Source organism: Zingiber officinale, chromosome 6A (assembly GCF_018446385.1).
Source record: "Zingiber officinale cultivar Zhangliang chromosome 6A, Zo_v1.1, whole genome shotgun sequence".
NCBI classification, from domain to species: domain Eukaryota; kingdom Viridiplantae; phylum Streptophyta; class Magnoliopsida; order Zingiberales; family Zingiberaceae; genus Zingiber; species Zingiber officinale.
Genome location: NC_055997.1, coordinates 114,312,478 through 114,384,566, shown reverse-complemented (window position 1 = coordinate 114,384,566; position 72,089 = coordinate 114,312,478). Strand labels below are relative to the sequence as shown.

The 72,089-nt window shown below is 39.7% G+C and overlaps 4 protein-coding genes across 5 annotated transcripts; 2 read left to right on the top strand and 2 right to left on the bottom strand.

Annotated features, from left to right (window-relative positions):
* Nucleotides 1-31,169: 31,169 nt before the first annotated feature.
* Nucleotides 31,170-35,317, top strand: LOC121997549 (protein NSP-INTERACTING KINASE 1-like). 2 transcript variants are annotated; one of them, XM_042552015.1, is made up of 12 exons: nt 31,170-31,428; nt 31,533-31,879; nt 31,956-32,088; nt 32,172-32,243; nt 32,323-32,466; nt 32,558-32,629; nt 32,712-32,771; nt 33,164-33,261; nt 33,484-33,633; nt 33,724-34,065; nt 34,241-34,620; nt 34,711-35,317. In XM_042552015.1, the coding sequence occupies exons 2-12, from the start codon at nt 31,738-31,740 to the stop codon at nt 35,032-35,034; spliced, it is 1,917 nt and encodes a 638-aa protein (XP_042407949.1). In that variant the 5' UTR covers nt 31,170-31,428; nt 31,533-31,737; the 3' UTR covers nt 35,035-35,317. The 2 variants fall into 2 exon arrangements, with proteins under 2 accessions (XP_042407949.1, XP_042407950.1); XM_042552016.1 differs by having other exon boundaries at nt 31,170-31,460.
* Nucleotides 35,318-35,572: 255 nt separating this feature from the next.
* On the top strand, nt 35,573-45,152 carry LOC121997548 (serine protease SPPA, chloroplastic-like). The gene is made up of 13 exons (XM_042552014.1): nt 35,573-36,016; nt 36,644-36,827; nt 38,341-38,478; nt 38,636-38,806; nt 38,889-38,992; nt 39,409-39,476; nt 39,651-39,817; nt 40,450-40,519; nt 41,237-41,391; nt 42,683-42,788; nt 42,988-43,075; nt 43,154-43,297; nt 44,646-45,152. The coding sequence occupies exons 1-13, from the start codon at nt 35,597-35,599 to the stop codon at nt 44,877-44,879; spliced, it is 2,049 nt and encodes a 682-aa protein (XP_042407948.1). The 5' UTR covers nt 35,573-35,596; the 3' UTR covers nt 44,880-45,152.
* Nucleotides 45,153-45,742: 590 nt separating this feature from the next.
* LOC121995178 (basic leucine zipper 43-like) lies at nt 45,743-46,150 on the bottom strand. The gene has a single exon (XM_042548989.1). The coding sequence runs from the start codon at nt 46,148-46,150 to the stop codon at nt 45,743-45,745; it is 408 nt and encodes a 135-aa protein (XP_042404923.1).
* Nucleotides 46,151-54,863: 8,713 nt separating this feature from the next.
* Nucleotides 54,864-56,518, bottom strand: LOC121997547 (E3 ubiquitin ligase BIG BROTHER-related-like). Its single transcript, XM_042552013.1, has one exon. It carries the CDS (start codon nt 56,379-56,381, stop codon nt 55,083-55,085), a length of 1,299 nt encoding a protein of 432 aa, XP_042407947.1. The 5' UTR covers nt 56,382-56,518; the 3' UTR covers nt 54,864-55,082.
* Nucleotides 56,519-72,089: the final 15,571 nt, after the last annotated feature.

Here is a 72,089-nt window from a genome sequence, read left to right as displayed (position 1 = left end):
TTTTAAAGTTTAAGTTATTAGTTTTAAAATAATTTTCAAAATAATTTTTAAGTTAAAATAAATTTTAAAATATTTTTTAAGTTAAAATAATTTTCAAAATAAATTTTTTAAGTTAAAATAATTTTTAAGTTAAATTTATTTTAAAATAATTTTAAAGTTAAATTAATAAATTTTTAAAATAATTTTTAAGTTAAATTAATTTTAAAAATAATGTTTAAGATAATTTTTAAGTTAAATAATTTTAATTTTAAAAATAATTTTTAAGTTAAATTAATAATTAAAATAATTTTCAAGATAAATTTTAAGTTAAATTAATTTTTAAATAACTTTTAAGATAATTTTTAAGTTAAATTAATTTTTAAAATAATTTTTAAGTTGAATTAATAATTAAAATAATTTTTAAGATAATGTTTAAGTTAAATTATTTTTTAAAATAATTTTTTAGATAATTTTTAAGTTAAATAATTTTTTTATTAAATAATTTTTAAGTTAAATTAATAATTATTAAAATAATTTTTAAGTGAAATTTTAAAAATAATTTTTAAGTTAAATTAATAATTATTAAAATAATTTTTAGGTTAAATTAATTTTTAAAATAATTTTTAGGTTAAATAATTTTTTTAAAAAATATTTTTGTTTAAGTTAAAATAATTTGTTTAAGAAGAATATTTTAAGTTTAAAATAATTTTTAAATAATTTAATTTAATTTAATGTAATTTAAATTTGATTTAATTTAATTTTTATTTTTATTTAATTTTAATTTTAAGTCCTTAGTCATCTCACCCAATTTATGTTTTCAATCAGGAAATCTTATAATTTTTGTAAGATTAGTTAAGTTCAATTATAGGGTTTGGTTTAACTTTGTATTAGATTTAGATTTAGTTTTGGGATCAATAAATAGACATTTTTTGGAAAATTTCTGGGCTATGGTGAGTCACATGAACATTATTAGAGTAACCATGCCTTCAAGGTTTTACAAATCGTCCTATCTACTGAACTTAGTATAAAATCTTGGTCTAACTAGTTAGGATCTGTAAGGGGTAGCTTCAGTTAGTTCCACTCAGCCAAATGCACTAGGTCGAAGTCATATTTTCCTAGACATACATAGACTGAGCTTCCCTAACCTACTATCATCCCAAACTTCACTAGTACCATAAGTCAATTTAAACTTTGTCCCTTTTTACTCTAATCCTAATTACCTTGCCATGTAGGTTATTTTTGGAGGTGGCAACTAACTTGGAGCCTCCCTAAATTATTGATTTCCCTTTTAAGATTTTTAATTTGTGATTTAAATTTAAGTTTTTAATTTTGAATTAATTACTTTTGTCAAATTTTCCTTCTCTAAAGGAGTGTATTTAATATTTAGATTTTCTTTCAACTTTAATTTTATTAAGTTAAGATTTTTAGTGTTTAAGTTTTTATTAGTTTTTAAATTTGAATTAATTAAACTGTTTGAATTATATTTCTTTAAAGGTTTATCTCTTAATATTTTATTAACTCTTAATTTTGAATTTTCTTTAATATTTAATTTTGAATTTATTGAATTCGATTTTGGTTTTATTGAAATGTTTGAATTTATCCTTATATTTTCTTTGTCTTTTAAGTTCATATTATTAATTAAATTTATTAAATTAGTTTTATCTTTAAAATTTTCTTGGCTTTGGTAGAATTTTCTAGATTGATATTGTCAAGATTATTAAATAATTTATTAAGGTATTTATTGATTTCATCTAAATCTATTTCGTTATTTTTTGAATTCAACTTTATTTTAATGTTTGAATTAATTATTTCAGATTTAATTAATGTGTTTGAATTGTTTTGGTCAATGTTTTGTTTGACCAAGTCGGTTGATGTCAATTTGATCAAAGTCTTGATTGACTTGATCAAAATCTAGATAGTCATTCAAATTGATTTGGTTATCATTTGAATTTTTAGAGTTATTAATTATTTTTAGATTTTCTAAATTTTTAAAATTAATTAGATTTATTTTATCAGATAATATCCTAAGGATATTTTTGCATGTATTGTCAAATACATTATTTTCACGTATATTTTCAGAAATATCCAAATTAACATGCATATTTTTCAAATTACTACTAGCAGGGGTATTTTGGTAAATATTACTAACCTTGAATGCATCCCCTAATTCGGTAGGCTCTTCCGTTGGATTTGATTCGAGTCTGGATTCAATTTTGACTTGATCGTCTAACTCCAATAGCTCCTTGTGAAGGTTGGTCAGGCAGGTGCAAAACTCGTGGACATCCTTGACCTTTTCTATCCTACAAGTAACTTTATTAGGTAATAAATCTGAAACTAACTTTATTACCTTTTGGTTTGCTTCCGAGTTTTGTGTTGATCTTCTTAGTGTCATGCCACCATCGAAGTCATTCATGAGGATAAAAGTTTTCATCTACATCCTCCACAGATTGAATTCATGTCTACTGTACATCTCATATGGAGGTGGTTCGTGAATGCTTCATCCTTCGACTTGAGCCATTAAGCACTAAAGATAGAAAACTAAAAAGAGGTGCAAAGACTTGGTCTTGTATTAGCAGTGTTGGAGAAAAAATATAGTATTTCACTAATTTTTTTAAAAAAATATATATATTATTTCAAATTTTGATAAATGCGATATTTTGCTAATACTAACTAATGGTGAAAAGATGAGAATGAATTTTTGAAAACTAATTTTGGAGGGAAAAAACGAAAGGCATAACAATTCAGAGCCCCCTTGCTCGATTGGTGGATGCACCAATTCAGAGCGGTACCCGCTTTGATACCACTTGTTGGATCATAATAACGCTAGGGGGGTGAATAGTGATCATCAAGAATACGAAAATTGAATCGAGTATGCAGCAAAAAATTAAAAGGCACAACGCTAACACAAACTAGTTTTACTTGGTTCAGAGCCTTCGTCGACTCCTACTCCAAGGCCCGCACTCGTTGAGTGTTTTTGTTGGGCAATTCACTAGCAGTTCGAAGAATGATTACAAATGTAAGTACAAGAACTCGAGTCGCAGGTTGTCGAAGAAGCCTCGCAGCATCGCAAGAGCAGTGCACAATAGAGCAGTCGTAGAATAATTTGTTGTTCTTTGCTCCAGGTGATGACCTCCTTATTAGGAAGCTCGGGCACCCGGATCCCTATAATTTGTTGTTCTTTGCTACAGGTGGTGGACTCCTTATAATTTGTTATGGAAGAAGATGTAGTGGAAAGAAAAGGGAGGTCTTCCAAGAGGTTAGGAGGTGACGATGCCAAAAAACTCTAGGTTAATAGGGAACCAAGAACTCTGTCAAAATTCACCTAAATCTTTAGGGACCTCCTCTTTATCTAAAAATTCAATCCGTTAACCCATAAATGATAACAGATTGTGTAGGATCGAGACGCACTAGAGAGGGGTGAATAGCGCTCGTGACATTCACGTTCATTTTTAAAACTTCGGAGAGAACGTAGCGGAATAAATAAAGAGACTAAAAGTCAATGCAAATAAATCCAAGATTTACTCGGTTCGAAGCCTATGATGACTCCTACTCTAAAGCTCACACGTGAGAGTGCTTTTGATGAGAAATCATTAATCAATAGAAGAATACAAATACAACTTCGAATGATTACAAGTAATTTGAACAATAAAAATACCAACGACTTTGGAGAATGAAATCTTCAGCGTCGTCATCGTCGGAGCAGCTTTCGGGCATTGCGGAAGTTTTTTTTTAGCAGCACATAAGAGAAGAACTTCTTTGTATTGCTGTTATTGAGCCACTGGTCGAAGTCTCTTTTTATAGCCCATTTTAGGCGCCTAGAACCCCTCCAGGTGCCTGGACCGTTGATGTGAGTTCGACCAGTTATCGTGCTCCAACTCAGCTTCGGGATAACTTTTCTGGTGTGAGATATCAAAAAATTTAAATAATAGGGTTATTTGGGAAATAACCTTATAGAATTTTTTTGAAATTTTTAGAAATTTTCTGGGAATTTTTCGGAGCTCGTACGACGGGTTTTGAGGGGACGAATTAACGAGTTCGGATAAGGCCTGTTTGGGATACCCGTTTAAGAGAGGAATTGTTTTAATTATAATTCCTTTTTCTTTTCTCTCCTAAAACGCCGACTACCCGAGCTCTCCTCTTTCTCGATCTTCTCTTCTCTCCTTCCTCTGTCTCTCTCGCGGACAAAGCAAAGCCGACGGTTCCGGCGACCGTCGACCTCGACGGAAACCAGTGGAGTCACCGGAGCTCGACGGTGCCGAGGAAGTCTAAGCCGGATCTGGTCGAGGGGTTCTGCTTCGGCAGATTTTGTGGTCGATCGCCTCTCCTCTCTGCTCGGCGGTCTCTTTTCTGACGCCGGCGCCACCAAGGGAGCGGATCATTGGCGGCTGTGCACCTCCTTCCACCGCCGTTCATCGGATCTTGGAGGGGATTGGTTGGAGCCGACGCCACTAGATCGATCCAGATTCATCGATCGTCGGCATAAAGATGTCTTAGGGCTTCAAGGGTAAGCGACATCCCTGATCCTTCTTCCCTCCTCTTCTCTGGATTTTCTCCAACTTGTGCCCTAGTACAGTCGGTGATTCTTCTTCCTTTCCTTCTACATCGCCGGATTTAGCTAGATTAGGGTTCTTTCCGGCATTGACTCTTCTTGTTCTGGTTAGGGAAAGGTATCGGATCACTTGTGCTGGATTTTTCCCCTAATCAGATCTTGGACCTCCTCTTCTTTGCTGCTGATTGAGGTCACGGGATTGGAGAAGAAGAGGTAAGGTGTCTAGTTGTTGCTGGAAATTAGTTGGTGATAGACTATCTTATTAATTTCTTGATTTCCCTACTTGATCTGATTGCTGAGGAAGATTCCAGTAGGTTGTGTTGTTCTGTGGATCTAGAATTTTGTACTGTGGGTGTGTTCTTGGTTCTGGCAGCAACACCTTGTTCCAGCAGCAACATCAGTTGGGATTTGAGGTAAGGAGTAGGGTAATTGATACATGATTAGTATGATATGGATAGTTGAATTTAGATTAGATCATGATGTGATTTGGATTACATAATTAGTTGTTGAATTGTGATTAGATTTAATTGCTTAGAATTAATCTAATGGAATGATTAGGGTTAAGGCAATTAACCCTAGTCAACTATTGGATTTGATTTAAGTCTAGATTTCTAATCTAATTGGTGATTAGGGATTAGATAACTAACCCTAATTGACCGTTAGATTTAATTAGGTAGGTTGTGATTGATGTGATTAGGGTTTTTCCCTAATTTAGTTTTAGGGATTTTATTTAGCTATTCATTTGGATTTAGCTAAATAAAATATATATATTTTTGACACATGACTCTGATTCAAGACAGGCGTCTCGACGTTGGATTTGGCGTGATACTACCTGCTATTTGAGGCGGGTACCCTTTGACTTATCTTTTCGATATTGTCTTATGATATGTATAGTTTATATATAATTACTAGTGATTGGTAGTTTAGCATTTTCCCTGGGTTTTAGTTTAGTTGAAACCTGATACATGCTTCTACTATTAGTTGCTCTACATTAGTCTGACACGCTTTTCTTTCTGGTTATGTTTATCTGTGTTCATAGAGATAAAGGTATTTATTGTGCTTCCCTCTATACTGGATTAGTTGATAGATATGTTGGATATGTGTTGTTGGATTCATGTTGTTTATTATCCTTGTTATATATGTGTTTATCTTTTGGCACCAACACATATGGAGGAGGATATGTTCATGTATGACATACTGTAGCCGCATGCACCATATTGCATGATTGCATGATGGGCGATTGACGACTCCATTATTGTTGAGCTCGTCGGCCGGCTACATGGACCTGCACACAACGTGACCACTGCATGGGTAGTGGCACAACACTCAGGGTGTGTATGGTAGGTTGCTCGGTAGTGCTCCGCTGGGGTGCTCATGGGTAATACGATGACAGCGTGGTAGCACGCTGGGGTCCCTCCCCGTCATTGCGTACCGGGAGATGAGAGCATTGCGCTCTCTCACTATGTTTGAGCTAGGAGGATAGGTGTACTCTGACAGCATCCCGTCCACTCGGTCACTCATCAGGGGTAGTGACGACAAAGTGCACGGTTGTCACAACCCTACCCACTCGGTCTCACCATTGTGTGTGAGATGACTGACTTGCAGTAGGGGTGACCAGGACATGTCATTTGCATCATATGCACAGATTGCATTTTTTGTAATTGATGCATTTTGGTGATTGCATATGATTGACATGCATACAGGTTATATGCTTTTGCTCTGACTATTTTTATCTGTGTATGTTCGCAGTCAGTTGCACAAGCCTCGCAGGTGAGTACAGTTTATTTCGGTTATGCATTTATTATTATTCTTGCTGTAAACTGTATTACATGTTTACTGTTAGTTACTACAGTTTATTCAACTATGCATACCTGTTATACTGTTATGAGACTATACTATATGTTATACTGTTAGGATAATGTATCGTAGGATCATTGCTGGTAGTTATATGTTGTTGTACATATCTATTGGATTACCTGCTGAGTTCTTTGGACTCACACCGTTATATTACTACTTTTCAGGTTGATGTCGTCGGGAGATATTCCAGTCGCTAGCCCCCCATTGTCGCGAGGATTTTTAGTTGTCGATTTTTTGTTTTCGCCTCTATGCATATACCGGTGATGTGAGTTTTGTATGGTGGACTTTATGTTGAACATTCGGGTTTGCTACTTTTGTTTTCCGCTGCGGATATTTTCTTTACTTCGTGGATTTCGTTTTCTTCGTTGTAGTGGAGTAGGATGTTATACATATTGATCCTGTCCGAACCAGAAATCAACAGACGCTGGGCACGTGGCGCTCCCTAGCTCGATGATGTAGATCTCCACCTGGTGGCGCGATGCTCCGACTAACCTGCACAGAAGTCGAGCTTGGAAGGGGGTTCCCGGCGACGACCCTCCGACGCTCAAGTCAGGTAAACTACGATGAATAAGGTGGCTCCCAAAGTCTCAGAGTACGTACCCAGGATCCCTTGTCAGTGAAACCTGAAGTTCTTTATATAGAGCTGTGAAAGGTTTGGGCACGCGTGCCAAGGTGCATAAGTGTCCTCTGTCTTATCCTAGGTATGCGGCTGTCAGAAAGCTTACCTGTCCTTTTCTAGGTACGCGGCTGTCAGAAAGTTTACCTGACCCATATCGATACAGTCAAAGCATGCCCTCGATGGGACAGCAGAATCCCCTGTCACAAGATTTGGAGCATGGCACACACGTGAAACCTACAGGTTGTCAAAGAAAGAAATCCTCTGGCCTTTTCCCTTGCTCCAAACTTGTAGTCCGAGCGGACAGGTACCTAAACATCCGACCGGACATCCGCAGTGGTTTACTTGTGCTTTGTGGAGACTAACAGACAGGGGTGCTTTATGACTGTGGTCGGTCAAAAGGTCAGCTCGGTCCATGACCTTTTTAACTGCGTCGGAACCCCGATTTGACAGGGTGCCTCCCAACTATAAGTGCGGGCCGGCCGGACCACTCCGGGTACTCGATCCCATAGGCCGGCCGGCAGGCCAATCGAACCGGCCATCTAAGGCCGTCCGTCCGGTCGGACCACACTCTCCTCTGAGTGAGCGGCTGTTCCGGTGACTTCCACTTGGCGTTGACTTTGCAGGAAGTGGGGGGGGCCCACTCTCACTACCGGATCACTTGCCTTCCCTTCAAGTCTAGTCGAAGGAGGCGCATAGTCCGACTGACTGGACTGTGAGTCTAGCCGAACGGCTCCTACATGCTACTACTCTCCACCCGATCAGCGGCAGAGATATCCTTGAATGCATCAATGATGGCTTTCGCCGGATCTCCTCGCGTTCTGCGCAAATCTTTGACATCAATGTCGACCATACCTTCATTAAATGCTCCGAATGATTGACTGCCACGTGGAGCAATGCCATCAGAGTACGGAGGCGGTTGCATGATATTTGGATGTGACCGAAGCAATTCGAAATAAACGGCTAGATGTACGCATTGATTCCCGTGACCTGGATCCGATGGTGGAGGCCGACTGGCCTTCACCCTATAAATTCTTCGTTTCCTTCTCGCCTTCACACGCCTCCGTTACCTCTACTGGTGCTTTCTGCGCTGTGGAGCTCCGTCGATCTTGTTGCTGCCTTCTGACGCTCTCCGGCGCCTCTCCTCGATTCATCTCCCCTCAGTAAGGTTTTAGATCTCTCCTCCTTCCTTTCCGGTATCTAATTCGCATTTCTTCCCCTAGCTCCAGTCTTTGAAATTCCATTCCTTCGTCTTTGGAACTTCCTTTTTTGATTTCTCCTGTCCGGATCATGGCCAGTTCCTCTCATCTCGAAGAACAATCCCTAGGCCCATGGTATACTACCATGCGATCCCGTTTCGAACAACGGGATTTTGATATATTGGCTGACAATTTCGAAATCCCCGAGGATATCGAAGTTCGCCTGGCTGGTCCTGCCGCTCGGCCACACAGACCGCCGCGCGGTGGTTTCTGTGTCTTTCGCGACCAATTTACCGCCGGTCTGCGGTTCCCCGTACATCCTTTTATAGCAGACGTCTGCAATTATTTTGGCGTGCCGCTCGGAAGTTTAGTACCAAATACCTTCCGTCTCCTCTGCGGCGTTGTCGTTTTGTTTAAGATTCACAACATTCCCCTCCGACCGGAGGTCTTCTTTTATTTCTATTATCCTAAGCAAGCCGAGCCGGGCACCTTTATGTTCCAAGCTCGGCCCGGTTTGGTCTTCTTCAATAAATTACCCACTTCCAATAAACATTGGAAGGACTATTATTTCTATATCCGCATGCCCAGTCAGCCCAACTTTCTGACCCAGTGGCAAGTCAGTCTACCTCCTACTCCTGAGTTGAAGAAATTCAAGACCCGACCGGATTATCTTCACGCCGCAAATGTACTAGCCGGTCTGCGGCTCGACATCAACAAACTTCTTCACGAGGGAGTGATGTACATTTTTGGGCTGAGTCCTATACGGACCCCACTTCCGACCGGCTTCGGTAAGAATTTTGCTTGGGCACTTGCTTTAATTGCTAACTGATTTCTTCTTCTCTTCCTGCAGCTGACATCGTCATGGACTCGGTGATGGCCGGCGTTCTGAAGAGGAAGGCAGCGGCGCTGGAGGCCGTGGCGGCTAAGGAAATGAAAGCGCTGGGTATTCAGCCGGTCGGTTCTCACGAAGGAGAGAGCGGCACTCAGGCTGAATCGGCCGCTCAGGCCTCTCAACAACAGGCGGCCAGCGGAGCTACCCCCTCCAGGGAACCAACGGCCCCCGAGGAAGGGTCCGTTCGGGAGGAGGAACAGCCACTGCAAAAGAGGCGCCGGGTGGAGACTCCGCTGCGCTCGGCTACCTCCGCGGTCCAACCCTCCGATCGGGCCGCCGTGGCTGCTAAAGGAAAGGCGCCTGTGCCCGAGACCATTTCGTCCGACCGGACGCCTTCTGACTGGGACGAGCTGACTGCTCCGGTTGAGGCCACTCCGGTCGACACTCTCCCCCCCGCTCGCCGTTCAGTCCAACGTTCGACCATCCATTCGCAGTTTTCTGTGCCAACTTCTGATCCCGGTCGGGCGATCCCTGGTCACGGCCGCACAATACGGGTAACTCTTCATCTTCCAACTGAAGAGTTGCTACCAGAAGCCGACCGGCCCACCGTGCCCGAGCACACCATTACTTTGAAAGGGCCCCTTGCCGAGATGTGGGCCGACGCTCGGGCGCGCGTGGCAATGATCCCCCTCCGGAACTTAGCCGACAGCCACATGCAAGCGGCTACGGGGGTAAGTTTGTTGTTTTTTCAAGTTTTGCCTAAATATTTCAGCTCGGCTTTTAACAACCGGGCCTTCTTGCTTCAGAGATGGGTGGAAGAGATAGCAGTTTCCAGCCGCCTGGCTATGGCGGACGAGGAGATAAGACAACTGCGGGCGGCAGGCGGTCCGAGCGGCTCCCAAGGCCCTTCCTACTCCGAGCTGCAAAAAGAGCTGAAGAGGGCTCAAACTCTACTAGCTGCTGAGCAGAAGAAAACAGCTGACCATGCCCACGCCCTAGCCGAGTTCGAGCGACAGGTCAAGTCGCTTGACACAAAGATAACTCTGGCCACCACTCGGAAGAACACAGCCATCTCCGATCTGGAGAAGAAAAATGTGGAGGCCCGGGGCCTGGAGTTGAAGATAAAGGAGCTGACGGAGCAGCTCGATCGGGAGAAGGCAGGCCGCTCGGCCGATGCGGAGAAGATTGAACGTCTGAATGAGGCCCTCACAAGCTCCCAGGCAACCTTCAAAGAATACCAGGATGCCGAGCCGAGCCGAGTCGCCGCTCTCCGACAAAGCCACATCCGATTGCCCGAGTTCTCGGAGAAAATTTGCGAGCGGATGTACTCGGCTTTCGACTTGGCCATTACGGCCACTATGACCTATCTGAAATCGAAGGGCCTTCTTCCGGAGTCCACCAATATTCCGGCCGGTGATCAAGTGGAGCTTTTGAGCAACATTCCGAGGGACCTCTACGACTACATCGAGTAATTTTTGTAATTTCTCCGCTCGGCTGAACATGAACCTTTTTGTATTAGGCCACTCGGCCTAAGGTTTTAATTTTAATGAAATGCTTTCCTTTCGTGTACTCTATCTTTTGACACTGTTCCCTTGCTAACACTTGTACTGTCCGCTCGTCTTCTATCACATCATACCTTGGGCATTCGAGGTGCATTCTTGCCAAGAGTTTTCCCCCAGCGCTTCCGTTCGGCCGAATATCATTCTGTGCTGCTAGCCAGAATCGCTCGTTATAAGCCGATCCGAACCTTTTATACCTCGAGTCCGAGCGGAAATTAGTGTCGGTCTGACGGCGGAGAATACGGATAATTGCAGTGTCGACGATATTCTGCTCGGATTATTTATAGACGCCGACTCGTCTCTCGATTTTTAACGACGGAGCTCGTCGGTTCGTCCGCTCGGATTATTTATAGACGCCGGCTCGTCTCTCGATTTTTAACGACGGAGCTCGTCGGCGCGGATATTTATAGCCGGACGGCGCGGCTCTCGATCTTTAACGACGGAGCTCGTCGGCGCGGATATTTATAGCCGGTCGGCACGGCTCTCGATTTTTAACGACGGAGCTCGTCGGTTCGTCCGCTCGGATTATTTATAGACGGTCGGCGCGGCTCTCGATCTTTAACGACGGAGCTCGTCGGCACGGATATTTATAGCCGGTCGGTGCGGCTCTCGATTTTTAACGACGGAGCTCGTCGGCGCGGATATTTATAGCCGGTCGGCGCGGATCTCGATCTTTAACGACGGAGCTCGTCGGCACGGATATTTATAGCCGGTCGGCGCGGCTCTCGATCTTTAACGACGGAGCTCGTCGGCGTGGATATTTATAGCCGGTCGGCGCGGCTCTCGATCTTTAACGACGGAGCTCGTCGGCGCGGATATTTATAGCCGGTCGGCGCGGCTCTACGGTTTAACGTCTGGGCTAGACGGCGCGGCTATAAATATCCGCGCCGCGGCTCTCGATGTCCACTCCTAAGTCCCCGGGTCCGAAAGTGATTTCCGGTCCTCTGGCCCGCTCTTGGCTACAGCCGACCGCGTGGATCTGCAGCTGCCGGACGCCCGCCTTTCTGGCTCGGTTGGAGTCTCCTCCGGTCGGCCCACCAGCAATAACGTTGATCTCGCCCCGGGAAGTATTGCTCCTGTTTTCCTCCTCCCGAGTGGACGGTCGGGACCGTTCTCTGGACGCCCGGCGATTCTCCTGTCTTGGGGATCGGTGCCGATCGGGCGTCTGGTGATGTCGCCACCGGTCAGCTTCATGAGCCCTTTGTCTCATGGGAGGCGACCGCCGTTCGGCTTTCCTGGGAACGGGGTTAGCCACGAAGGGAAGACTTCGACAATCCCTCGTGTTGTGCGTATCCGACTGGTGGATGGAGCAGAACATAGGGGTCCACCTCTTCTTTGGCTTGAGCCGAGCGGCAGCCACTTCTTGTACGTGCGATCTGGCGTGGGGGGATCGAATTGCTTCGGCCCTCGGTCCTCTGGGTGGCTGCTGAGCGGCGTTCTGTTTCCGCTCGGCATGAACAGGTGCGCGCTCGGTTGGAGTATTCGTTGGCCCGATGTAGCATGTGATCGTAATCTCGGGGGCGGCTTTCGGATAAGCGACCGGAAGAAGTCCCCATCCACAAGGCCTTGCGTGAAGGCGTTCATCATCGTCTCCGATGTGGCCGTTGGGATATCCATCGCCACTTGGTTGAATCGCTGGATGTAAGCTCGAAGCGATTCTCTCGGCTCTTGCTTGATGGCAAACAAGCTGACACTTGTCTTCTGATAACGCCGACTGCTGGCGAAGTGGTGGAGGAAGGCCGTTCGGAAGTCCTTGAAGCTAGTGATGGATCCGTCCGGCAGCCTCCGGAACCACCGTTGAGCAGATCCCGAGAGAGTGGTAAGAAAGACTCGGCACTTTACTCCATCGGTGTATTGATGGAGCGTGGCTGTGTTATCAAACTTACCCAGATGATCATCCGGGTCCGTTGTTCCATTGTACTCGCCGATCGTCGGAGGCACGTAGTGCTTGGGTAGAGGGTCTCGTAAAATAGCCTCCGAGAATTGGCGATTGATTCGCTCGGGAGATGAGTCCGCCCGGGGAGCTTTTCCTTTTCTGTCATCCCGCCTTGGAATTTCGTCTGAAGAAGAGCCTCTATCTCTTCGAGCTGGTGCGGCTTCAGGGGTGCGAAATAAGGCCCGATGGAATGCGATGGTGGCTGGAGGTGCTTCCGCTCGGCCACCGGACGCAGATGTTGCTTGTTGCTCTGGCCGTTCGGCTGATGTTTTTTGTCTTTGCTCCACGAGTTTGGCAGCCCTCATCTCGACCAGAGCTTCGAGTTCTTCTGTTGAAAGCGCCACCGTGTGTTGTCGTCCAGCCTCGTCCATTGCTCTTGTTCGAATGCAGGTGCGTTCCCACAGACGGCGCCAATTTGATCCTGTCCGAACCAGAAATCAACAGACGCTGGGCACGTGGCGCTCCCTAGCTCGATGATGTAGATCTCCACCTGGTGGCGCGATGCTCCGACTAACCTGCACAGAAGTCGAGCCGGGAAGGGGTTCCCGGCGACGACCCTCCGACGCTCAAGTCAGGTAAACTACGATGAATAAGGTGGCTCCCAAAGTCTCAGAGTACGTACCCAGGATCCCTTGTCAGTGAAACCTGAAGTTCTTTATATAGAGCTGTGAAAGGTTTGGGCACGCGTGCCAAGGTGCATAAGTGTCCTCTGTCTTATCCTAGGTATGCGGCTGTCAGAAAGCTTACCTGTCCTTTCCTAGGTACGCAGCTGTCAGAAAGTTTACCTGACCCATATCGATACAGTCAAAGCATGCCCTCGATGGGACAGCAGAATCCCCTGTCACAAGATTTGGAGCATGGCACACACGTGAAACCTACAGGTTGTCAAAGAAAGAAATCCTCTGGCCTTTTCCCTTGCTCCAAACTTGTAGTCCGAGCGGACAGGTACCTAAACATCCGACCGGACATCCGCAGTGGTTTACTTGTGCTTTGTGGAGACTAACAGACAGGGGTGCTTTATGACTGTGGTCGGTCAAAAGGTCAGCTCGGTCCATGACCTTTTTAACTGCGTCGGAACCCCGATTTGACAGGGTGCCTCCCAACTATAAGTGCGGGCCGGCCGGACCACTCCGGGTACTCGATCCCATAGGCCGGCCGGCAGGCCAATCGAACCGGCCATCTAAGGCCGTCCGTCCGGTCGGACCACACTCTCCTCTGAGTGAGCGGCTGTTCCGGTGACTTCCACTTGGCGTTGACTTTGCAGGAAGTGGGGGGGGCCCACTCTCACTACCGGATCACATATATCTGCGATGATTTCTATATCGTCTTTTCTTTATATTAAACTGCGTGGATTGTTCATATTAAACTGTGTGGAATGTTGATATAAACTGCGTGGTTTGGTTATTAGTTGTATAGTATTGTTCTGGCCGTGTGGGCCGATATATGGATATATGTATTCTGGATTCATATTGTCACCCGTACAGGGGAGATGCTGTCGAAATTTCTTCTGGCAGGGACTACCTCGGGCGTGACATCTGGTTTGGGTGCCCGGTCCAGCTCCAAGTGCCTGGACCGCCCGGGTGCCTGTGACACCCACCCGGGCGACACTGGTTCGGGCGCCTGGACTCTCCTTTTTCACACTTCTCTTTCCTGCAAAAAAAAAAAAAAGAAGAGTTAGTTCAAACAAATAATATGTAAAGAACGATAAAATTTGACAGCATTCGAACTGTCCAGTCCTAACTTTGAGTTTTGTAAAAACTTTAGGTCGAACCGACGCCTACTATTCCCTCTTTGAGGAACGCGCCCTCACCTACTTCTCTTAGGAGAAATTACTTTTTGCCAAAACGGTCCTCTAGATCGCCTGGACTTTTATTCAGCGTCCGAGACTTTAGGACTTTATGCCGAGCGTCTGATCCATGATCCGTTCAGTCTCCCACCTGACGTTTGCGACCCCTAGGATTTTCACCTATAATCCTCGACTTTAGGATTTCGCCAAAGTCCTCAACTCGCTAAAACTTTGCTCAATCTCCCTGATCAGGACTTCGTTACCTAACCGCAGCTAGAGCTTCCCATCTACCTAATCATAATTACGACTTTCCTTTACCTAAGATTACTTAGAACTTTTCTACATATTTAGTTCAATTTATTAGATAACAAGATAACTTAACTTTAAATCTTTTTATTATTATTAAAATACATATTTAATTGTCCGATACTTCTTAAACCAACATATTAAACTAAAGGGTTACAAATATTGAGCCTGGATTTAATAATCCGAAACCCAATAAATATAAGAAATTTGGATTTCACATTTTCAACTTTCAAATAAATCTACTTAATAGGAATAATAAAATCCAATCTGTTCACGACTTTATCTTACTCGTTCGAAATTACTAAGTTTTCTTGGAAAAATTTCATTTTATCCTCCGTACTTTTATCTAATTCTATCAAATTTAAATATGAGTCATGGTAAATTTTCGCTTCTTTCCGGTTCTCAGTTCCCCCTCTCCTCTTCTACCTCCAGAGAAAACAAAAGAATTTAGAAATCAGGAAAAAATTTCACATGCTAAAATTTACTCTCTTTTTTTTTTTTTTCAAACAAAACGCTGAAATCAAATATGAATCTACGCGTTCTGTTCTTTCCCTCCGTTCATGGCAGCGATATTTGGCAATATCCATATATGGCCGTGGACTGGATTCTTGCAGAGGTTTGGCCGTAGCAGAATCTCGGAATGATTGCTATCACTGTACTATATGTATGCTCCAAGGAGATTGCTGTGATTCCGCTGGCATTGTACTGCATCATATCTGTGATAATCTATGGAGTTTGGACTATCTCATTTAATGAAATGTGAAGGCTCTTGCTATTTTGTGCTGGGAAGTTTGTTTATTGATGAACATACCGTTTGTTTTCAGGATCCGTAGATAGATGACACTATAAAGTTCAAGAGAAACTATATATAGTTCAGCGATCTTCCTGTCAGAGGTCGAACAAGGTAGATATCTATGAGATTGACGATGGAGGCTAGGAAAGTCGGCTGATGCCAATTGATCTCAAAGGGCTTGTAAAATTCTAATCGGCACATTTAACTTTTAGATTTACAAAGGATGTACTTAATTTTCAATGTTGTCCCTCCCACTAACCAGTGTGTGGTATTGTTTTCCAAAAAAATGATTAATGTCCGCTATCCACTAAGGACGATTTTTTTTTTAATAATACATCATAATTTAGCCTAAAGTTTAGATTCTTAATTATCATTCGAGGATTTAATCATGACACTCTACCTTAACTTATAGGATTATATTCAAAGAATAACATGGTGCTGTTAGATTTCAAATAATATCATTGTGATATTAATTTTAGAATTTATGTAACACTAAAGTGGTGTTAAATTTTAAAATACAGCATCAGAATGCACCACCATACTGATATTGTTCTTGAAATGTAGCATCCCATGGTGTTCTTTAAATGTAATATCACAATGATCGATGTGAGACAAAATAAAAAATAAATGTGTCTTTTGATTTTAGTAAAAATATAATTATATTTATTTCTATTGTTTTTTCATAATTTATCCTTTACGTGAAGAGATATAAATTATATAATCAACTTATAATATATTACAAAATGATTAGGAGATGTAAGAAGTTTTTTCTTAAGTGCATAAAATTAATTTCTATCTCACTAAAATAAATCTGTCCTCCTCTAATTAATTAAACATTCTTTTAAGATAATAAATGAGGAGCAGATCTCTTGTTTTTTTTTAGATTAAAGGATGAACCACTCATAATTACGATAATATCGTGATCGTGATCCGGTTGTAATTGGTTGTGATCCTTTCTTGGGTTCACCGTCTCTTCTAAGTTATAATTTAGTTCGAAAAGGACAGTCAGAGGTCGTCCGAAGATGACCGATGGTGGACAAGTGGCTAGGTTACTGGGCGCCGAGAGGATGACCTCCAGGAGGTCTCCGGATATTCTCTCTAAACTAAATTATAACATAAAAGGAATGATAAATTTTAAAAAAATATAATTAATTATGATTAAATTAGGATCTCATTATAATTATGAGTAGTCAGTAGTTCATCTTTTAATTGAAAAAAAAGACTCGGAGATCTGTTCTCCAATAGATGGACCGAGACATCTAGAAGTAAAAAAGACTAGGAGATCTGTTCTCCAACAAATGGACCGAGACATCTAGAAGTTAGGTGTGATTTTTAAGAAATTTGTAATTTTAAATGTCTTGGAAAGGTTAAATAATAATAATAATAATAAAGAAAGGAAGAAAGGTCTTTTGGTCATAATTTTTTTAATCATTCTATTTCTTTACCCATGTAAACAAGAAAGGTTTTTTTTTTTTTCTGGAATCGATCGTCTCCCAAATTAGTCAATTAAAAAGTTAAAATTACTAAACAGAATACTGTTTCCTTTTTTTGAATTTCTCCCTGAAAATTTCTTCCTGATCTCTACATATCTATTTCCATTCGCCATGGTAAAAAGAGCCTACGCTAATTTAGCAACCGTTTCAATGTGGGCAGCACTTTCGCTAACATGTACAACAAAACGCAGTAATTTAAAGTAAACTGATTCAATTGCTCTGCAAGAAAAACCAGGGAGCAGAAGCTGTTTGTGCTCTTCTACTTTTTGCTAAAACATTGTGAATGTATAAAAACTCTCACTAAAAAACAATAATAATTTAGGGATGAAAATCCGTGATGAAAAATATTCATTTTAAAATTATAATAAATTTGGCGATAAAAATAAATCTCAACGCAAATTACCAATAAAATTTGTAACAATCTAAAGGTTAGAAGAATAAGTTAAATTTATATTATAGTAATTATAAATCGTAGTTATTATAACAGTTACGGTAGATACAAAAGAGCAGTGGTTATATTTCTAGCAACTATAAAATTATAATTGAAATAATTAGTAGTAATTATGATTTTATAATTATTACAATATGAATATATATGGGAACATGATTGTACCATTATGTAATTGTTACGGAATCATAACTATAATAATATGATTATTTTTATTATATTAAATATATAATGTAATAGTTATAAAATCATAGATGTTATAATATGAATGATACAAGCTGTTACAAACGAACCCATGTATAATGTGATAGTCAAAGTCATGATACATGACAGTCAAAATCAAGGTGAGGTAGTGGTCCAAGTTAAGGAGGTGGCAGTCAGGGGGCCACTTGCAACAAGGCTTGGTTCCACGCCTAGCACTAAGCCCCTCAGTGTCAGGATGCTCAGCCAATAGATCGGTTTGACCAAAGGAACCTAGTGCTCCATGTAGAGGATCGGTGGCCGGCCTGAAGGGGGGTTGGATAGACGACACCCTCAAATACTCGCTTCTTTCTACAATGTTAGCTTACGCAGTGGAAATACAAACAAACAAGCTAAAGGAAATTAAACTAAAGACAAGAAAGAATACAAACCAAGCTACACGATCATTTACGTGGTTCGGAGATAAGACTCCTACTCCATGGCGTGTCCTTGAGGTGGATGATCCCTATCCGTCGGTGGATTACTCCCGGGAAGACCTCCGGTTAGCTCACGTAGCTCCTTGTGGGTAAAGAAACCTCACTACAACTCTCACCAAGGACTCTTTACAAGCTAGGGCACAGGTAGACTACTAATAGAGATTAACCACCTCTATTTCGTCAACTATAACCAAGCTCCCAAGCTTTGGTTATATAGGGCGCGGGTTGAAAACTCCGCCTACCGGTCGACTGCCAAAACATGCAGTCGATTGCCCTCTGTGGAAATTCGACCGTTACATCCCAACGGCTTGATACCAGTCGACTGCTAAAACTTGCAGTCGACTAGTGCAGTCGACTGCCAAAACATGCAGTCGACTGATCCACACTGACCGAACGAACAGAACCATTCTGTTCGCACCCAGTCGACTGCGCGGTCGACTGCACTAGTCGACTGCTAAAACATGCAGTCGACTGCTACAGTAGCGCTACAGTACTGCTACAATAACGCTATAGTAAAATCCTAAAACTAGGATTTTACTCTGAGTACAATCTCTCGTGCACTCGTACCCTCACCCTTATGATTCACTTGATACTTCTTTGCAGCCTTGACCTCTTGCCTTCAAGCATACTTCCTTTGGCTCTCGTCCCTCGGATATTCAAGCCCGCGGCTCGTCCCAATGTCATCCTTCGTGTATGCCTCGAAGTCGCTTCCATCGGCCCTTGTCCTCGCTGCCTTGTCCATGGTCCCTCGGATGCTCCATCCTTCACCGGACCCGAAGTCATCAACCTGAGTCACATGTGTATCCTGTAAACCTACACAACTCAAATACACATATCAAATACAAGGGTGATCCTAACTTAAACCCTTTGCTCAAACACCAAAACACATGATCGCACGGACCATTGGGATTGCTCCAACACTCCATGCCAATAGTAAGACATTTAGTATATACCTGATCAGTCATCATCCGTTCGGGTTCATGAGAGTCCCAACCGACCGTAGGGCCGACAAGAATAATATTCAGACAGGACCCGGGGACCTAACATCCCTCTCTGTGTGCCTAGTATACAATGGGCGAATATGGCAATCAGTCAAACATAAGGGTCTTCACTATTTATTCTCTCATCCTCTTGTATATGGGAGGCCAGATAAACAACTGACTAGAGTTACAGGGCTCAGTATCTTTATCTTCGCCAAGCAAACATACAAGACAAATCTCATAAAAAACTTGACTGGATTTCCAGAGTTCAAATATCACTTTGGGGGCAAACCTTCCAGTATAAGGATGATTGGCTTAAAGTACCAGTCAGGCTTCTCAAGGGCTCTATTCTCCATTTTTTAGAAACAAGTTGTTGGACCCTGTGGTAGTTTTGATGTGATCAACCAAGTTTAGGTTAGGTCCTGTTTGTCTGATCCCTGTGTCTAAGTGTGCAGGAACTTAGGAGCGTAGGAAGTCGAGCGGAAGACGCAGCTAGCGAGAAGGACGGCACGGGAAGGGAGCCGACGGGCTCGGTGCGTCCGAAGGACGAGAGAGCTGCGGAAGAGTACACCGGTGGGCGTGAAGAACATGTGCGACGTTCGAGGGACGTAAAGACGAGATGAAAGACTACTCGAGGAGAAGGCCGAGAACTGGGTTCGGATGAGCCCTATTCCGGATGGCCGAAATCACCCAAAGAAGCCGAACCAGAGCAAGTCAACTGGAAGTTGACTTATCAATGGTTCAGTCGACCGAACCTCCTGATCGGTCGACCGAACCCCTCTCAATCAGCAGCCAACCACCAATGCCACGTCAGAAGCTGACCGTTGGTAAAGCTGATCGATCGACCGAATCTCCTGATCGGTCGACCGAACCTAAGTTAATCAAGACACTTAGTCGAGCAAGTTAATCGGGCCAACTCAGCTGGAGACCGTTGGCCGATCGGTCGATCGAACATAAGGATCGGTCGATCGAACCAAAGCTCGATCCTCAGAGACTGCACCTGGATGGAAGACTGGGCAGGTACAGCAAGTTCGGTCGACCGAACCTGGGGATCGGTCGACCAATCCCTCTCAAGTCAAACTTGATCCCGAAGGTTCAGGTTATCTGATAAGCTCTAGAACCCCTATATTAAGGAGGTCTCGGGTAGCTATTTAAAACAACGAATATGAACGAAAAAGAAACTCTTGTACTCTCATTCTCTTAGCAACTAATGTGCTGTAAAAGTGTAAAAGGCTTCTCCGCCTTCAGAGAAGGAGACTCTTTTAGTGCGCCTTTCCACCGCCTTAGATTAACAACCGTCTCGGTTGTAACCAAGTCTAATAGCTGAGTTTCATTTCTTTTCTGTTATTTTGTTTTGTTATTAAGTGTTGCTTTATTTTAGAGTTGAAAAACTTTGAGGAGGGTATAACTTTTATTTGCAGGCAATTCACCCCCCTTTTGCCGGTCCCCGCTGCACCAACAAGTGGTATCAGAGCCCAACAGTCTCAGAAGGACTAATCACCATCTGAAGTACAAAGATCAGAACAATGGCCAGCGCAAACATTCATCCCTCAAAGTTCGACGGAGATTTCGCTACATGGAAGCGAAAAATGGAGGTATTCTTTAAAACAGATTTTGATATTCTTATTATAATGAAATATGGTTTTGCAGCGCCGAAAGATAAAGAAGAAAACACGTGGAGAAAGAAGGAGCAAGCCGATTTTGTCGCCAACGGAAAGACAGAATTCCACCTGCTTAGCATGCTACCACCACAAGAGGTAAGTCGAATCGGAAGCTACGACTCAGCAAAAGACCTCTGGAAAAAATTCCTGGAGCTTCACGAAGGTACCTCGGAAGCTAAGCTAGCGAGGCGCGATATCCTCCGGACTCAACTTACGAACCTCCGGATGAACCAAGGTGAGAAGGTAGCGCAACTCCAAGCAAGGATCAAAGAGTTGATCACGCAACTAACCAATCTCGAAGAAGAAGTAACGAACCGGGACTTGATCCAGTACGCGCTCAGCGCCTTCCCAAGAACTCCCGAATGGGCCTCCTTAGTAGATGCGTACTACATCTCTAAGGACTTCAAGGTAAGTACTCTAGAACATTTGTTTTCTACTTTTGAACTTCACGAATCTCGAGTTGCAGAGCCAAATGGAGTAGAGAAGTCTTGTCATAACATTGCCTTAAAGGCAAGAATAAACGGTTCTGACTCCGAAGCCTCGATCGACGAATCCGAAGCGGCATTACTGGTAAGACGCTTTAATAAATTTTTTAAATCTAATAAATTTAGATCGCAGTCGAAAAAGTTCTAGCAAAAGAAAAGGGTGGTTCGTTGCTACAATTACAACGAAGAAGGACATATAAAAGATGACTGCCCAAAACTGAAGAGCAAAAGTAAAGAAAAGAGTAAGAAGCCAGCTCGACCCAAATACAACCTAAAGGTCACGTGGGATGATTCATCGTCCTCCGAATCCGAAGTCGAAGAATTCTCGGGACTAGCACTGATAGCCAACCATTAGCTAGAAGAAACGTCTAGCTCAGAAATGAGCATAGATGAAGGGGGAGGAACAACAGAAGAAGAAGAAAGCTGTGATGAAGGGGGAGCATCGCAAGACGAGGTAAGTATGGTACGTGCCCTAAACCCTAAATAGTCCTTTCGTTTTATTAAAGCTCTTTCTAAAGAATTAGATAAAGTAGAAAAGGAAAATGAATATTTGAAATCAGAAAATGAAGTTTTAAAATTAGAAATTAAAAAATTGAAAACTGATGCATGTTTTAAAAATGTTTTTCCACATTCAAAAATAAAGTTATATGGAAAATTAAATTAGTATATAAGGAAGCATCATGGTCAACTTAGGAAAATACCAAGAAACTATGTACCCCCTAAATTTTTGAGTAACCCAGTAGGAAGGAATCTATACTGGATTCCAAAATCTTTACTAAATTAAAACTAGATAAGTCTAGAGCTTAACAGCGAGTAAATTAAACAATGAATTTCTTTATGAAGTTTTGTCTAAGGAAGTGATTGTTGCTCCAATAATCAAGAAGGCCTAGTGTCTCGCCACGACCTGGAAGCCGAAATATCGAAATAAAATGTTTAATTAACTTTCTGATAAAAGCATTAAAATTAGATAATGCTTTGAAAAGTTTTCAAACATTTCCTTAGAAATTTTCATGTTTAAAATTTTTTCAAAACTTAGAATTTTTTTAAAAAATTAAACCTAACTCAATATTTGACATTTGTTTACACCCGGCTTTTGCTGTGATCAAAGAGAGAGAATAAAGATAAGTTCAGTTAGGGGGAGTTAGTTAAATTTTTTTTTAAGTATAAATTTTCATGTTGCAATTTATTTTAAAGTTGCAAATTTATGCCTGAATTATTAGTTTAGTAATTTCTTTAAATTACTATCTGTTTATTTTATCCTAACCTGAACTTGGGTTGATGCACATAAAAAAGTGGGAGATTGTTGGACCCCATGGTAGTTTTGATGTGATCAACTAAGTTTAGGTTAGGTCCTGTTTGTCTGATCCCTGTGTCTAAGTGTACAGGAACTTAGGAGCGCAGGAAGTCGAGCAGAAGACGCAGCTAGCGAGAAGGACGACACGAGAAGAGAGTCGACGGGCTTGGTGCGTCCGAAGGACGAGAGAGCTGCGGAAGAGTACACCGGTGGGAGTGAAGAATGTGCTCGACGTTCGAGAGACGTAAAGCCAGGATGGAAGAGTACTCGAGGAGAAGGCCAAGAACTGGGTTCGGGTGAGCCCTATTCCGGATGGCCAAAATCACCCAAAGAAGTTGAACCAGAGCAAGTCAACTGGAAGTTGACTTGTCAATGGTTCGGTCGACCGAACCTCCTGATCGGTCGACCGAACCCCTCTCAATCAGCAGCCAACCGCCAATGCCACGTCAGAAGCTGACCGTTGGTAAAGCTGATCGGTCGACCGAATCACCTGATCGGTTGATCGAACCTAAGTTAATCCAGACACTTAGTCGAGCAAGTTAATCGGGCTAACTCAGCTGGAGACCGTTGGTCGATCGGTCGATCGAACATAAGGATCGGTCAACCGAACCAAAGCTCAATCCTCAGAGACTGCACCTGGACGGAAGACTGGGCAGGTACAGCAGGATCGGTCGACCAATCCCTCTCGAGTCAAACCTGATCCCGAAGGTTCAGGTTATCTGATAAGCTCTAGAACCTCTATATAAAGGAGGTCTCGGGTAGTTATTCAAAACAATGAATACGAACGAAAAAGAAACTCTTGTACTCTCATTCTCTTAGCAACTACTGTGCTGTAAAAGTGTAAAAGGCTTCTCCGCCTTCAGAGAAGGAGACTCTTTTAGTGCGCCTTTCCACCGCCTTGGATTAACAACCGTCTCGGTTGTAACCAAGTCAAATAGCTGAGTTTCATTTCTTTTATGTTATTTTGTTTTGTTATTAAGTGTTGCTTTATTTTAGAGTTGAAAAGCTTTGAGGAGGGTATAACTTTTATTTGCAGGCAATTCACCCCCTCTTGCCGGTCCCCACTGCACCAACACAAGTATCCCTGCATATGGTCGGTTGATCTTAAAAACTGTCCAAACTAAGGGATTTGACTTTCCATTACTTCATTATTAGATCTCCAACATTACACAGTATATATCCGAGCGATCTTAAGGGTCGAACGCCTTACCATACTCAGTATTATGCTCTTATGTATATACCCGATTGGCTAAATGTCCGGTCGGGATATCTTCGGGGATCACATTGCCAGAGAATTGCAACAGTCTGTCAAAGAATAATAACCACTTGTTAGAGAATATTCTTTTATTATTACATAGACATTTAATATAACCTTCCTCGAAGATGACTCTACATTTTTCATTAGTTGACACTTTATGACGACATATTCTTTCAACTGTCTCATTAATAACGTCAGTTACAAAAAAGGTACACATGGGTAATGGAAGATTACTCGGATGGTGACTATATACCTCCCAGAATACATATTCCCTTATTTGACAACTTCTGACACTCGACATTCTCTACCACCTCATGATTGTGGATGTTATGAGAGGTGGTATATAAAGGGGATCATCTCCGATGCCAAGGTACGCCTGAAGACGCTTTTGAGATGTTTTACATTTTAATACGCCTTGACACGCTCTGCTACAGCTACTATTCAATTTCTCGCTCGGGCATTACACTGACCTGAGCATCAGAGGAACTTCGCCAGAGACCCCTATAAGGATCTAGAGCGCTAAACACGCAGAACGTGCAATGGAAAAACTAACTAGATGTTTTTAGAAGATTCATACGAAGGAGAAAACATATACTAAGTATGTTAAAAAGGAGTTCTACTTTTGTTACATAAACACGAACTCCTGACAACAAGGATCTCAGCACGACCATGTGTCTGTGCCTCTATTGGTATCCACACGAACAAGCCTTCCGTTCATCTCACAAACTCACAAAATGGAGAAGAATACCAACCAAGGTTGTGTTAGCAACCCTAAGGAAGATTTCAGTCAAAGGAAAGAAGAAGAAGAAGCTCTAAATCAAAATGAGATGGAAAAGGCCTGTAGGTCCCATCAATTGGCAAGAGGGACCCCTGTAAGGATCTAGAGCGCTAAACACACAAAAAATGCAACGAATAAACTAGCTAGATCTTTTCAGAAGATCCATACGAAGGAGAACACATATACTAAGTGTTGGAGCAATCTAGGTACCCTAGGTTTTGATATTTGGCTAAAGATTTAAGTTAGGTTTATTGTTATATTTGATATGCATTGTCAGTGTGCAGGATACAGTTACAACAAGGAGAGTCCAAGTGTGATCTTGGCAAAGGAGAAAAGTCCAAGGGTGAGTCTTGGCGGTGTAAGTCCAAGCATGTAGTCTTTGTAACGTAAGTCCAAGTGTGAGTTGGCAATGGATGAAGTCTCGAAGGCACGACCTCTTGGTAAAGGAAGACCCAACAACAAGGATAAGACCGAAGGAAGCTCTAGAAGGTAAGACATGAATGATGGGGAGCATCTGAGGGACGCGAGACTGATGGAGGAGGCTAGAATGCTAGGCCTAGGTTGTGTGGGCAAGGACGCGTGCATGAGAGATTGTACTCGGGGTAAAATTCTAGGTTTAGGGTTTTACTGTAGCAATTATGTAGTAGTGTTGTAGTAGTCAACTGGTGTTTTTATCAGTCGACTGATAGTGAACATAATGTCTCTGTTCGCTCAACCTATGTGAAACAGTCGACTGATACTTTTACCAGTCGACTGGTACTGAGCCGTTGGTCTGTAACGGTCGAATTCCACTTAGTATCAGTCGACTAGTGGTTTTATTAGTCGATTGGTGGCGGGAAACACAGCTATGTGTTTCCTCCTGAGTTCTATTTAATAGAACTTGTGGTGCTTGGTCAAGGTTGACCAAAATAGAGGTGGTTAACCCCTATTAGAGTCTCCAAGATCTTCTTGAGTGATCAAGAGCTTGTGCGAGTTTGTGGCAAAGTTTCTCCACCCACAAGGAGCTACTCGAGCTAGCCGGAGGTTTTTCGGGGAGTTATCCACCGATGGATCGGGATCATCTACCTTATGGATAGTCATGGAGTAGGAGCTTCATCTCCAAATCACGTTAAACAACGTGTTAGGTTTGCCTCTTTTTGTTAGTGTTTGTCTTGTATTTCTGTTGTGCACACTAACCATTATAGGAAGCGACGTTTTGGGTAAGATGCCATTACCTCCCTCTAGCGGCGTCAAGGTCCCAACAAGTGGTATCAGAGCTAGGCCGGTCTTCTACGAACAAATCGTCGAGGGAGCAAAGCGCTAGAGGAAGATGGAGTCAGAAGACCCGCTTAGATAGGATATCCAGATCCCACCTCCATATGACCGAGAAAACTTCAGGTATTGGAGGTCTCGTTTGGAGACTTGGTTCTAAACGGATTGGGTTTATTGGATGACATTGGAGGATCCATTCAAAGCTTCGACAGACAAGAAGGGAAAACGCCTCCGTCCTCCATATTGGACCAAGGAGCAAAGGGAGCAATCAGAGGCGGATAAGGAGGTAACAAAAATTTTATTGAATTTATTGCCCCCTAACGTTTTTGTGAGTGTAGGTAAATTCGAGAATGCAAGTGACCTGTGGAAAAAGGTAATTGTATTTCATGAAGATCCTACAAAACTCCAAGTAGTGAAGGAACCCAAGGAGAATGACTCATTAGTTCAAGAGGAAAAGGACTAATCAGTTGTTAACACGTGCTCATCATCTGAGGAGGAGAAGGAAGATGAGGAGGCATCATCTATATCTTTAAGGGAGGAAGAAGTGGAATCGTCCACATCATCAAGTGAAGAGTTCACAGGAAGAAGAACAATATAAGGAAGAGGAGATCTTTGAACCTCAACCCTCCACCTCAACTACCAAGAAGAACACAAAGGACCACATCAAATGCTTTGAGTGTGGTAAGATGGGGCACTACAAGAGTAGATGTCCTTCACTCAAGAAGGTAAAGGAGGTAAACCCTAAACTCACTAAAGTTAATTTAGAAACTAATGTGAGTTGTAGGAAGAAGAAGGAGAAGAAACATATTAGGTGCTTTACATGTGGTGAGTGGGGTCACTACCACATAAAGTGCCCAAGGAGAGGAGAGCTCAAGAAATTGGCGCACTTGAAGAAATGGGAAAAAAAAAGAGGAGCTCAAGTCAAGGAGGAACTTCAAAGGTAAAAGGGAAGGTAATCTCTATTTTAAAATTTAATCCAAGCTCTAATTCTTATATGCTTGTTAAAAATAATGTAAATTATTTACCCAAGAATAATCATGCATTTAGGTACAATGATAGGAATAGAGTTAATATAGGCGATAACCCTAGGAGACATATTTATGATAAATCTAGTAAGGGTAGACCTACTAAGACTCAAACCATTTTGCTTAAGGGAAGGAAAATGGGTGAAAACCTAAGCATAAATCCCAAGAAGGGGAGACATATGTCTAGGAAGGTGGGTAGGTCTAGGGATGTCCAAGTTGGACATGTTGATTCAAGGGTTAGAACCCTATAATTAGAAAATCAAGCCTTGAAGGTGAGACTTGAAGAAATGGAGAAAGTCCTAGATAAGTTCATTATTGGACCTAGAGGACTTGATATGTGTTTGGGTGGTCAAATATCTAAAAGTGTCAAATTGGGTCCCTCCTATGCCAAGTGGAGGTGAAGTGCTAGGGTGACATATGACATTGGTAAGGGAGGTGTGACAAAGGACAAGGGAGAGTCATCCAAGGCCAATAAGAAGGAATATGCTAGGGTGACATATAATTATGACAAGGATGATGTGTCTAAGGTGAAGGACAAGAATAAATTAACCAAAGACAAGGTGTCTAAGGTTAAGAAAGTCAAGTTTATAGGCCAAGTGTCACCTATGGTACACCATGTGAGTGTAGCCATAGTGGATGAGTCACCAAGGGAGGTGATTAAGGTTAAGATTCATAAGGTTAGGAAGAGCCCCTAGGACCCATGGTAGATGTGTTACCAAATGTGCCAAGTGGTTAGGAGATGAACTTAAGTCTCTAACCTAGTGGGTTGACATAATTGGGATGTGTTTCATGCATTGAAATATGAATTGGGTTCATATTGCATGAAAATTAGTTTTTGATGTATAGATGTCATATAAACTAATGCTAGAGATAGATTATGATTTAGTATGGGCAGATACATCAAGAGGAAACCAACACTAGGACTTTAGGTGAAAGTTCAATTGAACTATTTAGCTAGTTTTAAATTTTATGTCAATTTTAGGATATGTGATAAATATATATATATATATTCTAAGTAGACATGAATAAAATAGACATCTCCACAAAATTTGAGATTTTTTGGAGGTCTGTGAAATTTTTGGCGCCTTTCTGAAAGTGGGTCAGATTAGAAAGGCTGATTCCCGTTTGCAGCCCCTGCTCTCATCTAAAGTCTTCGTTCAATCAACCTCACAGCCACCTGCCCAACACACCATTTCTCTAACTTTTAGACAGGATCAATGTTTATGATAGAGATATTGATGTGCCCCGGAAAAGGGTTGAGTTGGCTAGTGCGGAGCAGAATTGCTACCATATGGTAAGAATTGGAATTTTAACAAAGCCGAGGGAAAAAAGTGTTGGTGCAGGTTGCACTAATAATATGATTTTAATGTATGATAAATAAGTTAAAGTTAGATGTGTTGTTTGTCTAACCTTTCTACCAGGCATGCAGGAGTTGACTGGTCTAAAGGACCTGATACTAGGCTAAAATCCGATTAGGTCCGTGAGATTCGATAGCTGGTGGAAGTCCAGATAGGTCCGCGGAGCCCGATATCTAGAGGGAAGTCCGATTGGGTCCGCGAGACTTGACAACCGGCCGAATTTCAGTTGGATCTGCGGACCTAACAATTAGCTTGAAGACCTGGTGGGTCAAATGCAAGTCAAGTGACTGTAGTTGGTAAGTGGAGGTAATCAACTGGAAGAAAGATCTAGTGAGGATGCACTCTCCGTTGAGGGAACTGTAGGCGTCGGTTCAGCTTAGGTCTATTTGGGAAACCTAAGTTAAGATCTTGACTAGATCTTGGTCTCGGGGAGACATGATCTAATTACTACTCATTTTATTATGTTGTGTTAACTCTGTTTTGTAGGGTAAAAATATTTTCTATTACCTGGATTAATCTTTTCTGCAGGAAAGAAGCTATTGAAGAAAAGGGGATTCCGGACGTCCGGAGCAGTTCGCCTAGGCGGGTGTCCCGGGCGGTCCAGGCACCCGGAGTTGGTTCAGGCGTCCCGATCCTAAAATTCATCTACAATCTGAGGTGGAGCGCGTTGACTGGCCGAGCCACGTGGTTCAGGCACCCAGAGGGGTTCCAGACACCCGGAATGAGCCTATTTAAAGGCCTTCGACCAGGAGCTTCTACACAACAATTGCTACGACTTTCAGTCTTGCTTGGTGATCCGAAAAAACTCCTGCGACGCTGTGACGCTTCTCCGACAACCATAGATCAAGATTTCTCACTTTCTTTGTTGTCAGTAATTTTCATATATAGTTCCTGTATTCAATTTGTAACCATTCGAACTATTAGTGGATTGTCTAACGAAAGTATTCGACGAGTACAAACCTTGGAGTAGGAGTCGTCGAAAGCTCCGAATCAAGTAAAACTAATTTGTGTGTAACATTATCTTTTTTATTTTTGTTTTCCGCTGCGTAACTTAGTTTTAAATCAAATGTTTCGAAGATCGCCATTCACCCCCTCTAGTATTTTTTCGATCCTACAAAAAGCCCTTCTTGCACTGATCAATTGTAGTTTCCTAATTTATCTCCTTATAGATATTCATGAGATCGACCATGTGAGATCATTAGGATGGTAAATTTCATATATTATCATGATTCCCCTCGGATGGATCTAGTGGCTAGCGCATGAGGCGTTACCACAATGAGGTCTGGGGTTCGAATCTTAATAAAGTCGAGGTAAATGACTCCCTTATGTGCTAGTCACTATTCCAAATGTTAGTAGCCGTCTGTGATTTATCTCTTTCGTGTTAATCCTAAGATAGATTGATAGGAACACTGGGCATGAACGTATTCACTTCTATATCATAATGATGAGCGATTACATATACCTATGTTATTTTATATAAGAAGTTGATAGGGTCCATTTGGTAAAAAAAAATTGAGGTGTTTTTTTTCCTCGATATAGGAGTAATGATGAGCGATTACATATACCTATGTTATTTTATATAAGAAGTTGATAGGGTCCATTTGGTAAAAAAAAATTGAGGTGTTTTTTTTCCTCGATATATTACTCCTAGGAAAACTTTTTCAAGCCGTAAAAAAGGTCTGCACGCAAAAAACTATGAAAAAAAATTCCAAGTTAAATGTTTAATTTCTTGTTGAAGTGTCTTTTTTTTCTTCCCTCAATCTGCATGGTCTCCCACTTGGTGTGTGTCTCTCTCTCTTGTACTGTTCGTTTTCCTCTCTCTTAGTCTGCTTTTGCTGTCTCTTTCACAACGATTGACAGTCTGCTGGCTTGCCCCTCTGCGCCAAGGCAAGTGATATGAACATGTTTGAAGAAGAAACTTTCGTTGGGAGGATAAATAAACCAAAAGAAAACATGCCCCGAGAAGATACATAATACACGGGGGCGCACTCACCACTGGCGAGCTTGAAGGCAGCACTTTGGCGATATTTTTAATGGATGGAAATGATGGAAAGAGAGCCCAACAAAGATGCTGCATTCCCCCATTCTTCTTGAGCTTCTCGCCATTCTTTTGAAGTGAGTTTGCCCCACCAACAACTCATCACACAGGATGGAATTATGGAATCATAGCGGCGTGTGAGCCTTCCCTTGCATGGAATAAATTAAATAATGTCATTGGGATGAACTAATGTTTTTTGAGTATTTATTAATCTACACAATGCTCCTGATTGTTTGTTTTTGGAGAAAACAAATACAAATCGTTTTGAGTTCGTACTCATGTTTTTGCCTAGGTTTGCCTAGGCTATCAAATCAAAGAGGTATAATTTACAGTGTTCTTGTGACCACATGCTGGTAGAAGCATTATTAAAATGATATGATAAAATGATTTAGTGAATTGGATGGTCTAATGCACAAAAGATCGAACAATCTCATCACATCCAGTAAGAAGTTTGTTGGTCAGTGAACATTCTCACTCAATGTTAACCATTATTGAGATAAATTATTGTTTATTAGAATTTTAGAACCCTGAAGTGTAGTTCCAACTGCAGTTTGCATGCTATATTAATTTGTTTTTTCTTCTAAAAACTGACCAAAACTAACTACTGATTTCTATTTGTCAATTTAAAATACTGAATGATCTCTCTCATTTCACAGTTTGTAGATATCGTTTCCCATTTTTCAGTCAGTGGAGTGGAGCTCCCAGAAGAGCGATGACAGACATTATTAAAGTCTGTTCTCATGCCATTTCCATCTCTATCCTCCCTCGTTTGAGGAATCCCAAAATGACATGATCAAGATCCAACGGTGCTTCACAATCCATCTATTTTGTCTTCGAGTTGTGACAGCTCGAGAGAAAGGTACTGAACAAAGTTGCCTTGTCCATCTTCACTCTTGCTCTCTTTTGTCCTCTTCTCATGCAGATGGCTTCGCTTTTATCAATAAATTGTAACTTTCATTCTGGCCCTATTTCTTTTCTGTTCTAAATTATCTCGTGATATTTTGTTGCTTCTAGATTCGGTCTCGTACAAACCTGCTCTGGAAATTTCTTATAGTTTTTTTAATATCCAACTAAATCCGCCATTTGCTCACTCCCAACTGCCAAAATCCGATCTTTATGTCATTTTTGTTGTTCAAACATCTTGTATTTTTCATTGTCAGCGTATGAAGTGTTTCCCATCCCAATCCTAGTTCTTATCCAATTGTTCAATCTGCCAGAACAATTCCCCTTCAACACACTTGCACAGCCATTGTCAGCTTGCATCCGCATGGTATTTGCTCTTTATAGCAGTCATTCAACCAAGTATACATCTCACTCATTCCCATAAAGCAAGGATTTTTCTCATTTTTTATTTATTTATACGCTCGTTTCCAGATTCTAGCATTCCAGCATCATAAGGTGGCAGGCATGTGTGTCCCTTGCTTTTCCTCTTCCTTTACTCACCACTCACTGCATCAGGAGGAAGAAGAAAGAGAGGGCTACCAAAGCCTGCACTCTTCTTCTTCCAATTCATGAGAAGAAGACTAGAATCCACAAGAAGAGGCCATTAATGATTTGATCCAGGATTCAGCACTTCATCATGGGAAGCTTCTTACTCAAGTCTGGTGGTTCAATGAGACCAAGGAGGAGTAAATATGCACACGAGCTGTTTCTGGTGGCTTTCCTCTTCTCTTGGGCTCCCTCTGCTGCGCTTCTCTCCCCTAAAGGCGTCAACTATGAAGGTAACGCGCCAACCTGTTTTTGTTTCGGTTCCTTCTTCCCCTTTGATGTGTTCTTCTTGGGGTTTTGCTTTCACAGTTCAAGCTTTGATGGGAATCAAAGCCTCTTTGAAAGACCCCCACAGCGTTCTTGAGAACTGGGATCAGGACTCTGTGGATCCTTGTAGCTGGACCATGGTTACCTGTTCGTCCGAGAACTTAGTCATTGGCCTGTGAGTGCCCTACACACATTCTTTCCCCCTTTCGCTTGTTCTTGCTTTGTTTTTAGAAGTGATTCCTAGTTTTATCTTCTCAGAGGAACTCCAAGCCAAAATTTATCCGGCACACTCTCTCCGAGCATTGGCAATCTGACAAATCTTGAGATTGTGTGAGTTCTCATTTGGATAACGAGAACTGGTTTAGGGAATATTTTTTTCATTGCTCATCTTGGACATGTTACTTTGCAGGCTCCTCCAAAACAACAACATATCAGGACCCATGCCTAAAGAGATTGGAAGGCTCTCAAAGCTCAAAACGCTTGACCTCTCCAACAATTACTTCACTGGTGAAATCCCTTCCTCCATAAGCCTGCTGAAAGATCTACAGTACTTGTAAGAACAAAGTGGTGTAGTGTGCCCTAATTTTGCCCTTTTAGGCTATGGATCCATGAGTTGATTATATACTTTTGTGAAATGAAACCAGGAGGCTTAATAATAACAGTCTCTCAGGAGCATTCCCTATGTCTTTGACCAATCTGACACAGCTTGCGTTCTTGTAAGCCATCACATGAGCTTGTCATTCGATGAACTACCGTACAAGAACTGTTTGGCTGAGAACTTTCTGTTTCATGATTCAGGGACTTGTCTTACAACAACTTGAGTGGGCCTGTACCGAGTTTTCCGGCAAAGACATTCAAGTAAGAAAATTTGGCTTCTCTTCTCCATCTTTGTCTTTAGTTTTATCATTTGAAACATGGCATACTGTTAGAGCTGTGTCTGCTCATTTGGAATAGTCAGTGAGCATTCAATTGAGTAGACCCTCAGTTCCTAAAAATTGGTATCGTTCGTAACCTCAATGTTGTGAATCCTACTATCATTGGAAATCGATGTCTCTTTTGTATGTGATAATTAAATTTACATATGGTTGGCAAATATCTTCACTGTTGCATTTGCTTCATTTTCTACTCAGAACAGTGTAAAATTTTGTTTTTTCTACTAAGAATGGTACTTCAGTATTTTATTGAGTAGTAATGATCCCTCTTGTTTGATTGTATTTAGTTATATAACCTCAATATTTTGAATTTTGCAGCATTGTTGGAAATCCTTTAATTTGTGCTATTGATTCGGAGAAACAGTGCTTCGGGATGACTCCCATGCCGATGTCCTACGACTTGAATAATTCAGAGAGTTAGTCAAACTTGAATCTTGTGATTTCTTTTTCTTTGTTTTAGGGAATATTTTGTTTAAATGCATCAAAAGCAAGATTATGTGACAGATTTAATTCAGATTTTGATCTTTGACATAGTGTACTTGGTGTTTATAGATGTTATAGTATTTTTTTGCTTCTTAATTTGTGTTTTTTTTTGTCTTCTGTCTTTCAATTTTAACTTCGATTTATATATCATGAAGGCACTACGATCGTATCAAAACCAAGAAACCATAAAGTTGCTATGGCAGTTGGATTCAGCTTTGGTTTCTTCGGTTTAGTAGTTCTAGGTATTGGGATACTTCTTTGGTGGAAGCAAAGGCATACCCAACAAATTCTTTACCATGTCGATGGTGAGTAATGAGTAAGATCTATTAGCATCTTGATCCTTTAAATACTACATCAGTGCTGACTCAAGAACATAATATTGTCAATTGGTACAGAACAACATGATGAGGAAGTCTGCCTTGGAAATCTAAAACGGTTCCAGTTTCGGGAACTTCAGATTGCGACAGATAACTTCAGCAGCAAGAACATACTCGGTAAAGGTGGCTTTGGAATAGTTTATAAAGGCCATCTAAAAGACGGGACTCTAGTAGCTGTCAAAAGGCTCAAGGATGGAAGTGCCGTTGGTGGTGAGATCCAGTTTCAGACTGAAGTTGAGATGATTAGCCTTGCCGTTCACCGGAACCTCCTTAGACTCTGCGGATTCTGTATGACTGGAACCGAGAGGCTGCTTGTGTACCCGTATATGTCAAATGGAAGTGTTGCTTCTCGGCTCAAAGGTAACCACCAAAGAACAAAACCTAATGGTTACTATAATAAGATTTATAGTTGCTTTGAATGATTTGTGCAGTTGAAGTTATGATAAAATCTAAAAAATGATTATTTAGTCGATCAACATTCACATTCAGATACATAAATCTGGTAAATCCTTTAATCCATTTCTTGTTGATATAGGAAAACCCCCATTGGATTGGACTACTCGAAAGAGAATAGCACTGGGAGCTGGAAGAGGTCTACTCTACCTTCATGAGCAGTGTGATCCAAAGATAATTCACAGAGACGTAAAGGCTGGTAACATTTTGCTAGACGATTATTGCGAAGCCATAGTAGGTGACTTTGGACTAGCAAAGCTCTTGGATCACCGGGACTCACATGTAACTACTGCTGTCCGAGGTACCGTTGGACACATTGCTCCGGAGTATCTCTCTACTGGGCAGTCGTCTGAAAAAACAGATGTTTTTGGGTTCGGAATACTCCTACTCGAGCTCATCACTGGCAGGACAGCTTTAGAATTCGGGAAGTCTGTGAACCAGAAAGGCACCATGCTCGATTGGGTAAGAATGATGAGCATCACCATTGTTGGATTAATCATATACTGATACGGTAATTCGTAGTCACCTATGCTTTCTTAACCATGAATTCAGGTGAAGATGATCCATCAAGAGAAGAAGCTCGATATGCTCATTGATAAGAACTTAAAGAACAACTACGATCTGATTGAGCTTGAAGAGATTGTGCAAGTTGCGCTCTTGTGCACACAGTTCCTCCCTGGCCACAGGCCCAAAATGTCTGAAGTCGTGCGAATGCTCGAAGGCGATGGCCTCGTGGAGAGATGGGAAGCGTCACAGAGAGTCAACTCCCAGAGCTTCAAGATGCCCGAGTTCAGTTTCGCAGAGAGATGCTACTCTAACCTTACCGATGACTCGTCCTTGCTTGTCCAAGCAATCGAACTCTCCGGGCCAAGGTGACAGCTAAGTAATTCAAGATGTGCAGCCAGTGAAAACAATATTCTGAAGTTTGACGGAGACTGCTATTAATCGCGAAGCGAATACCATGCTCGAACCTAAAGCTGTGCACTTGCTAAGTTAGGTGTGGGCATACCATAAAAACGGCAAGCTCAGACTTGGAGCAGGATGAAATGGATAAAATAGTTGTGAGATTGTTAAAAAGTTGGGTCTTTGATGATTGTTCAGTGAGCGATGAAGGAACTCAAGAACAATTTGCTGTTTCAATGGATTTTTGTTGTATGTAGCCCTGTTTTTTTCATTTTTTTTTTACTTTGAAGGAATGAAAGTGAAGGATTTTCTGATTCAGTGGAACTGAGAGATTTCGTGCTAAATATAAATACAAATTGAAACACAACACCTAAAAACCATAATTTGAAACTTCAGGTGGAAAAATGAAAATTTCCATAATGATGACGTGGCTATGGAGCAACCTTGTCTCTACTTTTACCAGTTACCTCATCTCCTTCTTCCTCCCCGTGCCTATAAATACGGGGTGAAGGGGAGGAGGAGGAAGAGGGTTTCCATGGCCGCACTTCTCCTCAATACACCGCCTTCCTCCCTCTCCCTCCTCGGCTTCGCCAGCCTCCGCTCCTCCTCCTCATCCTGCCGCCGTCCTCTCCTCCGCCTCGCCTCCCCTCCCATTCTCTGTCGATACCGTGCCCGAGCCCTTGAATCCTCCTCTGCCGCCTCCAAGACCGAAGGCGACAACGAGGAGGCGGCGTCAAAGAATGGGGAGGGTTTCGATTCAGATGGAGCCGTGGCAGAGAAGACAGACGGCGCAGTCGGGGAGGCGGAGGGCAGGGAGTTCCCCGTGGAAGAGGAGTTCGAGATGGAGGAGTTCGATTGGTGGCGGCTCTTCGTGGTGAAGACGAGGATGCTCTTCGCGCTTCCCTGGGAGCGCGTCAAGAAAGGGAGTGTGCTCTCCATGAAACTTCGCGGCCAGGTGGGTCTTACTGGTTCTCCTGCTTTCTTTTCTTTGTTTTTGTCGGGATTTGCATGCCTGATGAAGAAAAGTCGAGTACTAGTGATTCCACCAATTCGTTCATTAGGATCGTGAAACCTGATGCCAATAAATGAATGTGTCCTCAGACGTGGGGTATTTTGTTGCTTCCTAGACTTGACATCGTCAAAGATATGTGGCTTAATAAGTGCCCAATTGTTGTTGTCTGGGATATTTCAGTGCGCCATTTTCAAGTTCGACCACAGTAGAGTTTGCCTACTGAAACACCATGCCCTACTTTGCCAGACCATGATACAATTTCTGAACCTATGATTTGAAAAAACATAATGTAGACATTTAACCATTTGTCGGTTTACTTTACTTTCTCTAATTAAATAGACAAATTGAGATGAAAACGGGGCAAAAATATTTGGAATATTACCACAAAAATTGGTGAGTCTGCATACTAGTTCGAACCCATTCTACCAACGTGTGTTCCAACTTATAAGAACCGCAGATGACTTGGCCTCAAACAATCTAGGACCTTTGGCCTCTTTGGTTGTTATGCATAAGTAGATATTAGACAGATTAAATGCACCATCATGTTGCATTTACTTTGTTTTAGTGCAGATATCTGATCAGCTAAAATCACGCTTCTCTTCTGGGTTATCTTTACCTCAAATTTGTGAGAATTTCATAAAAGCAGCATACGATCCTCGGGTATCCGGAATTTATCTTGAAATTGAACCATTAAGCTGTGGATGGGCCAAGATTGATGAAATACGACGACATATATTGAATTTCAAGAAGTCAGGTAATGATAATTCATGCAGTGAAGTTAATCTTGTTAATTCTTGAAAAATAGTGGTGATAAAAATGGTATGAAAAGTGATTTTGTGAGTCTAAGATAATTACATTTTTTTTTTTTTTTTCCTCCCAGATGATTGCTTAGAATGAGCAGAAATTCATTCCTTGCTTGTTCATATACAGGTAATCATGAGAGAACAAGAGTTGAGAACTTGAGATGAGAAGATTGTTTTGGGTGGAGGATGAGGGTTGGGGTAAGAGGATAGTTATAGAGAAATGCAATTTATTAAGGTTTTTTTAAGGGTTGGTTATCATTTTTTACAGCCAAATGATCATTATGTTATGATGATTTTAAAATTTCTAACCATTTGAGGGGTAAAGTTGTTGCTAGAGTTTGAATTCTTTTTTTTTGGGGAAGAATTTTAAATGGACATGTGCTTAGATCATGCCCCAACTCAACACACGATCAGCCACACTGGCCATGACATGAGGTTGGGAATCCCTTTCCTGACATAGATCCACAAGTCTAGCTGTAAATCTGTGATGGACATAGCTTGGCCTTAAGCTTGGGCTATGCTGAGAGCCATTCGACACCCCTGCCTTGGTCTGCTACCTGTTGATTATCAACACTGAAGGGAACTCCATTCTCTTTGCCAAGCCAACTGGTAGGTGGGATCTTATGATCCCATCCCTCTATCTTTTGGTATACATCCTGACCTTATATTCTCACTGCTATGGAATATTGAATAATTTACTTAATTCTCCAACTCAGTTGATGAGGACTAGTGGCTTGCTGCAAATGATGAAAACAACTTTAGACTTTGCACCTTCCACAATTAGTTTCAAGCACACTTTTGCTTTTCATAGTTTTGACTCTCAAGTGGTTTCTTTTATTAAGAAAATAGAGGAAGCATGAATGGTTCCGATTTGTAATGTTATCAGGATTACTAAATGTGCATGAATAAAACAACTTTGGAAGCATACCAACCAACTAACTAATAAGCGTACTAGTGCTCGCATAACTATACCACTAGTAGGCGAGAATCATGCTAAGCTGTTATCTATCGACATTCCCTTATTACATGTGTTCTGAAAACGTAAAGGGAAAATCATCTTATTATTGTGAAAATGCGTATAGTGGGCTATGTAACAGGTTGATTTATGAAGAACTTAATGTTGACAAATGAACCAATATGAACCTAAACCGGTGAAAGCAAGGACAAAAGTATGGTTGATTAAGGAGATGAATCTGAGTGACATTGCATGTCTCACGAAAACAACTTGATCACATATTTTATGGATTGATTTGCTTTGTTTAAGCTCTTCTTGTTAAAGATGATTATGGATCCATTAAGATTGTCTGGCCTTTTGCTTCGTATATCAATGAAGCTCTTTTGCTTGGTATACCTTTTTAATTTGCATGGAATGCAGCTTCATTTGATTCAATGATTGAAAATTGACTTCAGTCTGTAGTTTTTCTATACAGTTGGATACTTAACGTTGATATTTTCTCTCTCTAGGTAAGTTCATTGTGAGCTACATACCCATATGTGGAGAGAAAGAGTACTATCTTGCATCTTCCTGCGGAGAATGCTATGTCCCTCCTAGTGCTTATGTTGCATTATATGGTTTGACTGTTCAATCATCATTCCTTGGGGGTAATTCTATTAGCAAGAAAATATATGTTGTTTGATAAGGGGAAATAATCTGCCAAAACCGGAATTCAACCACTTATTAGATTAAATAGTTTTGTATGGTATCTGATTTCAGATTTGCTTCAGCTTGACTTGGACTACCCATTATTTTAATTCTCAGGTGTGCTTGAAAAAATAGGAATTCAACCAGAAATTCAGCGAATTGGAAGATATAAAAGTGCTGGGGACCAATTATCCCAGAAAAGCATGTCAAAGGAAGTTTGTGAGATGCTTACAACTTTGCTTGATAATATATATGAGAATTGGCTAGAAACCATTTCTTCAACTCTAGGTGTTGTATCTTTTGAATCAAATCTTATAATTTCAAATTCAACATGTCTGCCTCTTACAATCATGATTTTGCTTTGTTACAGGAAAGAGAAGGGATGAAATTGAGGACTTCCTGAACTCGGGAGTTTACCAAGTGGAGAGGCTTAAAGAAGAAGGTTATATAACAAACATATCATATGATGATGAGGTGCAAACTTCTGTTTGTTTCATGCGTTAGAAAAATTGTAACATAGAAAGTACTTCAATTTTTTTTAGCCTTGTTTTCATCGGAATCAATATATTAATTTTGAATGCTACACATTATATTTGTTCCCTTTATAGACCTGAAGTTCTGAGATCCTTGAATTTCTTGTCTTGAATAAAACTTGAAGATATATCCATGCATCTAGTTTGGGCTTTGAAGTACATCTTTTCAAAGATATAATCATGCATCTAATTCGAGTGTATCTTTTTCTCCTCTTTTATTTGGTGTCATCCATCACATGGAAACTAATTTTCTTTAGCTATATGAAAGTGGAAATCACTTGTTTCAACTTACAATCAGTTGGTATACTATCATTTCTTTCATACTCTTATCCCTTCTCTATGCTTTCTTGCTGCCAGGTTAAGTCAATGCTAAAGAAAAGATTGGGTCAAAAGGATGAAAAGGATCTTTTGATGGTTGATTATAGGTAATTATTATCTTAGGCAGATAATTACTGATATCATAGGGGAGATTGCATTTAGTTGTGGCTTGCTCTGAAGCCCGTATTTGAATATCCTTTGGGTGCTCGTCATATTGCAACTGTTTTACTTGTTTCATTTGGAGTACGCAACAAGATACTAAATTCGTTTACTTTCAACAGGAAGTATTCTAAAGTACGAAAATGGACCCTTGGGTTGGAAGGAGGTAAAGAGCAAATTGCTATTATTAGAGCCTCTGGAAGCATAAGTCGCACTCGTAGCCCTTTGAGTGTCTCTGGTTCTGGCATTGTTAGTGAGCAACTAATTGAGAAGATTCAGGGAGCCAGAGGTTTGTTCTGAAATTTTTTATTTTTGTTTGCTGGGTGGAAATCCTACTCAATTTGTATATAAATGCAAACTTCTGTATATCCTTGGAAAGGTTTGGGATGTTAAATTGAACATGTTCTATAAAGTTCCATGGACATACTTTATGTTCTTATCCAGTTCAAGCTTAAAATAGGTGAGTCTCATAGTTTTTGTAATTAGGTCTTCTAGTAATACCAAAGCATTTGCATTCGAGCATGAATATGTTAATCCTTTTCATGCTTGAACAGAACAAAACTGTACAGTACGTGCTAGGGACTAAGAAAATGATTGATGGAAAATCCTTAGAAGAGGTTCATAGCAAGAAAGGCTATTCTGGTGTTTAATTGTGTTAGAAAGACATTGAACTCTTCCAAATGGAAAATGGATTTTTAAGATTTGTCAATTCATAGATGTCTAATCAAGTAGGACTGGACTCAGAAATACTTAACAACTTTGTATTTTCGGTGCCTATATCATGCCAGTTGAATTAGTTTTAAGTTTGCTGCTGATATTTAACTCTTGTAAAATTTAACATAGGATTTCTTTTATTTCTGTTTTTTTCCCTTTGCTGTTTGACTGTTTAAGAGTTGAAATTGTTCAATTCTCTTGCCACAGAATCAAAAAGGTATAAAGCTGTCATTTTGCGAATTGACAGCCCTGGTGGTGATGCTCTTGCTTCTGACCTGTAAGTGCTATAAATCCTGGACATCGATTTTATTTAAGATGGCAGCTGATTGGAGCAAAGAATTGGCATCTAAGTGGTTTACATATTTCAAATCTTATCAAGTATGGTCATATCTTGATGTCATAATGGATCTTTTATAAATTATGGAACAATAGGGGGAATGCAAGCTGGTGGGAGTGCATTCAAGTTACCTGTGTGTTTTAAAAATTTGTGGTGAATGTAAACTACCTATTCATGTGTTGATAAAGTCATCCTTGTGTAGTTATTCTAACTTCAAACATTGGTCTGATCTCATTAAAAACTCTAGCAATGCTAAAGGAAGTTGCTTATGTTTTGTGTTAGTGCATCCTCCAATAGTCATATTGATCTGTGAGAGTAATGCTTTAGAAAAGTTATTTGGCAAACCCATCTTTCATGGCAACCATATCTGTTGGATGATTACTTTTCAAATGAGAACATTAACCATATTATGCATCATTTGCATTTGAATAGTAAGAATTACTGCATCTGTCCAAGTGTTGTTTGTGCACATATATGACATCTAGGAGATGATTAAGACTGCCAAAAATGCTCCAGTGGCACATTTCTTCTTCCCTTTTGATGATTAAGACTGCAGGTTTCACTGTTGTGTTATTTTCATGTTATTTTTCATTTCTATGATCTAATTTTTGTTATTGTTTCTGTTGCTACATAATAAACATTGCATCCATGATTTAGCATGTGGAGGGAGATAAGGCTTCTTGCTGCTTCTAAGCCTGTGATTGCAACAATGTCTGATGTTGCTGCAAGTGGAGGCTACTACATGGCTATGGCTGCTGATGCTATTGTGGCTGAAAAGCTTACTTTGACAGGTTCTATTGGAGTTGTCACAGGTAGTTAAATTGATTAATGTTGTCCTTTTGAAAAGTTTATAATGTTATTAAGATGTGCAATGCTTTAGCCTCCAAAACACTTACATAAAGTAAAAGTTCTCGAGTGTTATGTGAATATTCTTTTTGATAATAATTATAACATTGCCATCTCTGGTTCAACATTCCTGTTATCCATCTTGGGTTTAACTTTAAAACTCCTCTTCTCTCATTTTTCTACTTCAACATGATGGCGAAGCACATTAAGCTTTTATTTTCTCCCTTCATACAATTTAGCTATATTCAAGCCATGTATCCAATTTAACTCCCCTGAACTAGATTTGATTTGTCACATTTTATTCTATATCTTATCCAAGTAAATATAGCTTCAAATGCACCCAGTTGGGGATCCAAAAGAGCAATCTCAAGAAAAAACTCTTAACAAATACATATGGTTTTAGTGTTGATCTCTAAATTGTGGCTTAGAATTCTCATCCTAGTAATGCCATGACAAATGATTTTATCTATAGCATGAACTTTATGATTCATTATTTTTTCCTACCAATGGTAATTATATTATCATCCTAACAAAGCCATGACAAAATGATCTATCTATAGCATGAAATTTACGATTCACTTTTCTCCTACTAAAGGTAATTATTTGCAGTATATACATATACAAAGTATACCAGATGTTGCATGAATTATTGTGTCACTAAAGCAACTCAACTCTCGACAAACAGACGAGGAAGCAAATAATATATAAACTCAAGACAGGATGCACAAGGGATCCTAACCTCTTTTTATATATTCATAATACAACTGGTAAACTTATCTCTAAGTTGTAACAAATTTTTAAAAGGTAATAACATATTTAAAATAACAAAAAAAAATTGTAGAAAAAAAATCCTAATGACTTACTTAAAACACTATGTCAAAACCATTCTAGCTTTTACAGGTTTTGACTCTATTAAAACTGGTTAATATTTCTGGTTACTTGACTACTTAAAGCTTACCTTCATTCTCTTCCCTTCTTACTTACCACTGGAAGAACTTAAACTACTAGTCTACAACTTTGCTTGACATGTTTATCTTTATCTGATAAATTATTTGTTAGCTAAATGGTTGATTTGTTGAACTGCAACGTAAAATAAAAATCAGAGTTATTATTCTATTTGTTAAGGTTAAGTATAGATTTGACAATTTTCTAATATCTTATGCTTTTGGGTTAATGGTTAATTAATCAAACTTCTTATTGTACCAAGGCAATTTTGGTTGCTGGAACTTGTTTAACATCACTTGAAACCAATCATAGGTAGGTTTAGCTTAAACAAGCTATATGAGAGGATTGGCTTCAACAAGGAGATTATTTCACGGGGAAGATATGCGGAGCTCATTGCTGCTGACCAGCGGCCTTTCCGGTAAACATATGTGCTTTCTTTGAGTAACATTTATAGACGTGAGGACTCTCTGACGCATAAGGTCTTGTATGTTACTGAACATCTCCTTCCAGACAAAGATATTTTTGCCTTCCATATCATTACTTATTTCCTTTCCTGGGAAAGTATAATTTTGTTTGCAATTGTCTATTACGACATATATTTATTGTTATTCATGCAGACCAGATGAAGCAGAACTCTTTGAAAAGTCAGCACAGAATGCTTACCGTCTATTTCGAGATAAAGCAGCGTTCTCACGGTCAATGCCTGTAAGATCTTATATGTGCTTTAATAAGCTGTACTATATCGCCCTAAGATAGTCCTCTTGATATATCACTTGTGAAAAGGTGGAAAGAATGGAGGAGTTTGCTCAAGGACGGGTATGGAGTGGAAAAGACGCTGCATCTCGTGGATTGGTTGATGCAATTGGTGGGTTCTCCCGAGCTGTTGCCATTGCAAAACACAAGGCAAAAATACCACAAGAGAGACAGGTTTGTATCCGTTTTCTACTAATGTTGTGCATGACACAGCATGAAAAGTGAATCTTATACAAATAGGTACCAAAAGAAAATTAAAAAAAAACATTGTAGAAAATAGTGAGGTTATTGCTAGAACTCCTTCCTTCCATCTCCCTCTCTAATAAACAAGTCACAATGGTAATGCATTGGTAAAAAAAAGTATCTTGATAAATTTCAAATGCTTGATGCAAATATGGTGCATTTGGCTGATTGGAACAACTATTCTTTAACTTACAAATTTATATGGAATAAATATTTTTATATTTAGTTGCAAAAAATTAGCTCATAATAACAATTTCACGAAATTGTGATTCCCAATTCATAATGAGCAGCTATTGCTTTCTATATTTCACGAATAATATTTCTTATCTATTCCTTTTTAAAAATATTTACTTGTAAAATATTTCTTATTCTATTTAACCATTTGGGTCAAACACTTCTATTGGGTTGAAATAGTTGGGTGAACCATCTGGGAGGAACCTTGTTTTTATTGGGGTGGTTATCATCAGGCGGATTGAGTCAACTAGGTTGAGTTGGTAGGCCAAGCTTTATCGTTTGTTTGTGTTGATCAAGTGGAGATAGATGGATGTGATTGACCTTAGCGGTTCAAACAATTGGACTACAGAGGACAGATGGAGTGTTGGGACTAATTAGGGTTGGGGTTCGATGGTTTAGCTGATTAGTCCACCAGTCTAGGCCAATTAGACTTAACGGGTCAAACATGCAAGTTGGGTTGAGTGAGTTAGGCTATCTAGATAAATCAATTGATTGATTAAACATGTTGAGCCAATTAGGTTAGTTGAATTGGTTGGGTCGATCTAATTGATTAAGTCAGTAAAATTAGTTAGATAAAAAGGTCAAATGGCTAGATGGGTTGTTAGGGTATGGATCAACAAGGCAGATGGTCAAACTAGTCAGGGAGAGTGGTTCAAGGGATTCGAGGTAGATCAATTAGAACCAATTAGGTAAAACAAGTTGGTTGAGCTGAATGTCGAGTCGAATAGGTAAGACTATTCACACCATACTGGGTACATTTTAAGTTAGACACATCAAATACAATATTTCGTGTAGGATATCTTATCTATAAACCCAAGCAATCAATGCTTATAGGACTCTATTCATTATCTTTTACATTCCTTAGAAATAGTTATTTCATTCCTTTTCTATTCTTGACTTTCGTTGCTGGATTTTCGTACTCTTAAGCCTCCATAATTGCGCTAGCAAAATTTCTTAAGTGTTGGTTGCAACTATATATGCATATACAGTTTTTTGTGCATAATCTTTTAGAGTTCAGATGATAATGCATTTGTGACACCACCAGGTTAAGCTAGTTGAGGTGTTAAAACCTTCGCCGACATTACCTGAAATAATAACTGGGATTGGAAACACTCTCCTAGGGCTGGACAAGACAGTGAAGGAAGCATTGCTGGGTCTAAACTACTTGAATGGAGTTCAAGCTAGAATTGATGGCATTCTATTTGAAAGTGTGTCACATGCATCGGATGACAACCCCATCTTCATGATCATAAAGGATTGTCTAAACTCACTACTGTAGAAAAGCAACTACCGTTTTTTGTTGCATTGCTCAAGCTATTCTACACTAAAGAAAGATCAAAAGTTAAGATTAGAACATGCAGAATGTAATCTTCCAAGGTAGGACGGGAGTTTCTAAGTCTTGGTTGCATTGCACGATGTATTTGTCATATTATTCATAATCCTGCAAGTGTATAACTAAATCCAAATGTAGTCTTCTTGTGTCCATGTTTATGTACAAGTCAAACATTGTATACTTAAATACATAACATCAAAGGAAATTTTTACTGATGCAGAGTTTGTAAAGTTGGAAAAGGGTACTCGAGTTGTCAAACTATATTTGATAGAATAGAATGGCAATTGAAATAGAGTAACATTTAGTTGGAATTAATTGAATGATCAATACTGATGCTGGAAATACTGCTGCATAGATTAGCATATGTTTGCTTTGTAGCTACCTGAGCCACACACATGGGCCTCATCCATTTATGTTTAGATTTATAAAAGCTTCCACTCAAAGTAAATACTATATTGATTCAATCTAAATTCAAGTTGATTCTGATTCTTCCTTTCATCTCTTGTTATTTGACTCTAGTGGTAACAAATGACTACAAATTTCATACTCTCTTTTGATTTTTAAGCTGCCTGGCTTTGATGCGGTGGAATGAGAACACACCCATCTTGCTTGTCAAAATAAATTTATACTGCTTTAGTTGGAAGGCTCAATACTGAAGTTCGTTTCGTCAGACATTTGATATCATTGCTTAAATATCTCGGTGCAGCCAAATTAGGTTTGAATGCAACAATAGCAGACTAGTGCTGAAGCCACACATAGTTGATGCGAAGAGCAAGGAAAGTGTTAACGTGTTAACATCTCTCGTGCAATCATTTAGATCTCTCTGCATCACACTTTTCAAGTTTCTTTTGCAGCTCAGCTTCTTCATTCTTGAGCTGGCTATTCTCGTCAACCATCTGATCATACTCTGTAATCACTCGGTTCAGCTCATTGAGAAGCTGGCAGTTTGCTGACTGGAGATGGACGACCTGTGAGTACAACTCGCTGATATGGTTTTGCTTCCTCATCCGTGACCTGCGAGCCGACTCTCGGTTTGATATCATCCTCCTCTTCCTCCTTTCTTCATCTTGGCTGACTACTTGGTCATGATGAAATACTTCATCTGAAATGATCACACCACACATCACTGGAATGATCTCCAAGTCTTTTGAAATATGAGGCATATCGTAGTACGAAGGTGAAAGGTAGCTAACGCTGGCAACCTCTCCAGATTGCATGATGGATTATGATATCTGAACAAGAACAGAAAGAAGATGATACAAAGAGATGTTCAAGGGAAATGGGAGAAAACTTTGAAGGTTGGTGACTAATTTGTGGGGGAAACTGAAAACACTTCCATGAGATCAGCCTACTGCCTGATGGAGATGTGCAGATGCAGGTAATGCCTTTATAGTGATTTTTTTCGAAGAAAAAATTATGTGCTCACCATTATGAACTGTCTGAAGGTCATCAAGCAGCGATGACCTTCTCATAACAATTACACGGTGCTACCACCATTAAGGCAATTTCTGATTGGCTAATAGGGACAGGCATTTGCCATAAGTGGGAGTATCAGGATAATAATATCATGTTTTTTTATGTTTTAATTATGGATATACCCGGGCACCATCATAGTGATAAATGGATCATGGCAGTTTTAATGCATTAGTAAGGTCATGCTTCAGTATAGTGTTTAAATTTTATGTGGTGTTATGTTATTTTAGAACGTATTAGATTATACTCTGCTAGTTATATTCATTTAGCTCGGACTGTAATTTGGGATGGTAGCTTCAAGAAGGTTGAATTTGGTTGATGTTGCTTGAGAATTAACTGTGCTTATCTGAGAATATAGTTTGTTTCCATCTGAAAGCAATTACGAATTCAGTTTGTTTTGCCGAGTTGGTTGCAATTCAGCAGGCTTGTACGAGGTGCGGTAGAGCACTTGGTCTAACTTAGTTTTGATTGAGAATAGGGTCGCAAGGCTCCTTTGTCCTTTCCTTTTGGCTATAAGCTTAAGGCGAGGGTGTGCATAGGCTTAAAAAGCTTTTGAGAAAGGATTTTTTTTCAATGATTGGAGAGCTCCTCATCTATAGACTTCTTCAATGTCTCCACTTTATTACCATACCTTACCATTGAATATCTTGCAGTCACATTGTAATTCTATATGTTACGTGCAGAGTCCATCCGTTGATGTTTGAGGTTTTTGAAAGATTGAACCCATATTAGACCCACATTAGGGATTGTATCAGTACTCCAAGAACGTTCTATTTTGGAAAGAAGATAAATTTTTTGAGAAGAGTTGTGTTATTTGACATGGCGAGCATGGCTTTAATTTGCATGATAAGACAATGGGAGTCACTTTTCATAAAGTGAAGAAACAGTAAAAGATACTTGAGTGCATCATTATGTCGAGTGCATCATTATGGACCCCTCTCAATTGGAAGCGAACGGATAATTAGGTAACAAGTGCTACCAATTCTCTTGAACAAGTTTTAGAATTATTCAGTCCTTCATAAAGGAGGTTCTATTGCTTAGAGTACAATCAAATTTTTTATTAAAAAAACCTTTCCCAAAGCAAGCAAGATATGCTCATACAATACATGTATTTATTTATTTTTGAAAAGTCTGCTGCTGAAGCCTAAAGTCTTGTGTTATGCTCATATATTGTTTTTGTTCAGTACCTACTTATAGTGAAGTTTCTTCTAATTTCACTTATCCATTGGTTCAGTTTATCCACACAATTTATTGTACTCACAAATTCTACTTATTCTAGACTGTGTATGGTATCAATACAAAAGTATCTTGCAGCTGATTCTGATTATTGTGAATCTGATTTGGTGGATTATGACTTCTTTTAGTGTTATGATTCACTGATCATGTCACATAAGTATGAATTCACCTTTTGATTCTCACATTCCTCATCTACCTCTGTACCCATGTTGTATATCCGGTCCAATACTCCAACACTCAGTATTAGATATATTCCCTATATCTGACTACAAGCTTTTTCTCAGTTTTCCAACTAGTTTAGATCAGCTATATGAGTCTGCTGTTGAACAGTATGCAAGTATATGGAAGGGTAAACTTAAAAGTAAAATACAGAGATAATGACATTGTCAATCTTCCTCCTTTTCTGTGTCTGACAATGATCTCCAATAAAATGCATGCCTTTCTTGCATCACTGATTATATTATTGTCAACATGCCTTTGTGGCAATTATACACGAAGCAAAGGCATTCATACAAAATCTCCGTTTGCAACTTTTTGCTAGCAAGATTTTTTTCTTTTGATTCTAGCAAGGGTATCTCTCACTGGAAAGTTAGTTTATGCAGATTGAGTGGAACATTTGCTTTTCTTGTTGGCTTTACTTAAAAAATAATTTGCAGCAGTTTGTACTTGAAAATGACAACAAACACCAAATATTTTGCCAATCTATGAGTTAGATTACAGAGATATTCAAAGGCTTGCTCGCAAGGATTGAATTCGAATTAACTCTATTTCTTCCAAAATTGCTACAATGGTCTCCAGAAGTAAAGAAACAGTAACAATATTGATGGATTTGCAACTGGTGGGTGTTAGAGAGGTAATTTACGTTTATTTGTATCAATTCCTAGTAGAACCAAAGTACTATCTTTGTGTTGGGCTAGAAGACTCGATTTATTCAAAATAAGAATGCTTGGCATGAATAGCTCACTTAAACTTCGACTCTCCCTGTCATGATGAGTTCATCTATTTATCTATCTTTTTGTCTTGTCTTACAATTGTTTCGTTCTACAACCTTGAATCTAGTTTTTACTCGTTGACAAAGATCTATGCAACAACCAATTCCTGTCATTGTGGGTGGCATGTAAAGGGGCATGTAAAGGTGTAATTTAGCAGTAAACATAACCCGTCAAAGCACTCTCAATCTGGTGTTTGAACGGGAGACAAGCAAATCTTTCTGATGGCTTTAGCTTTAGGTTAATGTCAACTTCATTTGCTAACATTGTTCTTGCATCCTAACCTGATCGGGCTACGTGGCATTGACCAAAACGACCGGAGCTAGGAGAACATGATGCATTTTTTGGCTTCAGAGGTTGAAATTTACTCTGGTGGATGCTTTGGAACAACCGACACTAACTTTTGACTCTTCCCTTTGTCTTCCAAAGGTAGTGGCCAACTCATTCAATGGAATCAATTCGTTAGGAGACTAAATGACAATCTTTTGGAGGCCATTAATTATTGATCTTGTGCAGCAAAATAAAGGATGTCAAATATGATATAACGGTTGATATGGCTTCCACATTTCATATAAATATTTCAATCTTTTATCATATGCAATCTAAGGACATCTCTCAGGTTAGAGCTCTTTGCAATTTTTTATTTAAAATATCCAATATCCCATCTTAGTGTCACATCAAAAATATAAAAAATTATCACTCTCTTAATAAAATATCTCCTTGTAATTTTTTATTTTTTGTGGATTCTACATTATGATTTTTTTGCACATCATTAGTTACTAATGTCACTCATATTATTAATTCTGAGATGAGAGCAGATTTAAAATTCTACTATGGTTCTTAAACTAAAACCCTTGCATCCATAATGATTAGAGTATTTTTCTTCCAACTTTTTCATTTCATAAACACCTTTAAAAAAAATTTTCCTTGGATATGCCTTTATAGGTCTTGGAAGAGAAGACTAGAATAGGCTTTTTTTTTGTTCAGCAGTCAACATGGTCTGACCCCAGACCTAAGTGTATAATGTTAGACCGTTGGCGGTCGATTAGAAGGGGGATTGGATAATCTGTAATCATAAAAATAAAATCAACTCTTCTCGAACTCTTAAACTAATACTTGCATAAAGAATAAGCAGAAAGTAAATAGAACATTAAAAGAAAAGGCACAAGTATTTACTTGGTTATAATCAATATGGTTGTTAATCCAAGGAAGTTGAAGCACTAAATACTCCTTCAGGCGGAGAAGCCTCTTACAACGTTGAAGCGTAGAAAACAGAAGCTTAACTCTAAATTACAGCACACAAGCGTTGGAAGTGAATTTCTGAGTTCGTTGAAAAGCTTCTGGATCAAGGCTATATTTATAGTCCTGGTTGAGGCGCCTGGAAGAGTTCCGGGTGCCTTGGGGGGATAAAACTTTATCCCCCAACGTTCAGATCGAGTCAAAACTCGATCCTGTGAAAAAGTCAACTCCGAGCGTGTCCCGGTATGTTCTGGGCGCCCCGGACCCAAAAGTCAACTATAGTTGACTTTTTCAGTCCGGGTCCTTTGCTCCGACTCTGGTCGCCTCGGTCCGGGTCTTCAACTCCGGATATGCTCGCTTGAGTGATCTCGGTCATCCGGAAAAGGACTCACCCGAACCCAACTTCCGGTCTTCTCGAGCGGACTTCCGCTCTGGCTTCTCGTCCCTCGGAATCGCCGCGTGCTTTCTTCTCGTTCGCCAGCGTACTTATCCGTAGTCTTCGTCCCTCGGTCGCACCTCGTGCCGACCTTCTCGCTAGTTGCGTCTCTTGCTCCCCGAGTAATCTTCCGCTCCAGCTTTCGTCCCTCGGAACCACCGCACACTTCCTTCTCGTCTGCCGGTGTATTCTTCCACAGTGCCTCGTCCCTCGGACGTACCGTGTGTTGTCTTTCTCGCTAGCTGCGTCTTCCGCTCGACTACCTGTGCTCCTAAGCTCCTGCACATTTAGACACAAAGTTATAAACATACAGGATCTAACTTAACTTGTTGATCATACCAAAATAACCTTGAGATTCTAACATATAATGGTAAATGTCTCTATGTTCTCGTCTAGCTTGAGCAATGAATGCCAGACCACTAGCTATTACATTAGTTGTGAAGAGAACCTCCGTAATGAATCATAAATTTGTCCCTCCTTTTTGATGGTTTAAGTGTCTCTCTAATTATTCAGCATCCTTGAATATCCTTCCTGAGCAAGTCGTTCATTTAGGTGTTTGGTTCCGCTAAGATTGTGTTAGTGTGTTAGAGCATCCATAATGATGTTAATACTTGAGGCATTAACACCGACATAAATGTATTGTAGCATGCGTTAATGCTTGAGGCATTAACGTCGAGTAGATGTACTGTAGTATTAACGTGTTTAATTCTTTGAACACGTTAATGCATGCAAATAAAAAAAAAAAATAAAACTTTGGTATTAACACATGAAAGTGTTAATGACATCGTGTGGATGCCCTTAACGAAGGAATGAGGAAGGTTTTGATTGGATGGAGGCGTAGTATCTGCTAGTGGAGAGGGGCATCAAGATGATGCGATGACCCTTCGATTGCAAGTGCCTTAGCCGGCACACCGCCAGCCTCTTCCCCCACTCCATCTCCAAGCTGTTGCATTTTGTAGGTTTGAGATGAAACTGTTTCATGGTGACAAAAGGCGAAAACATTCGCCCTCAGCACTCCCGTCAACTCATCTAAGGACCAACACGGAGGAGGTAATTACGAATGGCTACTAGCCTTTGAAATAGTGACTAGCATATAATGGAGGCATTTACTTCGATTTTGTTGAGATTCTAACCCCAGACCTCATGGTGACAACACCTCATATGCTAGTCATAAAATTAAGGTAGGGTAAATTTTTTAACGTGACTGGGTCCATCATTCCGCGGCCCCATACCTCAGAAATTCCTGAAAAAATTTTTTTAGGAGTCCCAATAACACGTATATACTTCAATGATTGTACAGTAGGGATCAATTTGCTAAGGTTGGAGTTGCCTCGGCCATACAAATTGACTACTTTGGCTTGTTCGTGTGCCCAAAATGGAAGTTTGAATCTTCAATTATGCATCAGCGTGTCAGTCAAAATTAACGATAGATATATAGTCGGCGACCACAAGCAATGTTGATGCTATTGCAGGGATTATAACTAGTAGTATCTCGCTTTACCATTAACTGTGATAATGGGCGTCAACTTCCCGCATGACACGGGGTTGTTGCTCTCACGTGTTGCACGGTCGTGAAAGGAAAGCCAAACTATTTTCACCTGACTTGAGTTCACCATTGGTACGACCATAGAAGATTCAATCTATTCAAATATTTTAAAAAATAAATAAGATCAAAATTTAAATTCCAAGGAATGAATATTTTAAAAATCAATTTTTTAATATACATAAATTATTTCAAATTTATTTGATAGACTAATCTTATTCACTCTAGATGACGTGTATATAACTTGATCGAACTCATTTTCTACTTAATCAATTGATAGGCTACTTTCAGTTGTATTAGGACAGATATTATCTATGATTAATTCTATTCACTCTAGATGACGTGTATATAACTTGATCGAACTCATTTTCTACTTAATCAATTGATAGGCTACTTTCAGTTGCATTAGGACAGATATTATCTATGATTAATTCTTTTCTAGGGAGTATGAGACTACTTTAAAAGACCGCTAAGACTAAGGGGACGGTTTCACTTTACTCAAGACGATTCGCTCGTTCCCAACACTTCCACTAACCCGTCTTTAGGCTAACACAAAGGAGATAAATCATGGGTGACTACTAACCATTAGTGCAAATGATCAAGACATAAGGGAGATCATGCTCGGTCACGCCGAGTTTCAACCCCAAAATCTCATATGATAACACCCCATGTTTTAACCATCACACTGCCCCAAGAGGACCCCATACAATCTTTCAAGCATTTATGATTTGAATTCTAACCATAGTGCATTATAGAACATTTTCTTATAGTTAGATGTTAAATTTGAAATGTTGAGTGGTCAGTTGCAAGCACCTTTAAATTTACTGAGATGATTGATAAAAAATATTCATAGGATGGAATTAATCTTTGAAATTAGTCCATATGAAAAGTTGAATATCAAATTATTCAACCTGAAGAACTAGATATCTTATACAAGGCCTATGCAATGGTCAAATTCAGATCAAATTTCATATTCTATGTCCGCATATCCACTGGATATTGGATATTCATCCCATACTTACTAAAAATTCGGATATCTTCTATACTATTTTTTTTTTTTCTTTCCAAATTGAGATTTAATGATCCTCATCTATATCCCACCAATGCAAATGAAGAACTAGGGTTAGTCCTTATATTTACGGTCCAGATCACCCTCCTCCTTGTATTACCAAAATATACTCTCAACATTAGATGGGCTTCTGAGTTGGGCTTCTCATTTTGTGTTATGCACACTCAGAATCCCCAAAAGTCATTAAATTATTATTATAAAAAAGCAAGAAAAATAATCTTCAAGGAGTGAGTTTCCTTCGCTCATAATACTATTGACAGATTGCATATAGAATATAACATTGTTAAAGAAATGCGTCGTCTGTGTAAATACTTTTAAAAAAATCACTCCACATGTAATAAATAGACTAGTTCATAATTATCTCTGCCTATTTTATTTCTGCAACTATAATGAAGCAACATTTATTAGTAAAAAGCAGCAGGTGCATTAAAAATTTGACATTGCATCTTTTCAAACAAACAGGACATTTTTTTCAACATGATAAGCCCTATCTAAAAAAAAAAACTTAAAAAGAACATATGCCCGAAGCTCATGTCATATGGGATCTTATAGAAGAATTCATTATACGCAATCTTATCTTATTTTTTATAAGAGGTTATTTTCAGGATTCGAACATGTATCATTTTGGTCATAAAGTAATAACTTTACCATTACCAAAGCTCCCCTTATCTAAAAAAAAAATAAATAAATAAAACATCTTTAAAATGATTCTCCATGAGTGCCATCTAAGTGGAGTGGGATAAAAGAAACAACACAACTCCACGAAATCAGGTCAGAAAAAGTATGAACTTATCAGATAAAGAACCTGGAGAGAAAAAGAATCTTAACCAGAACAATCGGGATAAGTTATTGTACTAAACAAACATTGTGTTCAACCAGATCATTAGTTGATGTTTCAATAATATTGAAGGATTTGCATCTGCATTGTTAACCAAAACTACTTTATCTAATTAAGAAGAAAAAGTGAAGCAGGTTTATATAAAAAAAAACAGAATGAATCATTGCAGTATAATGGCTAAGCACATGGCATCTCTTATTCAATTCATACGTTTTTGCCTCATTGATTGCCAGATGATACGGTGAATATGAGTTTAGCTTACAAAGATCAAAGTTAGGTAAATAACTCCGGAGATTTTGCAGAAAAAGAGAAAAGGAACTACAAGCAGATTGTGAAACATCGTTTATCTTTTACGTGCCATCTAAAGATGGGAACAGAAGGGCAACAAAGTTATCTCTAGCATACAATTAAAAAAAACATTAACTTGTAGGGAAACATGATACGACAGATCAACAATTGATGGAGGCATTATCTGATACATATATGATCAACACAGAATGACAGAACTCAATTTCAACTCACATGAATGATCTATCAATTTATCACCAGTGACGAGCAGCAATCAACCCATGAAAAACTTTCATTGAAGAACTCGGATAAGATAAAATTAAAGCGCAGAAGTATGCCTGTTTGGTTTTATTAACAACACTGAGAAAGGGAAACACAAAATACAGAAGAAATGAATTCTGCATTTCCATAAACAGCCGGAGGTTATGTAACATGCATTAAACACTTAGTAAATAGATCGAGTCATTTTTTTACTGTGTGCAACTACCAATCAATGGGCAATTCACGAACATATTAGCAATTTCGCTGTTCAACACTTCATGAAGCACACTGTTGTCTAAGTTCTGGATCATATACTAAGATCAAATGTTCCTTTATCGAACTAGAACAATTTGGGACATCAAACATTAGCATAAGTAAGCAGTCACGAACATATTAGCAATTTCGCTGTTCAACACTTCATGAAGCACACTGTTGTCTAAGTTCTGGATCATATACTAAGATCAAATGTTCCTTTATCGAACTAGAACAATTTGGGACATCAAACATTAGCATAAGTAAGCAGTCAATTCAGTGACCGGAACATGACAATTTAGAAGCTAAAACAGAAGCCACCAGTTGAATGGATGGTTATTAGTATATGTGGTAGCTGCTTTAAAAACCAATTGTCACAAGAACAATTGATGAACTATAATAAGTACCATATCATTCCCTAAAATCGACATAAAGCATAAGATCAAAGGCCATAGCTCCACATGACAACATCAGAAAAGAAGCGCACCACAATCTTGTGTGCATCTTAGAGCAGAACCTTTGGCCTTACAGGATCGAAGTTTCAGGTATCATTTCAAAATCATACCTGAGCTGTGATTCATCAAGGGAGATGACACCATTTGCCCTCCTGGCTTTCCGCTTCTCATATTCAGGATCATCCGTTGGCAATTCAAATCTACAAAGGGGACAGGTGTTTCTGATACATAGCCATGGGAGGATGCAGTCCTCGTGGTAATGGTGAAGGCAAGGCAGCCTCTTGACTTGCTCCTCTACCTGAATTCCATCCTTGCAAACAGCACAAACAGCATCGATCTCGGTGGTATCTTCTTTCCTTAGCACCACCGAAGGGAGGTTCTCGACCACTGACTTAGCCGCCGGCGGACTGCCCTTGGAGTTGCTATTTTGCTCGAACAGTTGTCCGAATAGTACCTCATAGGGCTCGTAATCGGAGGCATAGGCGAGACCATCCTGGTCCTCAAAGTAGGCTCCGACTTCATCAGGATCGAGTGGACTCCTTCCCAGATCGTTCATGGCCAAGAGAATCTGCCAATCGACGTTTCTGACCACCGCTTCATCTTCAACCTCAGTAACCGTCAACACTCTACTCTCATCCGACCTCGCGTCGTGGCCAAGAACCATTACATCAATAGAATCTCTTTCTTCGTCCTGACCGTCGATCTCCTCCCACTCAAATCCCTCGTTGACGTCCCTCCGGCCGTCGCCCAGTTGGAGGCTGTCCCAACGGAGAGGAACATCGAACTCATCAGAGAGCCCGTACTGCCCTACGCCATCATCGGAGTCCATGCCCATTTCAGCCACCATTTGCTCGCCGAACATGGCGACGATCTGTTCATCGGAATCTGAATCGGAGTCGATTCCGGTAACCCTAAGGCCACCTTCATCCATATGCCGGGTCCTGGAGAACTCGGTCGAGTCGGAAGGGCAGCGTCTCTGCCCAACGAAGAAGTCGTCGGAGGCCCAATCCGGGACGATCATTCCCCGATCCGCAACATCCGCCGTTTCGCTCTCGTCCTCTTCCCCGTCGAACACGGAATCGAGGCCAAGGCACCCAGGGCGCTCGAGCTCTTCGAGGTCGTTGTCGGACCAAAACACCGGGGGGATGAAGGGGCGAGGGCAGGAAGGGGATCTTGGGCGGCGTCGGAAGAGGTCGAGGGAGAGAGAGGCGTGGTCGTCGTCGGAGTAGTCGGAGGCGGTGTCGAGGTCGGCGGAGGAGGAGAGGGAGGCGAAGGGGGAAGACCAGAAGGGCGGCGGCGGAGGAGGGGGATCTGGGTCACCGGCGAAGTGGGGAAGCAGCAGAAAGAGATCGGGATGGTTGTCCGCCATTAACGGCGACGCGATCGCTCGCTTCTTCAGAGAGAGAGAGAGAGAGAGAGAGAGAGAGATGCAAGGATGCGAAGGCAAGGCAAGAAGGCAATTAAAATGGTCGGGCAAGGAGACGCTACGTGTGATCGTATCTCTAAATATACCCGATTTGAGTCACGGCATCGACGCGGTGGTCATCTAAAGGAGCTTCCGTGTTCAACGCCCGGTCCGATGCATGCCACTTGGGTAAGTCGTGAGCCGGGCTGGGTATGCGGTGGTTTGAGGCGAGTAATAAATGGGCGGGTCTGGAGATGGGTATACCCGTGCGTAAATCAGAAATGAGTATCATATAAATTTTTAAATTTAGTAAATTATTATAAAATTTGAATGCGATCAGCGGAACCAAATTCAGATTAGAATATAAATAATCAATTGTAGATTTGAAATTATTTATTTTTTAAAAAACATTAGGATGAATTCAATATAAATTGTTTTTGAATGGGGCACGTGAGTTGGTAAAAATCCACGGAAAGATTTGGTCAATCTTTGGACAAGAAGCAATTGGAATTTGGAAGTGGGTAAGAGCTGAAATTAAACCACTAAGAGGCGCTCTTTGTTTTTTCTGTTATTTTTTTAAATATGTTTTCTTAATAGCTTTGCAACTTCTTCCCCATCTGCCGAAGAGTAAATATTTCTACATATTTATAATACTCATGTTTACCTTATCAATTAAATATTTCTCCTCAAATATTTTAAAGATGTTTGGTTTATATTTTTTATATTATTTTTTATTTTTTATTTTTAATAAAATGAAAAACATGTTTAATTTATATTTTTCATGTTCATTTTAAAAAAAAGAAAGTATTTTCTAATAAAACAAAAAAAATATGAAAAAATTATTTTCTGAAAAATAAGAAAATATAATTTTCTGAAAAATAAAATAAAAATACAAACAAACCAAATGCACCCTTAAAATTTACAATTAAATATTCTCCCAATTAAATATTTATGGATCCTATCTACCAAACATCCCACTCAAATATCTTAAATTATACCATCAAATATTTCATTAACTAAATATTTATAGATCGTGTGATCATTTTATTAATTTACATCTAATTTTATATTTAAATAAAATTAATTATATATTTCTAATTCTTCAATTTACTATATTCCATATACCATTTATCCATAAATATTTTTTATTTAATATTTAACTATATACTTTAATAATTATTTTAATATTAATTTATTATTTAAAGTGAAACATTACAATACAAGAGTATAAATTTTAAAAGAAATAATACAACATATAAATATAAATGTTTCAGGAATTTGAAATTGAAATGATTAAATATTTTCACAGAGAAATTAATCATTCACTCCTGACAATGAATGTTTCTCAAATATATTCAACCAATTCGTGATGAAATTGATGATGCATCTGAATATTACATAACTCGAAATTTCTTCGAATGTATTAAGTAAATTCGATGGTTGAACCATAATTCTCTGTGATAGTATCATGACATTCGTCCTCCACAATTATATTGTGTAAATTAATGCACGTATACATGATTTCTTTGTATTTATTCATAAATAAATGTCACCTTGTGTTGGTCCCCTAGCAGCCCGCAAGAGGGGGGGGAGTGAATAGCCCTGCATAATTAAAACAAATACCTTTCTCGACTTTGGAAATAATAATAAACCACTTGTAAAAAAAACTAATTAACAGAAAGAAAGAAGAGACAAATCATTTATTTAGTTTGTAATCCCAGGATTGCTAATCCAAGACGTTGAAAGTTCACTATAAATCTCATTCAGGTAGAAAAGCCTCTTACAATAGTTAAAACATTCAATTACAAAGCTAAACAGAAGAAGAATCGTTTACAAGTGTTGTATTTAACTACTGGGATCAGGGCTATATTTATAGCCCTAATTAGGGCGCTTGGAAGGGTTTCAAGTATCTGAACATGGATAAAACTTTATCCACATTGCAACAGATCGCATCGCAACGGATCTGGATAAAATCTTTAGTCTGGGCGCCTGAACTATTTTCGCACATGGGCGCGTCGCTAAGGTGCCCCGGCTGGACTAAGCCGGTTGGGGTCTACCTGAAGTTGACTTTTTATTCGGGCCTTCTGCTTTGACTCCGCTCGCTTGGGTAATTTTGACCATCCAGAATAGGGCTCACTCGAACTCATTTTTCGAGCCTTCTCGAGCAACCTTTCGCTCCGGCTTCTCATCCCTCGGAAACGTCTCGAGCCTCCTTCTCATCTGCTAGTGTACTCTTTCATAACGCCTCGTCCCTCGGATGTACTGAGCCCGTCGACTCTCTCCCGTACCATTCTTCTCGCTAGTTGCGTCTTTTGCTTAACTTTTTGTGCTCCTAAGTTCCTGCACACTCAGATACGAGCATGAAGCCACAACATGACCTAACTTGACTTGGTTGATCACATAAAAAGTACCATGGGGTACTTACAACCTTCCTCTTTTTGATGTGAGCAACTCAAGTTAAGTTAGGATAAATCAAAACCAATTAACAAAAAATTGCAAGTACATGATTTAAAAAAAATATATCCTCCCCCTATACTTAATCTCTAACTCTCCCTATTTGATCACGTTAAAAATGAGGTATGCCATGAAAATAACTTGAAATAAAATGAAAACTTAAGGTATGCCATTAAAATAACATGAAACTTCAAGATTCTTCCTTGCTTGCTTGTGATTTGCGAGAGCGAAGTTTCACAAATTCCACCTTCTTGAGAAAACAGAAGGGTAAGATGTAGATGCTTCCATATTCTCAAATCTTCAGATATCCTCATGTACTAGTTAATTTTTATATCCCAAGTTGGGATGAATAACCATAGATACATTCCAAGTTACTAAGGTATTAGGCTGTTGTAATTTCGAGCGAGTGGATATGTTGAAGTCCATTGTGCCATAATATTTCGGACGGGCATGTAATCCCGTCGAGATAATATGCTGAATTCCTGCGCACCATGATATTTCGATCGGGCGTGTAATCCCGAGCGAACTAATATGATGAATTCCCGTGCGCTATGCTATTTCGATCGGGCGTTTAATCTCGAGCGAGTTGATATGATGAATTTTCGTCTAAGGTTTAAAATCTCTGGTTCTTCCTAAGGAAGCCCGACCTTGTTACTCTCTAAGATTCCCGATCGATTGTAATGATTTAAAATCTCCGGTTCCTTCTAAGGAAGCCTGACCGGGTCACTCCCTAAGATTCCCGATCGACTGTGTATGATGGTTTAAAGTCTCCGATTCCTCCTAAGCAAGCTTATCGGGTCACTCCCTAAGATCCCCGATTGACTGTAGAGGTTTAAAGTTTCCGGTTCCTCCTAAGGAAGCCCAAGCGGGTCACTCCTTAAGATCCCTGATCGACTGTGTATGATGGTTTAAAGTCTCCGGTTTATCTGAAGGAAGCCTGACCGAGTCGCTCCCTAAGATCCCCGATCGACTGTGTATGATGGTTTGAAGGCTCTGATTCCTCCTAAGAAAGCTCGACCGGGTCACTCCTTAAGATCCCCGATCAATTATAGAGGTTTAAAGTCTCCGGTTTCTCCTAAGGAAGCTCGAGCGGGTCACTCCTTAAGATTCCTGATCGACTATGTATGATGGTTTAAAGTCTCCAATTCCTCCTAAGGAAGCCCGACTGGGTCACTCCCTAAGATCCCTGATCGACTGTGGAAGTTTAAAGTCTCCGATTCTTCCTAAGGAAGCCCGACCGGGTCACTTCCTAAGATCCCTGATCGATTGTGTATGATGGTTTAAAGTCTCCGGTTCCTCCTAAGAAAGCCCGACCAGATCACTCTCTAAGATTCCCGATCGACTGTGTATGATGGTTTAAAGTCTCCGATTCCTCCTAAGGAAGCCTGATTGGGCCACTCCCTAAGATCCCCGGTCGACTGTAGAGGTTTAAAGTCTCCGGTTCCTCTTAAGGAAGCCCGACCGGGTCACTTCTTAAGATCCTCGATCGATTGTGTATGATGGTTTAAAGTCTCTGGTTCCTCCTAAGGAAGCCCGACCAGGTCACTTCTTAAGATCCCCGATCGACTGTGTATGATGGTTTAAAGTCTCTGATTCCTACTAAGGAAGCTCGACCGGGTCACTCCCTAAGATCCCCGATCGACTGTAGAGGTTTAAGGTCTCTAGTTCCTCCTAAGGAAGCTCGACCGGGTCACTCCCTAAGATCCCCGATCGACTGTGGAGGTTTAAAGTCTCCAGTTCCTTCTAAGGAAGCCCGAGCGAGTTACTCCTTAATATCCTCAATCGACTGTATATGATGGAGGGTTGATTTGTTTGCCCGAGGAGAGTTTATGTGTTCATCGGGGGATGCTCGTCTGCACTTTTTCATTATGTTCAAAAATTAAATGAAATACATGAATGAGTTACATTCATACTTGTTCAAGTTCTATAAGACTACAAGTGGTTCGCGCTCAAAGGTCGTTCGAGATTCCTCCCGTCCACGTCCTGGAGATAGTAGGAACCCGAAGCGAGCTTTTGTATTACCTTATATGGTCCTCCTCATTGTGGTGCCAACTTACTAACATCTTCGACAGGTTTGATGTGCTTCCATACTAGATCACCAACTTGGAAGAACCTTGGGATTACCCTCCTGTTGTAGTTCTGTCTCATTCGTTGTCGATATGATGTAAGGCGGGCTACTACTCTATCATGAATTTCTCCTATAAGGTCCAGCTCTATAAGATGCCGACCTGAATTACCATCATCATATAACCACCTCCGATTAGATTCCACCCCAACCTCTATAGGGACTACTGCTTTTCCACCATACACCAACTGAAAAGGAGTTATGCCTGTAGCTTTTCTGAGAGTAGTACGATATGCCCACAATACACTAGGAAACTCAGCTACCTAGCTACCACCAACAAGATCTAATTTAGTTTTAAAACCTCTAATAATTTCCCTGTTGGTTATCTCTGCTTGTCCGTTACCTCTGTGGGTAAGCCACAGAGGTAAATGCTTCTCTGTTAGGATGTATACTAAAAGTCTAGCTTTTGGTATAAACATTTATCTAGAAATAAGAATCACATTGGTCAAATGTCTACATTTATGATAAATGTAGTTGTTCAATTAATTTATATTGTAGATAACATGGTGTGTGGTGTTACACACAGAGGATTATGTTATCAGTACCTTATAAATTATAAACAGTAGCTCACGACCAAGATGGAACGGAACAAACCATTGGAAGGTCGTAGTGTAATTAGGTATTAGTTTATCTTAACTATATAATTACACTAGTACACTTAGAGTGTATTGAGTAGGACCATTAGAGGTTGTTTCTTTTTATATTGACTTTATAAAGGAACAAATACCTCAGTTATTATGGAAGTGTGTGCTCTTAATCCTAATATAATAACAAGCACATATATTTGATATTTATTTCTTTAATTTATCAATGGGTGAGATTTAGTTCGATAAATCAATAAGCCCGATAAGTTGGGAAATGATATCACTTATAGTGTGTGTTGTTGATTATAGAAGGAAACTGTGTCCTAGTAATCTAGGTTGAGAATGTCCCAAGAGGAGCTCATAAGGATTGTCATGTTAAACCCTGCAGGTGGACTTAGTTCGACATGACGATGAAGTTGAGTGGTACTACTCTTGGAGCTAGATATTAATTAAGTGAGTTGTCAGTAACTTACTTAATTAGTGGACATTTGTTATCTTAAACACAGGGAGACTAACACACTCATAATAAGAAGGAGCCCAAAATATAATTTGGGATTGGTGCGGTAGTTCAATAATAGTTCTTTAGTGGAATGAATTATTATTGATGAAATTAAGTTGTGTGTTCGGGGCGAACACGGGATGCTTAATTTCATCGGGAGACCAAAACTAATTCCCCCTCTCGGTCCCTATCGTAGCCTCTTGTATATAGAGATTTATACCCACCACATACCCACCTTCTTACCCATCCAATGGGGCCGGTCAAGCTAGCTTGGAACCCAAGCTAGGGCCGGCCAAGACCAAGTGGATGAGCCAAGTTGGTGGCCGGCCAAAGCTTGGGTCCTAAGCTTAGGTGGCCGGCCACTAAAATATTAAAAAGGATTTTTATTAAAATTATTTCTTATGTGGATATCATGATTTTAAAAGAGAGTTTAAAAATTAAAAATTTCCTTTTATAGCTTTCTACAAAAGATTAAGAGAAGAGATTAATCTCTTTCCTTATTTGTAAATTAAAAGGATGGTTTTAATTTTTGATAAAAACTTTCCTTATTTGTAAATCATCTACATGTTTAAAAGAGAGTTTAAAATTTGAAATCTTTCCTTATTTGTTGATTAAAAGGTGGATTTTAAATTTTAAGAAAACTTTCCTTTTTAACCATGTTCATGTTTTAAAAGAGAGTTTAAAAATTAAATATTCTCTTTTATAAGTTTCTACAAGAGATTAAGAAAAGATTTGATATCTTTCCTTATTTGTAGATTAAAAGAGATTTTAATTTTTAGAGATAACTTTTTTTTTATCCACATGTTTAAAAGAAAGATTTTAATTTATAAAATTTCCTTTTTATTAACCAATTATGAAGGGATTAAAATTATTGGAGAAATTTTTTATAAATTTCTGGAGACAAATTAGGAAGTTTTAATTAATTAAAACTCTCCTTGTTTGTAGCTTTAATATGGCCGACCATTATAATTGACGAGAAGAAAATTATTTTTAATTAAATAAATTTTCTTTTTCAATGATAAAAGAATTAAGAAAGTTTTATTAAATTTTCCTTATTTGCCAAGACCAAGGATTATAAAAGAGGGGGTAGAGGAGGCTTCATGGTGAACGACTCTATTCTATTTTCTCCCTCTTTTCTTCTTTGGTATGGCCGGCCCTTCTCCTTTTCTCTCTTCCTCTTGTGTTGCCAAAATCCTTTATCTCTTGGAGCTTGGAGGAGGTGGCCGGATCTAGCTTGAGGAAGAAGGAGAGAAAGCTTGCATCCCTTGGAGCTTGGTTGGTGAAAAAAGTTCTTCATCCTTTAGAAGATATGCTTGGCCGAAACTTGAAGGAAGGAAGAAGAAGGTGCCTTGGTGGTTCTCGTCTCGAAAGATCGTTGCCCACACAACGTCCGGGATTAGAAGAGGAATAAAGTAGAAGATCAAGAGGTCATTATCTACTAAGTAAGGTATAACTAATATAGTTTTCCGCATCATGTTAGTTTTATCTCCGTGTAAAAATACCAAATACAAGAGGCATACGATTCTAGTATTTCGAATTAGTTTTCGATGTTGTGTTTTTTTATTTTTATTTTCCTTGTGATTTGATTGTTCCTTTTGGTTGACCTAAAGTTATTTAAGGAAATTAAATATTAGCTTTCCTTAAAAGGCTTTGTCTAGGCGGTGGTGGTTGTTCCCATATCCAAGAAGGCCATGTGCCTCGCCATGCAGTCCTGGAAGCCAATTTTGGAAATTAATATTTAATGAAATTAATAACCTAGGTGATTTGGATCGAACGTGTTAAGTTCCGCAGGAAATCCAAGTCTAAACCTAAAAGAACAAATAAATTAAACTTAGGATCAAACGTGTTAAGTTCCGCATGCGATCCGAGTTTAATTTAAAAGAACACATGGTAGCTAGGAAAAGGTTCAGACCTTTGTACAAAAATTTTGTACAGTGGAACCATTAGGTTTTCCGAGTAGCAACCAACATTTCTCCTATAAGGTCTAGCTCTATAAGATGCCGACCTGAATTACCATCATCATATAACCACCTCCGATTAGATTCCACCCCAACCTCTATAGGGACTACTGCTTTTCCACCATACACTAACTGAAAAGGAGTTATGCCTGTAGCTTCTCTGAGAGTAGTACGATATGCCCACAATACACTAGGAAACTCAGCTACCCAGCTACCACCAACAAGATCTAATTTAGTTTTAAAACCTCTAATAATTTCCCTGTTGGTTATCTCTGCTTGTCCATTGCTCTGTGGGTAAGCCACAGAGGTAAATGCTTGTGTAATACCATATCCCGCACACCATTCCTTAATCCTTTCTCATTGAAATTATCTTCCATTATCAGAAACTAGCTTGTGTGGAATACCAAATCTACAAATGATATGTTGCCATAGGAATTTGATAATCGCGTGTTCAGTAATCCTGGCCAATGGTTCAACCTCTATCTATTTTGAGAAATAGTCTACAACCACCAATAGGAATTTCCTTTGTGCTGTTACCAAAGGAAAAGGGTCAACTATATCCATACCCTATTGATCAAAAGGAAAAAATACTATAGAAGTTTTCAATAGACTAGTGGGGTGATGTGTAATGTTCTGATGCTTCTGACAAGACATACATATTCTTACCAGTCGAGCTGCATCTTCTTGTAAAGTAGGCCAAAAATACTCAGCCAATAATATTTTGCGAGCTAAGGATCTCCCTCCTATATGACTGCCACAAGAACCCTGATGAACCTCTTGGAGAATATATTGTATATCCTTCGGCCCTATACACTTGAGCAGAGGACTAGAGAAAGCCCTTTTATAAAGCTCATCGCCCACCATAGTATACCGCGCATCCCTCTTCTTGAATATCCGTGCTTGTTCTTCATCTTCTAGTAGAACACCTTGCTGAAGGAATAAAATGATTGATGCTCTCCAATCACCTTGTATTTCTGCATCGGTCTGTCGTTCAATATAGGATACCAACACAATTTGCTCTACAGGCCTATCCAAGTTCCAAGGTGTCATAGTTGAGGCCAATTTAGCCAACTCATCTGCCACTTGATTTTCTGATCAAGGGATCTTCTATATAGTTACTTCTTGGAACTCTGATTTCAACTTGTCAAATGCTTCTGCATATAATTTAAGTCGCTTATTATTGATTTCAAAATTTCCTGTTAACTATTATGTTACTAACTGGGAATCAGAATACATCCAAACTCAAGCGGCCCCTACATGCCAGGTGACCTATAACACTGCAATCAATGCTTCATATTCTGCTTCATTATTAGTGGCTCTATAATTTAACTGGATAGAAAGTTGCATCCGATCATCCTTTGGTGATATAAGAAGAATCCAAATACCACTGCCTTGTCGAATAGAAGATCCATCCACATATATTTTCCAAGTTCCATCTTCCTCTGGGCCTTGTATTTCTGTTATAAAGTCAGCCAGAGCTTGTGCCTTAATTACCGACTGAAACTGATATTGTATATCATATTCACTAAGTTCCGTCATCCATTTGATTAACTGCCCGGATGCCTTAGGATTAAGAAGAACTCGACCGAGAGTGTTGTTAGTTAATACTATAATTGCATGCGATAAGAAATATGGACGTAATCTTCTAGCTACTAACACCAATCCATAAGCCAACTTCTCGAGTACAGTATAGCGACACTCGGCTCCTTTTAGTAAATGACTCAAAAAGTATACAAGTTGTTGTTTCTTTCCATCTTGCCTTACTAGAACTGAGCCTACAGCATGCTCATTTGCTGACAAGTAAATCCATAATGTTTCTCCTACTATAGGCTTGGCTAATACAGGTAAAGTTGACAAATAATTTTTTAATTCTTAGAATGTCCGGTCACATTCTTCATCCCATTGGAATTTAGTAGCCTTCCTTAGTATCTTGAAGAAGGAGAAGCTTCGGTCGACCAATCTAGAAATGAAGCGAGATAGCATGTGATTTTCTTACTCAATTTGAGTCACCATCAGTGGGCCCTCCCGCTATCATGTTAATGTTGCTCCAGGCGGCATTACTTTTGTTTTCTTCTTGTCGAGCAGAGGATGGTTCTTGTTGCATCTGTTCGGGCATTTGCACCTGTGTTTGCCCGGTGGGGAGTTGTAACACTATGGATTGTGGTTCAGTTGTTCTATACTCCAGTTTGAGGGGACTATTCTGTCGTAGATAAGATGGCTGATTAGGAAATGGATCACGTCGGCGATATCGAACATTACTCATTTGCTGATTCTTTAGAGCTTCTTTGTGTTGTGGGTCTTCGTCATATGATACATACACCATCTTTGTGGAGCTGACTGTGACATCTCCATATGCTGAACTGCTTGCGGTCGTGGCTTCGGTGGACGATGTGGAGGACCTGCTTGTGGTCCTCTAGGGGGTTGAACAAGAGCCATAGGACGTTCATTAACTAGAGTAAGATTAGGTAGAATGCCCTCCTTCTTTCGAGCAGCTTGAGCTTCTTCAACATTAATAAATTCAGTAGCTCTTTCAATTAATAAATCAAAGTTGGTGGGAGGATTTCTCACCAAATCTTTAAAGAAGTCACTATCATTGAGACCTTGAGAAAAGACACTCACCATAATTTTAGTAGTGATAGAAGGAACATCAATAGCCACTTGATTAAATCTTTTAATATAAGCTCTAATACTTTCTTTGGGCCCCTGTTTAATAGAGAAAAGACTCCACGGAGTCTTTTGATATCTCCTGTTACTAGAGAAATGGTGGAAAAATACCTTCCTGAAGTCCTTGAAATGCCTAATATAGTTTTATGACAAACTTTTGAACCACCTCTGAGCAACGCCTCCGAAAGTGGTTAGGAACATTCGGCACTTGACTCCATCAGTGAATTGTTGTAATAGAGCCACGTTCTTGAACTTGAGTAGATGATCTTCTGGATCTGTTGTTCCAGAGTATTCTCCAATGTTTAGGTTCTGATAATGTTTAGGTAAGAGATCATCCAGTACCTTCTGAGAGAAAGGAATGACTATTCTCTCAAGGGAACTATCATTGGCCACCATTTTCCCCTTACGCTTGTCCCTTACTGGTGCTTCACTAGAGGATTCTTGAAGTATTGGTCGACGTCCTCCTCTTCGATAGGAGTATGGAAAAAGGCCAGAGGACGACGAGTGGGAGAAACAATAGCAGGAGGTATGTAAATGTTATCTTCCTCATCCATACCTCTTTCCCTTTGAGGATTGGTTGTAGAGATGGCCGGATTTACCGCCATGGGCAGCGTTCCATTAGTATTAGCTTGTTGTTATTGTTGCAATGCTTTATGTACCCTTGCAGCTATGAGTAATTCTAGATCTTCTTGTGTTAAAGTGACGATATGGGTTTTTCCAACGCCCTCCATCGCGAAGATTTAGATTCAGGTGAAAATTCCCACAGACGACGCCAAATTCGATCCTGTCTAAATCCAATGAGATGAAACACTGGTGTTCTGATGAATGAAGATGGCGAATAAGATGAGTCCCGAGGATCTAAAGAAACTCGGGTGCGGTGGATCTCCGGTGAAACTCCGAGGGATGATTAGGAAGGTAGATGAAGAAGAACTTGGTGTTGTAAATCTAAAGAATGAAACCTCCAATGAAGTAGATTTGAAGAGGATGAAGTTTGGCAAAGTAGATCTGATGAAGGAGAATTCTGGCGAAGCAGATCTGTTAGAGAGAACCTCGCCTGTGCACCATGAGATCAACCAACAAAGCGTTAGTGACCTAAGACCGGGGTGGGAATCCCTGGCTAGACCCTCCGATGTTCAAGTCAGTTCTCTCGTTGGAAGATGAAGGAAAAGGAAGAAGAACAATAAAACTGAAGTGGAATTAGGGTTCGAGTGATGATGTTCACCTTTTTTGGCTAGCGGAGGGGATTCCCCTTTTTATACCATCTCATATAACCTCCACAGTCATGAGGTGGACCCCGGTTCGTTAGAGTTTGTTAGGAGATGACGTCATCTGTAATAATAGTTCAAGGAATCTTTTTTGTACTCTAGATGTATCTTCTTTGTCGTTTAGTTCACCTGTAGAAGTTTCTAGAAAATATTTCCCGCCAAATGAAACAGGCTGCCATATGATCACATATTGTTCACATATTATTAATATAACAGATGTATTTGTATATTGAGAATATTTTCTGTTAAGCTAATTTTGGTCAAGTATATGTAAAAGATGTAACAAGGTTGTTTATGCCCGACAGGATTTTGCCAGGTCGATCTTATACTAATAGCCTTAGAAAAGTGCGTGTCTATATCCCCGTCTGGGATTCTATTATCGATCGTATTATGCCTATGCTCGATCGGATATTTCCAAGCTGAGCCCGTTCTGATAACCTTAGTAAGTTATATGTCTGCTCGCCCGTCCTAGATTATATTACCGAGCGGGTTATGTTCATGTTCGACCGAACTTCTACTACCGAGTGTGTTATATTTATATTGTGTTTATGCCCGATTAGGCTTTGTCTACTGAATCATGTTGAGCCTTATAATATGCCATTGGTTTTTGCTTGGCCGGTTATATGATAGAGATTGCTTAGGAATGCATACCTTTAAGCTCGGCTGGGCTTTTCCTGCTGAGTGTTCCTAGGTTCATTGACACTCTGGTACTTTAGTTTAACTAGTACTTTATGCTCGGTCAAACCTCGACTGTCGAACGTATCTGAACACACTAATCCTTTATCTGTTTTAGTTCAGTCGGGCTTGCATTTTCAATCGAGTTTATATTCTCGGTCTGGATTACATGCTCGACCGAGGCTCTCCTGCCGAACGTACGTGTGCGTGCTAATATTTCACTTATTTTGGTTCGTTCGATACTCCTCTGCCGAGCATATCTACATGTGTCGTGCCCTTAGTTAGTTTTAGCATGGCTGGTCTTACATTTTCGACCGGGATTTGCTTACCAAGCGTATCTATCTTACTCGAGTCTCCCTACTTGTTCTTTCTTCTCCTTATATCTCTTTTCACATTATTGTACAGGATCTGCTTCTTATAACCCGTATCAGTGTGCAATTCCCATCTTCTTCAAATGAGAGAGATAAAATACAATATCAGAGAAATCACAAACAAAAAAGAAGATTTGCTTCTTAGCGATCACGTGGGTCAGCAAGACAATGAGAGAATATGGGGGAACAGGGAAAGCATCTAAGTAACTAAGTTTGCACATGTTCTTAAAAGGCAAAACTTTGAGCAGTTTGTTAGCATGATGCTAATTAGAAGTAGATATCCGTCTACCACTTATCATAAATTCACACTCAATTTGGGGATTGATAGTTCTTGTAAAAACCTAAACCGTATGAATTCTAAAACATAAAGAACTCACATAAAAGAAATACATGAACAAGAAAATCTAGTTTCATCAATTAAATATGACATAAGAAAAATAAATACATAAACATAATGATAAAGAACCTGATTGAAGAGTCATGTCTTTGTCCTTTAGTCTCATTTAGAAGACCTTGAGGAAGAAGCGGAAGCAAACGGGGAGGATTTTCCAAGGGACTTAGGGGATGACAACGCCGTAAAGCTTCTTGTCAATGGAGAATAAAAAACTATGTCAAGATTCTTCCCTAAACCCTTAGGGACCAACCTTATATATAGTGGACATCTATTATCAGCTCATAGATGATAATAAATGTGAAACTATAGGTCCCTATATATAGTGAACATCTATTATCAATATATAGATGATAATAGATGTGGGGCTATAGGTTCTAAACATATAAGATTTACATCAAACAATCGAACCCAATAAGCCTAAGTTAGATCACTTTAATGAGTTCAATTTGTACTCATATGCATAACTTACAATTAAGCCCACTAATTAGAGACAATAACCAACAATCTCTCACTTGGGCTACTTGTGAGTTGTATATGGAACACAAGTAAAACTTTAGTTGATATCAAACTTTATGGGTACGGAATACTCTTGTAAATAATCTGGTCCATTAATTTCATTGGTATAGGACTAAAGAGGTCATAGCTACTGTATATGATCATAACAAGCCCCAACAGTAATCACAATATCAATGTCATTAATGACATAGATCAAGATGTAGATGTGTAGAGTGAAAATTATATGAAATATGATCAGTACATGTCAATTTTCAATTGGTCCTAAGATGACCTCAAAAGAGGTCAGATTATATTTGCAAAATACTTTATGCTAAACTGCAATAGCAAATCATGATCCAAACTGTATGATTCAAAAAGGAATCTATATCTTATTTACAAACACCAAATACTAAACAACCATAGTAAATAATGATATCATAGTAAGAGTGTCAAACAAACATATAAATTCCCATTAATGTTTTGAACTTTAAGTACATACAATAATCAAAATAAATGTTTGTCTTTATTAATCAACATAGAGCAATAAATACAGACTTCTACTAGATGAGTTCTTCTTCAATAAGAAGGACTCATATATCCACAACATGCACATGAACACCTTAGGTACCAAGCTTTTGGTGAGTGGATTGACAAACATGGAATCTGTGTTGATGTGCTCTACCATAATCTAACAACTCTGAACTCTTTTTTAACTACTAGAAACTTGATGCCGATGTGTTTAGACTTCGACGAACTAGGATTGTTCTTGGCATAAAGTTCTGTGGCTTTATTATCACAGTATATCCTTAATGGTCTGTCAATGCCATCAACGATATGCAATGCTGTGATGAAGTTTCACAGCCAAATCCTGTGATTGGATGCTTCATAGCATGCTACCAACTCTGCCTCCATAGTAGAATTGGCTACTAGCATTTGCTTGTTCCTCTTCCAAGATATAGCCCCTCCAGTAAGCATGAAATATATAGCCTGAAGTATATCTTCTGCTATCCAAGCATTCAGTAAAATCGGAGTCTGAATATCCAATCACCTCTAGATGATCTGATCTCCGATACGTGAGCATATGTCCTTTAGTTCTTTGCAAATACCACATCACTCTCTTTACCACTTTCCAGTGCGATGGTTCTGAGTTACTTACATATCTGCCTAATATCCCTACTATAAATACTATATCTGGTCAAATACAAATTTGTGCATAAATGAGACTTCTCTCTGCTTACGTATATGAGAATTGTTCCATCTCCTTTATTTCAAGTTCAAGCTGTGGACACTAATGCAAGTTAAACTTGTCACCTCTTGACACAGATGTGGCACTAGGTGTATAGTTCTGCATACCATACCTTATAAGCACTTTTTCAATATAGGTTTGTTGTAAAAGTCCAAGAATATCTTTTGAACGATCATGATAGATCATATGCCTAAAACAAAAGATGCTTCACCAAGATCTTTCATTTCAAAATTACCAGATAGAAATGACTTGGTTTGATGCAGTATATCCTTATTATTGCTCGTAAGTAATATATCGTCCACATACAAAATAAGTATAACAAACTTGCTCCCACTGAACTTGACATATACACACTGATTAACAGGGTTCTCTTTAATCTAAATGAGATAACCACTTGATCAAATTTCTGGTACCACTGAGGGGATGCCTGCTTTAAACTATAAATGGACTTCTTTAATCTACATACTAGGTGCTTTGAGTCTTTGCACTATATATATAGACTTCTCTATGTCGCCATTGAGAAATGCAACTTTTACATCCATTTGATGTAGCTCTAAATTATAATAAGCTACAAGTGTCGTGATTACCCTAAGGGAGTCTTTCGTTGACACAGGTGAGAAATTCTCCTTGTAATCAAGGTCTTCTTTCTGAGTGAATCCCCTGTCAACAAGATGAGCCTTATACTTTTTGACATTGCCCCTTGAATCCTGTTTGGTTTTAAATATCCATTTATAACCAACGGACTTCTTTCCTTCAGGCAATTCAACAAGCTCCCAAACATTATTATCTGCCATAGACTTTAACTCTTCTTGCATGGCGTTAATTCATCTTTCAGGGTTAGTGCATTATTTAACTTCTTGGAAAGATGTAGGATCATCTTCCAACCCTATGTTAAAATCATGCTCTTGGAGATAAACATAATCATGAGAATTCGTGGTTCTC

Bases quoted from the DNA above. Each gene is read 5' to 3' on its own strand.
- LOC121997548 (XM_042552014.1), top strand. From the start codon at position 35,597: ATGGCCGCACTTCTCCTCAATACACCGCCTTCCTCCCTCTCCCTCCTC. The intron at 40,520-41,236 runs GTAAGTGCTATA...TCCATGATTTAG, and splicing joins GATGCTCTTGCTTCTGACCT to CATGTGGAGGGAGATAAGGC. The intron at 43,076-43,153 runs GTAAGATCTTAT...ACTTGTGAAAAG, and splicing joins CGTTCTCACGGTCAATGCCT to GTGGAAAGAATGGAGGAGTT.
- LOC121995178 (XM_042548989.1), bottom strand. From the start codon at position 46,150: ATGCAATCTGGAGAGGTTGCCAGCGTTAGCTACCTTTCACCTTCGTAC.
- LOC121997549 (XM_042552015.1), top strand. From the start codon at position 31,738: ATGGGAAGCTTCTTACTCAAGTCTGGTGGTTCAATGAGACCAAGGAGG. The intron at 31,880-31,955 runs GTAACGCGCCAA...TTGCTTTCACAG, and splicing joins TAAAGGCGTCAACTATGAAG to TTCAAGCTTTGATGGGAATC. The intron at 32,630-32,711 runs GTAAGCCATCAC...TTCATGATTCAG, and splicing joins CTGACACAGCTTGCGTTCTT to GGACTTGTCTTACAACAACT.
- LOC121997547 (XM_042552013.1), bottom strand. From the start codon at position 56,381: ATGGCGGACAACCATCCCGATCTCTTTCTGCTGCTTCCCCACTTCGCC.